Here is a 72,089-nt window from a genome sequence, read left to right on the forward strand (position 1 = left end):
CCGTACGTGTCCGTATCAACAAAACCAATAATCATGCATTAGAATGAGTTAAACAATGCAAGCATTGAGCAAAGAGGAAAAACCCTAACTAATGATGAAAAGAAAGCATATGTCTTAATGCAAAGATGTACTCAACAGATTCCATATATGAGAGCTTCAAGAGATTACATTAATTCCCCAACAAACATACAAGGTTTAGTTCACCATATTCATGGTGAACCTAGATGAATAACAATGAAAGTATGAAAGAATAAACCCAATAAAGGTGAAGAGGTAGCCTGAGCATCCAAGATCCTCCTTCAAAGGGGTGAAAGAGAGAGTGTTTGCCTCGTTTCTGCCAAAGATACTAACTAAAGGACGTGCAAGCCCTTAATACTAATCTAGAGTTACAAAAGATTATAAAAGTCCAAGCCCAAAAAGTGCCGCTCAGCGCCATTTACCGCTCAGCGGTGGTTACGCGTCTTCTTTCTTCCCCTCAGCGGCCATTTGCCCCTCAGCGGTTCCAACGCCACCTCTTGAGTGCCGCTCAGCGGTAATTTGCCGCTGAGCGGTGCCTTCGACTTCTCTTTTTGCACTCTTTCTTGTCTTTTCTAATGTCCTCTCTCTCATTCTTCACTTCTTTCACCAAATTCACCTCAAAACCTGCACAAAAACACTCAAATCAAGCATAAACCTGTCCAGCTCTCTTATTTCTGAAAATATAAACAAAATGCATGATTTCAAGCTAGTTTCTAAGTCTAAAGGTTGCTTTTAGTATCACTTTTAAGCATGAAAATAACAGTTTTTCAACTGTTATCACAACCCCAAACTTAGAACTTTGCTTGTCCTCAAGCAAACAAAATGTAACTCCATCTCCAACCAATTCATATGATGGTTCACTCATTCAAAATCCTCTTTTCAAGATAAGTAATAACTTCACTCAAACTTATGACCAAGAGTTAATTCAAGATGTGCACATGCTTTAGTGTTCACAAAGTCATTTAAGTTCCAACAAATGCTATTTTTCATGAATGATCAATCAATTAAGCATGGATGTTCATGTGCTTATGGAATCTTTCCTCACTAGGTAAAGTGTTTCACTCAACACACAAGTGTATAAGAGGTAAAGTGTTTCACTCATTCACTCCACTATCACAATGTCACATGAATCAACTTTGCCTTTCATTTTACCACAATCAAATACATTCACAAGCATGCATCATCACAAGGACTTTTCAATGGCTTATAATGTGGCTGGGCTAACAAGAAAATTGGTTTTTCTGGATCACAAAATCCTTGAGTTAAGAGAGTCATATCAACACAAATATTCTTATTCTTCCCAACTTGCCTTTGAATTTTCTTTTGCATTTGCATTGAGCTTTGCTTCTTTTTCTTTTCTTTTCTTTGCATATTCTTACTTTTTAGCTCTTAGCTCAATGCTTTTTCCTTTTTCATGTGTTCCCAATAACCCCAAACTTGAACATTTAACAATACCACACAAGATCTTCTACTTAACTCAAGGTAAAGATTTTCAAGCAAGGGTGTTCAGTGTATATTTAAGGCTAAGGGTTCAAAGGATAGAACACAACGTGTTCTCTTTTATAAGGCTAACTTTATGAATTTGGCCAATAAAAAGGTTTCAAAAACACGGCCTTTGATCATATGATGCAAAACAAGCAATTGATTCAATCATAGAAAACCTGGGCAAAATCATTCATGCTTTCAAAGTAATAGCATTCAACAATAATAACTCTGGAGCTCAAAACCTCACATATAAGCTCATTCACATTTGACATGCACATCCTGCTTAATTTCACAATCACAATCATGATATTATGCATTTGTTCACAAAGCTTGTGAATCACCTGTATAAGCATTTTAATGTGCACATCATCACAACATCAATCAATCAATAAGCATCATCAAGCATTACTTATCACACAATCACAGTTAATAGCAAACCATCATAACAAACCAGGTGTTCAATAGAGTACATCAAACCCTAATCTAAAAACAAAAACAAATAAGTTCAGAAAACTTAAACCACAAAAGCATAATCATATGATAGCATTCATCAGTAAATGCTATCTCAGCTCCTCATCAGTCCGAGCTCTCTGTATCTTCCTCTTCCTCTTCATCATCATCTTCATCAAATGCATCCTCCTCCTCTGCTTCATCTTCCTCCATATCTCTGGCTGAAGCTTCAGCTGCTCCAGCTCCTCCATATACTGGTTCTTCTGGCCAAGCTACCACATTATGGAATTCATCCATAGTCCACCTGTGTGCTGGAGGGGTATCATACATCCCCACTATCATCTCAGCCGTGGCCACCTGCCCTCTGTGGATGGACTGCAACTGAGCACCTATAAGAGACATATACATGTCCCTCATCTGGAATGGTTCTGCCTCATGAGTATCAGCAGAAGTCCTGCTCTGTGCTGGCCTTCTCTCTCTACGAGCCTGGCGTGGTGGCACTGGCTGGGCTGCCTCCTCACCTCCACAGTACTGTCTGTAATAGGCCTCATCTATAGCTTTTCTTGGCCTCTCAAATGGTGGAAAAGAAGTGTCCACCCCAGCTAGCTTGCAAAGGTGAGTGATCAAAGAAGGATGTCCCAGTGGTGCTTTGTTGTTTGAGGTGTTAGCACACACACTAATCTCATCAGCTATCACCTGCCCAATATTAACATTCAAGTTTCTGATAACACAGTAGATGAATAGTGCCCTGCTGAGAGTAATATCTGACACATGTGAACATGGCTGAATGTTGGCATGAGAAAACGCCATCCAATACTTTGCAAGAGGAGTCAAATCTGTCCTCCTAATGTTAACCACTGAGCCAGATCTATTCCTTTGGAAGTGTCCTCCAGATATACACAATACTCTCTCCACATCCTCATAATCAGCACCTTCCTCCATGCTAAGAGCAAACTGGCATTGTTCACCAGCCCACACAGTATCCAGAAAGTTATTTATGGAGTCAGGATCATACCTGATAGCATGGCCTCTAACATAGCCCAAATAATTCTCAGCTGGATAATCACCAATCTTCTTTGCATTGGTGTAAAATTCTTTCACCACAGCTATGTTGGCAGGTGATGGATAAGTGGCTAGCTTCCCCCAATCATTCCCTAACACTTGCTCTCCAAATTGAGGAGCAAAGTTAGGTATCATTCCAACCTTTCTCTCCATTAGAAGTCTCCTGTCCTGAACCACCCTAAAGTGCTTCTCATGTTTCCTAGAGAGGAACCTGCCATTATGGGGCTGCTCTGGTTCCTTTTCCTTCCTCTTGGTTGCCATGGTTTTCAATCTCTTTCCTGAAGAGGATGCCATTCCTGCATTCAAACATAAATCCAAAACCACAGAACATGATGTTAATCATTAGTAAACACAAAACAAAACTCCTTTTGAAGCTAAACCACCGCTGAGGGCCAGAATTTCCCCTCAGCGCCACCAGTGCCACATTCCAACACGCAAAAATCAGAAAAAACCAAATCTGGCAGAGTGCCGCTCAGCGGTAATTTACCCCTCAGCGGTAACTCTGCAGATTTTTGAAAAATCAGTTTTTAAAGCTTCCCTAACTCCACCCAAATGCAATTTTCAGTTTTCCAGTTCATAATCATGCAGTTTAATCGGTTCAAACATCAAATATATCATCAAATCATGCATAGAAATCAAAACCCCTAAATATTCATGCTTTGACAATCACATTTAATTCAAGAACCCTAGAATGAACAAAATGCATTTTACTTACTTGGGTGGAGATGCTAGATGATATGAGAATGCTTCCAAACTATAATGCTCTCTTCCAACCCCAAACTTTGATGGCACACTAGTATAAAAGTGAGTGGAAGAGAAATCTTTCTAAAGAGGGAAGAGTAGAAAGATGTGGAAAACCTAGGAGAAGAGGTGTGGAAGTGTTTATGCAGAGAAGAACTTGAAAGAGTGTAAAAACGCGCAGCTTAGGGTTTAAAATACCCCAATGGGCTCGGGTTCCGCTAAGGGGAACTTAAGCCCATCTGCGTTAGTACCGCTCAGCGGTAAATTGCCGCTCAGCGGCACTTTCGTGATGTGCCCTTCTCCTTCTTTTCTTGACCTACGTGCCTTCCTAGCATACCCCTCATAGGTTCCCTGCAATTCAATGTTAAAAATGCTTATGCAAACCCTAACTAAAATAGACAAACAGAAAACAATCAATCAACTGGGTTGCCTCCCAGGTAGCGCTTGTTTAACGTCACGAGCCTGACCCAAAATCCACCAACACCCATCAGTAGGTGTTTCAAACTTACCAGCACCCATCAGTAGGTGCAAAATCTTCTCACCAACACCCATCAGTAGGTGTTACAAACTTAGTATCCTTCAGTAGATACTTAATCACCTAGCATCCTTCAGTAGATGCTAAATCCAACAAACTAATTACAAAATAAGGTTCACAAATTAAAAATTACAAAACCAAATAAATCAAAAGTTCTTAAATCAACTGGGTTGCCTCCCAGCAAGCGCTCTTTTAACGTCATTAGCTTGACCCAGTAAAGCTCATGTTCCTTCTTCTTTTTCTTCTTTCTACTGAACTTCTTCAGAAATTTGATCAAACCAGGAACCTGTTGCAATGTCTCAATCATAGGAACTTTAATCTCCAATTTCTTGAAGATTTCCATAAAGCACTTAAATTTCTTTTCCTTCCTATGATTCTTCTTTAGATGAGGATGTGATTTTTCATGTGATTTCTTCTTCTTTCCTCTCATCTTCTTTTTCTTCCTTTTTCTCTCCCTAAATTTTCTCTTTTTCTCTTCTTTTATTTTTTTCTTCCTTTCTCTTTTTCTCCTCAACTTCTTTATCTTCACACAAATTTTCTTTCTCTCTTTTCTCTCAACCAATTCTTTTTCTTTTTCTTCATCTTTATCTTTCTCACTCAACTCTTCTTTCTCTTTTCTCTCTACCCTTTCCTCATCTCCCTCTAATTTTTCCTCATCAAGAATCTTGTCACTTTCAGTGATAATGACTTGCCCTTCCTCCTTAAGGTTAACATCAGTATTAACATCATCATTTAATATCTGACTAATGTGACGAAGTTGCATCTCCATTCTTTTACATGATTCTTCAATGCTTTTCTGAGTAGAGTCGGAATTTTTCAAAAATCGTTGAAGGGTGTCCTCCAACCTATCCAAACTTCCTGATAGAAAGGGTTGTTGCTGCCATTGTTGTTGTGGTTGGTTCTCAAATTGTCCAGCAGCTTGCCAAAATTGGCTTTGATCCATGCTTGAGTGAGGTTCCCACCATTGGTTGAGATTACTTTGGTAGAATTGAGTGCCCCTATAGTTAAACTCTTGACCAAATTGCATTCTGCAGACATTAGGCACAAAACCCTAAAACAATTGTTAGCACAAAAAGATATAGAAGAAAATAAAGATTGAAAAGATATAAGAAGATAAAAGATTTAGAAGATAGAATCAAATAAAATAGAATAAAACCTAATCTAAAAAATAAAATCTAATCTAAAAGATAAAATAAAATAAAATCTAACCTAACCTAAAAGATAGAATAAGAATAAAATAAAATCTAACCTAAAAAGATAAAAAGATAAAATCTAATAAAATAAAATAAAATCTAATCTAAAAAAATAAAAATAAAATCTAACCTAAAAAAATCTAATCTAATCTAACCTAAAATAAAATCAAATCAAATAAAAACCGAAAAATAAAAAACAGAAAATAAAAATAGAAAACAGAAAAACAGAAAACAGAAAAATAAAATAAAATCAAATAAAATACAAACTGAAAAATATAAACAGAAAAATAAAATAAATAAATAAAAATTCGAAATTTAAATTAAAAATAAAAAAATAAGTCAAAGATAATCAATAATCACACAAATTAACCAGTTAAACCACGAGTCCCCGGCAACGGCGCCAAAAACTTGATGGACAAATTTGTAAGCACCAAAATATGATGTCACAAACTTGTTTCACAATCGGCAAGTATGACCGAATCGTTCAAGTAATAAAACTTGGTAAGACCAAGTATCGTTCTTCCCAAAGGACTCACGGCCTAGTTTAGTTATGTGATTTCTTGATTAGCTAAGACTTAAGAAAACAATGATTGAAATTTTAATATGCAAGACGAAAATAAACATGTATGCATGAATTGATCAATGGCAAAGACATAAGATAAACACTTTCAATGGATTAAATGAATGAATATGTTGTTGGGGGTCAATTTCATCTCATCCACTCTCATATATTTTAGGAATTCCTCTTTCAAATCATCATTGTTAATGCCACTCTCTAATGTACCATTCTAGATGGCTTCTCCCTAATCAAATAGTTCATACAATTCCTAGCATTCCTAATGATTAGTTCATGAGTGCAGGAGCTTAAGGCAACCAATATAATGTTGTCAGTAAAATATTGGGAGAAATTCCCCGGATCTAGATTTCCCCGTACGTGTCCGTATCAACAAAACCAATAATCATGCATTAGAATGAGTTAAACAATGCAAGCATTGAGCAAAGAGGAAAAACCCTAACTAATGATGAAAAGAAAGCATATGTCTTAATTCAAAGATGTACTCAACAAATCCATATATGAGAGCTTCAAGAGATTACATTGATTCCCCAACAAACATACAAGGTTTAGTTCACCATATTCATGGTGAACCTAGATGAATAACAATGAAAGTATGAAAGAATAAACCCAATAAAGGTGAAGAGGTAGCCTGAGCATCCAAGATCCTCCTTCAAAGGGGTGAAAGAGAGAGTGTTTGCCTCGTTTCTGCCAAAGATACTAACTAAAGGACGTGCAAGCCCTTATATACTAATCTAGAGTTACAAAAGATTATAAAAGCCCAAGCCCAAAAAGTGCCGCTCAGCGCCATTTACCGCTCAGCGGTGGTTACGCGTCTTCTTTCTTCCCCTCAGCGGCCATTTGCCCCTCAGCGGTTCCAACGCCACCTCTTGAGTGCCGCTCAGCGGTAATTTGCCGCTGAGCGGTGCCTTCGACTTCTCTTTTTGCACTCTTTCTTGTCTTTTCTAATGTCCTCTCTCTCATTCTTCACTTCTTTCACCAAATTCACCTCAAAACCTGCACAAAAACACTCAAATCAAGCATAAACCTGTCCAGCTCTCTTATTTCTGAAAATATAAACAAAATGCATGATTTCAAGCTAGTTTCTAAGTCTAAAGGTTGCTTTTAGTATCACTTTTAAGCATGAAAATAACAGTTTTTCAACTGTTATCAATGGGACAGGTATAAAAGCCTATTACGAAAGACTCCCACGCATGGATTTAACGAAGGAGAAGTAATCCTAATCTTCCTTGGAGGTCTTGGTTCACAAACCATGATGATGCTTAACGCCTCAGCTGGAGGCAATATCAAATGGAAGAGTCCAGAGGAAGCCACAGAAATAATTGAAAACATGACTACTAATAACAATAAGTGGAACAGTGAAAGAGGAGCTCCTATTCAACAAAAAGGAGTTCTACAGTTGCAATCCAATGATGCCTTGATAGCTCAGAACAAGTTAATAACTCAACAATTGGAGAATCTCTCAAAGATACTTGAACAATTGCCACAAGAGTTAAAGACTGTTGCACAGGTACAATCCCAGTTGTGCGAATTGTGTGGAGGTGACCATATTAATGGTCAATGTGCCTTTCCAGTTGAAGCTGTAGAGGATGTAAACTACATGACCAATCAGTACCGTCAAGGGAGCTACAATCAGGGGTGGAAACCACACCCAAGTATTGGTCAGGAACAAAGTGGGCAAGCTGGACAAACTGGGAAATTTAACAAGCAACAGCAACAACCCTTTCTATCAGGAAGTTTGGATGACACCCTTCAACAATTTTTGAAAAATTTTGACGCTACTCAGAAAAGCATTGAAGAATCATGTAAAAGGATGGAGATGCAACTTCATTACATTAGTCAGAGATTGAATGATGAGGTTAATATTGAAGTTAACCCTAAGGAGGAAGGGCAAGCCATTATCACTGAAAGTGACAAGATTCTTGATGAGAAAAAAATAGGGGGCGATGAGGAAAAGATAGAGAGAAAAGAAAAAGAAGAATTGAGTGAGAGAAATAAAGATGAAGAAAAAGAAAAAGAAGTGGTTGAGAGAGAAGAGAGAAAGAAAATTTGTGTGAAAATAAAGAAGTTGAGGAGAAAAAGAGAAGGGAAGAAAAAAATAAAAGAAAAGAAAAGAGAAAATTTGGGGAGAGAAAGTTTAAGAAAAAGAAGATGAGAGGAAAGAAGAAGGAATCATATGAAAAATCCCATCCTCATCTAAAGAAGAATCATAGGAAGGAAAAGAAATTTAAGTGCTTTATGGAAATCTTCAATAAATTGGAGATTAAAGTTCCTATGATTGAGACACTGCAACAGGTTCCTGGTTTGATTAAATTTTTAAAGAATTTCAATAGAAAGAAGAAGAAAAAGAAGATGGAACTTGAACTTTACTGGGTCAAGCTAGTGACGTTAAAAGAGCGCTTGCTGGGAGGCAACCCAGTGATTTAAGAACTTTTAATTTTTTGTTTGGTGATGTAATTTTGAACTTTTGGGTATTTTTGTTTTTGTTATAAGTTTGTTACAGGGTTTACATCTACTGATGGATGTTAGGCGGAAGAGTATCTATTGAAGGATACTATCTTTGTATACACCTATTGATGGGTGTTGGTAAGAAAGATTTGCATGTACTGAAGGGTGCTGGAGGATTTTGGGTCAGGCTCGTGACGTTAAACAAGCGCTACCTGGGAGGCAATCCAGTTGATTGATTTTATCTGTATTGTTTGTTTTGATTCTGCTTTAGTTGCATAATAGGGATTGAATGTTTGAGTGATTTGAGAAATTAATTGCAGGGAGCAAGTGAGGGGCATGAGTAGAAGGCACCTAGGGTAAGCTAGGAACAAGAAAAGCACAACACGAAAGTGCCGCCGAGCGGCAAATTGCCGCTGAGCGGTGGTATCGTAAAAGGGGCTTAGGTTGCCCCTTAGCGGAATCCAAGCCCATTAGGGTATTTTTATACCCTAAGTCACGCTTTGGCCTCTATTTTTAGATTCTTCTCTGCACACACACTCCTAAACATTTTTCCAAAGGTTCTCTACATTTTTCCTTTCATTCCTCTTTAGAAAATCTCCCTTCCACTCACTTTCTCACTAGTCTTCCACCTAAGTTTGGGGTTGGGAGAGAGCATCATTGATGGGGCTGAGTTTTTCAAAGCACTAGAGTAGGATTTGTTTTATCAATCACTTATGTTTTTAGAATAGGAGTTGATGTACCCAATTGGAAATTTTGTTTGTTATGATGGTTTGCTTATGATTGTTGCTTGATAAGTAATGCTTGATGATGCTTTGATATTGATTGATGTTGAGAATGTGCACATTATATGCTTATACAGGTGGTTCACAAGCATTGTGAACAAATGCAAGATGTTGTGAACACTATGTGTTATATCCTTTGAACCCACTAAAAGAGAACACTATGTGTTATATCCTTTGAACCTCTAGCCTTGAACATGATTTGAAAACCCTTGTTGAAAAGCTTTACCTTGAGTTAAGTAGAAAATATTTTGTGGTATTGACAAATGTTCAAGTTTGGGGTTGTTGGAAAATAGAAAGGGAAATTGAAAGCATTGAGCTAAGAACTAATAATTAAGTATGTGAAAAGAAAAAGAAAAAGAGAAAGAAAAGAAAAGAAAAAGCAAAGCTCAATGCAAAAGAAAGTTGGGAATAAATAAGAATGATTGTGTTTATATGTTTCTCTTAACTCAAGGGTTTTGTGATCTAGAAAAACCAATTTTCTTGTTAGCCCAGCCACGTTATAAGCCATAGAAAAGTCCTTGTGATGATGCTTGCTAGTAAGTGTTTTTGATTGTGGTTAAATGAAAGGCAAAGTTGATTCATGTGACATTGTAATAGTAGAGTGAATGAGTGAATATCTCCTATACACTTATGTGTTTGAGTGAAACACTTTATCTAGTGAGGATAGATTCCATGAACACATAAAAACATCTTTGCTTAGTTAATTGATCATTCATGAAAATAGCATTTGTTGGATAAGTATGTGTTTGAGTGATCACTGATGAGTCAATATTTTATTCACTTCACTTAGTTTATTGTACTAGAATTAATCGGGGAATTGTGCTTAAATGTCTGGTATTTTCCCATTTTTCCTAATTGTGCTTAATTTGATCAGAAATTCTTATTTTAATTAATTTGAATGATTTGAGCTAATTATTTGCATTATTAATTGTAGGGAAAATTTTGGAAATACAATTTGGGACATTTAGAGGCTAAATGATTGAGGAGGTGTGGATTTCAACAAGGGAGGTGCTGGAAGAAAAAAAAAAGGTACCGAGAGAGATCAGGAGGTGCAGCCCATGAGCACATTTGGAAGTGCATCCAGCAAAGGTGGAGGTGCACACGGAGCAGTCCAGCTTTCATCTGCAAGCTTGAAGGGGTGTAGTAAGGAAAAAGAGGAGACACATGCGCTGATTTGGGGACGGCCTTCACACGTCCACGCGGGCTTCACGCTTCCAGCAACATCCAAGCAGCTCCCGTCCAGCAAGTGAAGAAGCACACGGTCCAGCTTGGGAGATCTTCGTCCAGCAGCAGCAACACCTGTCCACAGTAGTAGAGAAGCATACAGCAAGCGGTCCAAAAGGCAAATGCAGCATGGGCTGAAAGAGAGGAGCAGCGTCCAGCTTGGAGGAGGGTTTTTAAATAAACCCGTGAGGCTGGTAAGAAGACAAGGGTCTCGGCCTGGAGCTGTTCCAGCCGTCACCTAGTGAGCAAATGAAGAAGTGATTTTGGCTTGAAAGAGAGGAGCACACGGAAAGGGAAGCAACACCTGCTGCACTCATGGGCGTTGGAGAAGAAAGGTGTTGCACGGAGAGAAAGGAAGAAGCAAAATCTGTTTAAGTTTCTTAGAAGCTCTGATTCATGATACTCACTGTTATTTTATTTTGTTTGTGCAAATGGTGATATTATTTTTCAAACACTGATTACATTGAATGAAGTGTGACTTTCATGTTGCGTAGAAGCACATTTATTTTCTTTCTTTTAATGAGAAGCGTATTGGTAGTGTGGTGTGCACGGTAGAGAGCGGGATTAGGAAGAAAGATGGATAGTGCTGGAGTGCACACGCGGGATGGATTTTGAGTGGTGCTGGCAATTTTTATTTCATCTCTTTTAGAAGAAGTAGCTGCATGTTGCCACCTACAAAGCTGAAATTAGAGAATAGGATGTTTTTTTTAATGAGGGAGAAAAGTTGAAGCAAGAATTTGGTGCACTCGGTGGATTATGCTCCTTTAAGTTGATGATGGGATTTTAGTTTTTTTATTTATTGGAATGTGCACATGGTTTCGTCAGAGGAGATAAAATCATATAGTTTTATTTTCATTGATATTTTTATATTATATGTGATGGATGTGTCTTTGAGCTTTTCATTTTTTTTTTAACGTTGCATTTTATTTCGATTAAAGCACTTTTCATTTTAGTGTTGTCTATTTTGTTCAATTGTGATGATTTAGTTGTAATGTTATTTTTAAGGACCAACCATTTTAATTATGTGTTTACCTTCACGTTTATATTCGTGTTTTAATTTAGTTCATCCGTATTCACAAACTTTTCACAAACCCCTCACTACGTGTTGATCTGAGACTGAACCCAATTTGGTCCTTGAGAGACGACCTAGGAGTCACTTCCTAGTCTATACTGCATTCTTTTATGCACAATTTTTGTGGGAGGTGCGACCCTCTTATCAAAATGGCGCCGTTGCCGGGGACCAACGGTTCAGTCTTAGGTCTTTTTGTTGTGTTAGTGTGTGTTGTGATGTGATGTGATGTGATGTTTTGTTTTGTCTGTGCGTGTTGCATGTATAAATGTGTTGTGTTTTATTTGTTTCGTGATTTTTAGTATTCTTCTTTTTTCATGTCTACCTATTTTGATTTTGTGAATACTGCTTATTTTGCTAGTGCCTCTGATTACGATTCTCCTTCTACATGTTACTCTGATTGTAATTCTGCTGACTTTTATGCTGAGAACAATATGACCTATCCTCCAACTTCTGAGAGCTCTCTTTGGGAGCCGGTTCCACCTAATGAGGATGGTGATCATTTAGTTCTCACCACTGGACTGATGAATTTGTTGCCCAAGTTTTATGGTCTTGCAGATGAATGCCCACATGAACATTTGGATAGGTTTTATCGAATCTGCTCTTTAATGAAACTTCCAAATGTTCAGGACGATCTAGTTTTCTTAAGGGCATTCCCGCACTCATTAGAAAGAGCAGCAAAAGATTGGAAAGACTCTCTTCCTCCAGAATCCATTACCAGATGGGAAGATCTTGAGCATAAATTTTTGAGCAAATTCTCCCATGTGCAAGATGGATACGACAACGGTCTTGGATGGAATGACCCTACCTTGGGATGGTACAATGCTCCACAACATCAATATCAAGAACCACCATTCCAGAGTACTTTCATGCCTCCACCAGTCCAGCAATATCAGAGTCAGCAATATGATGCTTCTACCGAAATAGCTCCTCAGCCTTCTACTTCTGAGCCTACATTGCAGGAGTTGTTGGAGCAGTTGACCATGCAGAACCTGCAGTTTCAGCAAGAGACCAGAGCGTCCATTCAGAGCTTGAATGACCAGTTAGGGCAGATGGCTACTCAACTTAATCAGGAACAATTTCAAGATGTCAGTGCCATCGACATAGGAGATGAGGAACAGAGTCATGAGTTTACTACTACACCATCTACTTTCCTATCGTCCTATGTCCCTACCCTTGCACCTGAGGAGACTGATGATTATTTTGAGGAGCAGGCAGAAATAAGCAGTAATTCTGAACCAGGTAGATCACCTTCATCTTCCCACACTTTAGCAATCTTCAAGGAAGAGGAGGTAAGCATACCTCAATTTGATTATGTTGATGATTATGTTGTTGAGAGGTATGCTGATGATTGTATTGTTGTTGAGTCTGATTTTAATTTTCCCTCTATGCATGATGAGAACCAATTTTTGATGTCGCATCCGAATGTTTATTCTCCATGCATTGAACATGAATCTGAGTCTGTCGTTGATATTGCTTGTGATTTTGAAATTGATTCATGTTCTGAGGATGTATCTGAGGTTCAGTCTGTTACACTAGGATTGGGTGTTATACCCCTGCATATCATTTCTTTGGAGACACATCGCACTAACCATGTTGCAGGAGGTACACATGAATTTGATAGACAAACACCCATAGTGGAAAATAAAGGTGCTAACACTGACAAAAGCTTCAAGAAATAGGCACCAGCTGAACCTGCTCATCAACAATCTTTGCTTCTTAGATCCAGCTGTGGATGATATCTCCCTGCTAGATCAAATCTGGAGGATGAAGCAATTCTTCCTCAAAACTTCCTTGCTGGATCCTGTGGTGGAAGACATCTCCCTGAAAGTCCAAAATTGGCAACTGCCACCATGATCAGGGGAGTTTTCTTTCTCTCTTCTCCCCCTTCCCTACTTTTATTGCACTTGTCCATGATTTGTTGACTGTTATGATTTCTGATCTTATGCTTATGACACATTGAGGACACTGTGTAGTTTAAGTGTGGTCTATTGGGGGAGATTTTTATTTTTCTTAGTTAGTTTTTGTTTTCTTGGTTAAATTTTTTCTTTTCTAGGTTATTTTTGTCGTGTCTTGGGTACAGTTTTAAATGATTCTCTTCATTTCTGGACTTTGTTTAAGTTGTAGACTGGTCTTTCACTTCACTTCATTGATACTCTGATTAGTTTGAAATTCTTGCTTTTCTTTGCTTGGAAGATGATCATGATGTTTGAGAGTTGAATTGATTGTGACACAAATGCCCTGTGTGAGAATTTGAGCCACTTTATGTTCTTTCTTGTGTGTGATATGTCTCTTGATTGCTTGCACATATGCCTTGGCTTGACTCTTGTTGATAATTCTTGATTGATATGCATGTTTGGAAGTGATAAAGGCAGTTTTGTTCTTGAGCCTCTCTAGCCAAATAAGCCTACCTTGTTCTAATCCTTTGAAAACCCTTTTTGAGCCTATACTTTCCCCCATTTCTTTGTTTTGAATGCTCATACACTAGCCCTAAGTGAAAAACCATGATTACCTTAACCTTAGGGAATTTTGGAGCTTTGGAAGTGTCTTGGGAACAAGTGTGGTCTCCCTGGGGATTCTGATAAATTGGCTAGTTGGTTCCTCTTCTTGTTTTGGTTTTAGAAATATGATTTATATCTTGTCTCTTATAGTTGTGTGCTAAAGAGAGAAAGAGATAGGATGAAAAAAAGTGAAAAAAAAAATGATGAAAAAAAAAAATTTTATGAATAATGGAGTCAAGAAGAGGATTGAATTAGAGGTTGTGGGTGTGTTTGAATGTGTTTACACTTGTTCCCCATTGCTCCTCTATTTCTTTTGGTTTGTAACTTCTCATCCATATTTATCCTCCCTTGTCCTTGGCCCCATTACACCCATAAAAGACCTTTTGATTTGAACATGCATATGTTTCTGAGTGTTGATATTAGAGGCTTGCCAAGTCTGTTGTTGTTTGCTTTCTTGAGTGCATTGAGAGACATTGATTTACCTTAAACACTTGAGAGAAACACTAATTGTGTGCATCTGTGAGGTTTTCTTACTTTTGATTCACCTCTTGAGCTGATTAATCATTCTGCCATGTCTTGAATTGCTTGGATGATTTCATGAGTATCTGCTTTCTCTGATTCATTCTGTGTTGGAATTGTCTACTTCTTTTCTCTGTCCAGATTTCTTGAGGACTGTGTAAATTCTGTTTGTTTCCTTGCGAGTCTTTGTTTTCTGTGTGCTAAGTTGTGTCATACCCTTAATGTCCTTTGAACTATTCCCTGATCTGCGTCTTGATTTTGCCCAGGAGTGCGAAAGACTAAGTGTGGTCTATTTTGATGAGTCAATATTTTATTCACTTCACTTAATTTATTGTACTAGAATTAATCGGGGAATTGTGCTTAAATGTCCGGTATTTTCCCATTTTTCCTAATTGTGCTTAATTTGATCAGAAATTCTTATTTTAATTAATTTGAATGATTTGAGCTAATTATTTGCATTATTAATTGTAGGGAAAATTTTGGAAATACAATTTGGGACATTTAGAGGCTAAATGATTGAGGAGGTGTGGATTTCAACAAGGGAGGTGCTGGAAGAAGAAAAAAATAGGTACCGAGAGAGATCAGGAGGTGCAGCCCATGAGCACATTTGGAAGTGCATCCAGCAAAGGTGGAGGTGCACACGGAGCAGTCCAGCTTTCATCCGCAAGCTTGCAGGGGTGTAGTAAGGAAAAAGAGGAGACACATGCGCTGATTTGGGGACGACCTTCACACGTCCACGCGGGCTTCACGCTTCCAGCAACATCCAAGCAGCTCCCGTCCAGCAAGTGAAGAAGCACACGGTCCAACTTGGGAGATCTTCGTCCAGCAGCAGCAACACCTGTCCACAGTAGCAGAGAAGCATACAGCAAGCGGTCCAAAAGGCAAATGCAGCATGGGCTGAAAGAGAGGAGCATCGTCCAGCTTGAAGGAGGGTTTTTAAAAAAACCCGTGAGGCTGGTAAGAAGACAAGGGTCTCGGCCTGGAGCTGTTCCAGCCGTCACCTAGTGAGACAATGAAGAAGTGATTTTGGCTTGAAAGAGAGCAGCACACGGAAAGAAAAGCAGCACCTGCTGCACTCATGGGCGTTGGAGAAGAAAGGTGTTGCACGGAGAGAAAGGAAGAAGCAAAATCTGTTTAAGTTTCTTAGAAGCTCTGATTCATGATACTCACTGTTATTTTATTTTGTTTGTTCAAATGGTGATATTATTTTTAAAACATTGATTACATTGAATGAAGTGTGACTTTCATGTTGCGTAGAAGCACATTTATTTTCTTTCTTTTAATGAGAAGCGTATTGGTAGTGTGGTGTGCACGGTAGAGAGCGGGATTAGGAAGAAAGATGGATAGTGCTGGAGTGCACACGCGGGATGGATTTTGAGTGGTGCTGGCAATTTTTATTTCATCTCTTTTAGAAGAAGTAGCTGCATGTTGCCACCTACAAAGCTGAAATTAGAGAATAGGATGTTTTTTTTAATGAGGGAGAAAAGTTGAAGCAAGAATTTGGTGCACTCGGTGGATTATGCTCCTTTAAGTTGATGATGGGATTTTAGTTTTTTTATTTATTGGAATGTGCACATGGTTTCGTCAGAGGAGATAAAATCATATAGTTTTATTTTCATTGCTATTTTTATATTATATGTGATGGATGTGTCTTTGAGCTTTTCATTTTTTTTTAACGTTGCATTTTATTTCGATTAAAGCACTTTTCATTTTAGTGTTGTCTATTTTGTTCAATTGTGATGATTTAGTTGTAATGTTATTTTTAAGGACCAACCATTTTAATTATGTGTTTACCTTCACGTTTATATTCGTGTTTTAATTTAGTTCATCCGTATTCACAAACTTTTCACAAACCCCTCACTACGTGTTGATTTGAGACTGAACCCAATTTGGTCCTTGAGAGACGACCTAGGAGTCACTTCCTAGTCTATACTGCATTCTTTTATGCACAATTTTTGTGGGAGGTGCGACCCTCTTATCAATCACTAAAAGCATGTGCACATCTTGATTGAACTCTTGGTCATAAGTTTGAGTGAAGTTGTTACTTATCTTGAAAAAGAGGATTTTTGAATGAAGTGAACCATCATATGAATTGGTTGAAGATGGAGTTACATCTTGTTTGCTTGAGGACAAGCAAAGTTCTAAGTTTGGGGTTGTGATAACAGTTGAAAAACTGTTATTTTCATGCTTAAAACTGATACTAAAAGCAACCTTTATACTTAGAAACTAGCTTCAAATCATGCTTTTCTTCATATTTTCAGAAATAAGAGAGCTGGACAGGTTTATGCTTGATTTCAGTGTTTTTGTGCAGGTTTTAAGGTGAATTTGGTGAAAGAAGTGAAGAAGGAGAGATATGGAATCAGAAAAGACATCAAAAAGTGCAAAAGGAGAAGTCGAAGTGACCGCTCAGCGGCAGTTTACCGCTGAGCGGCACTCAGGAGCTCACGGGAGGACCGCTGAGGGGCAAAATGGCCGCTGAGGGGAAGAAACGTGACACGCACTTACCGCTGAGCGGTACTTTACCGCTGAGCGGCACTTTAATGGGCTTGGACCTACTTTTCTGTAATTTACGAATAATATATAAGCTTTAGGGTTTCCTAGGGTTGGTATCTTTTGGCTGAAACGAAGCAAACACTCTCTCATCCACCCCTTTGAAGGAGGATCTTGGATGCTCAGGCTTCCTCTTCACCTTTCTAGGGTTTTATCTTTCATTCTTTCATTGTAATTCATCTAGGTTCACCATGAATATGGTGAACTAAACTCTGTATGTTTGTTGGGGAATCAATGTAATCTTTTGAAGCTCTCATATATGGAATCTGTTTTTACATCTTTTAATTAAGACTTATGCTTTCTTTCATCATTAGTTAGGGTTTTTCTTCTTTGCGTAATGCTTGCATTGTTTAACTCATTCGATGCATGATTATTGGTTTTGTCGATACGGGCGCGTACGGGGAAGTCTAGATCCGGGGAATTTCTCCCAATATTATATTGGTTGTCGTTAAGCTCCTGTACTTATGAACTGATCATTAGGAATGCTAGGAATTGTATGAACTCGTGATTAGGGAGAAGCCTTCTTGAAAGGTACTTTAGAGAGTGGCATTAACAATGATGATTTGAATGTTGAATTCCTAAAATATATGAGAGTGGATAAGATGAAATTGACCCCCAACAACATATTCATACATATATTTCATTGAAAGTGTTTATCTTTTGTTTTTTGCCATTGATCAAAACTTCATGCATACATATTTAATTTTCGTCTTTTGCATATAAAATCCAAATATTTCGTCTTTAAGTCTTAGCTAATCAAGAAACCACACAACTAAACTAGGCCGTGAGTCCTTTGGGAAGAACGATACTTGGTCTTACCAAGTTTATTACTTGAACGATTCGGTCACACTTGCCGATTGAAAAACAAGTTTGTGACATCATATTTTGGTGTTCATAAATTTGTCCATCAAGTTTTTGGCGCCGTTGCCGGGGACTCTGGTTTAACTGGTTAATTTGTGTTATTATTGATTATCTTTGACTTGTTTTTGAATTTTTAATTTAAATTTCGAATTTTTATTTTTTTTTTGTTTATATTTTTCAGTTTGTATTTTATTTTATTTTATTTTATTTTTTTGTTATTATTTTATTTTATTTCATTTTTCTGTTAATTGTTTTTAGGGTTTTGTGCCTAATGTCTGCAGAATGCAATTTGGTCAAGAATTTAACTATATGGGCACTCAATTCTACCAAAGTAATCTCAACCACTGGTGGGAACATGACTCAAGCATGGATCAAAGCCAATTTTGGCAAGCTGCCAGACAATTTGAGAACCAACCACAACAACAATGGCAGCAACAAAGTTTTAAAATCAACAAAGGGAAGCAAGAGATCTCTTCATTTAGACAAGGCATGGAAGAATCACTGGGGCATGCATGGGACAGGTATAAAAGCCTATTACGAAAGACTCCCACGCATGGATTTAACGAAGGAGAACTAATCCTAATCTTCCTTGGAGGTCTTGGTTCACAAACCATGATGATGCTTAACGCCTCAGCTGGAGGCAATATCAAATGGAAGACTCCAGAGGAAGCCACAAAAATAATTGAAAACATGACTACTAATAACAATAAGTGGAACAGTGAAAGAGGAGCTCCTATTCAACAAAAAGGAGTTCTACAGTTGCAATCCAATGATGCCTTGATAGCTCAGAACAAGTTAATAACTCAACAATTGGAGAATCTCTCAAAGATACTTGAACAATTGCCACAAGAGTTAAAGACTGTTGCACAGGTACAATCCCAGTTGTGCGAATTGTGTGGAGGTGACCATATTAATGGTCAATGTGCCTTTCCAGTTGAAGCTGTAGAGGATGTAAACTACATGACCAATCAGTACCGTCAAGGGAGCTACAATCAGGGGTGGAAACCACACCCAAGTATTGGTCAGGAACAAAGTGGGCAAGCTGGACAAACTGGGAAATTTAACAAGCAACAGCAACAACCCTTTCTATCAGGAAGTTTGGATGACACCCTTCAACAATTTTTGAAAAATTTTGACGCTACTCAGAAAAGCATTGAAGAATCATGTAAAAGGATGGAGATGCAGCTTCATTACATTAGTCAGAGATTGAATGATGAGGTTAATACTGAAGTTAACCCTAAGGAGGAAGGGCAAGCCATTATCACTGAAAGTGACAAGATTCTTGATGAGAAAAAAATAGGGGGCGATGAGGAAAAGATAGAGAGAAAAGAAAAAGAAGAATTGAGTGAGAGAAATAAAGATGAAGAAAAAGAAAAAGAAGTGGTTGAGAGAGAAGAGAGAAAGAAAATTTGTGTGAAAATAAAGAAGTTGAGGAGAAAAAGAGAAGGGAAGAAAAAAATAAAAGAAAAGAAAAAGAGAAAATTTGGGGAGAGAAAGCTTAAGAAAAAGAAGATGAGAGGAAAGAAGAAGGAATCATATGAAAAATCACATCCTCATCTAAAGAAGAATCATAGGAAGGAAAAGAAATTTAAGTGCTTTATGGAAATCTTCAAGAAATTGGAGATTAAAGTTCCTATGATTGAGACACTACAACAGGTTCCTGGTTTGATTAAATTTCTAAAGAAGTTTAGTAGAAAGAAGAAGAAAAAGAAGATGGAACTTGAACTTTACTAGGTCAAGCTAGTGACGTTAAAAGAGCGCTTGCTGGGAGGCAACCGAGTGATTTAAGAACTTTTAAGTTTTTGTTTGGTGATGTAATTTTGAACTTTTGGGTATTTTTGTTTTTGTTATAAGTTTGTTACAGGGTTTACATCTACTGATGGATGTTAGGCGGAAGAGTATCTACTGAAGGATACTATCTTTGTATACACCTACTGATGGGTGTTGGTAAGAAAGATTTGCATCTACTGAAGGGTGCTGGAGGATTTTGGGTCAGGCTCGTGACGTTAAACAAGCGCTACCTGGGAGGCAACCCAGTTGATTGATTTTATCTGTATTGTTTGTTTTGATTCTGCTTTAGTTGCATAATAGGGATTGAATGTTTGAGTGATTTGAGAAATTAATTGCAGGGAGCAAGTGAGGGGCATGAGTAGAAGGCTTATAGGGTAAGCTAGGAAGAAGAAAAGCACAACACGAAAGTGTCGCTGAGCGGCAAATTGCCGCTGAGCGGTGGTATCGTAAAAGGGGCTTAGGTTGCCCCTTAGCGGAACCCGAGCCCATTAGGGTATTTTTATACCCTAAGTCACGCTTTGGCCTCTATTTTTAGATTCTTCTCTGCACACACACTCCTAAACATTTTTGCAAAGGTTCTCTACATTTTTCCTTTCATTCCTCTTTAGAAAATCTCCCTTTCACTCACTTTCTCACTAGTCTTCCACCTAAGTTTGGGGTTGGGAGAGAGCATCATTGATGGGGCTGAGTTTTTCAAAGCACTAGAGTAGGATTTGTTTTATCAATCACTTATGTTTTTAGAATAGGATTTGATGTACTCAATTGGAAATTTTGTTTGTTATGATGGTTTGCTTATGAATTTTGCTTGATAAGTAATGCCTGATGATGCTTTGATATTGATTGATGTTGAGAATGTGCACATTATATGCTTATACAGGTGGTTCACAAGCATTGTGAACAAATGCAAGATGTTGTGATTGTGATTATGATTCTAAGCAGGATGTTATATGTGGAATGTGAATGAGCTTATATGTGAGGTTTTGAGCTCCAGAGTTGTTATTGTTGAATACTATTACTGTGAAAGCATGAATGACTTTGCCCAGGTTTTCTATGATTGAATTACTTGCTTGTTTGCATCATATGATCAAGGCCATTTGTTGATAACCCTTCTATTAGCCAAATTCATAAATTGAGCCCACTAAAAGAGAACACTATGTGTTATATCCTTTGAACCTCTAGCCTTGAACATGATTTGAAAACCCTTGTTGAAAAGCTTTACCTTGAGTTAAGTAGAAAATATTTTGTGGTATTGACAAATGTTCAAGTTTGGGGTTGTTGGAAAATAGAAAGGGAAATTGAAAGCATTGAGCTAAGAACTAATAATTAAGTATGTGAAAAGAAAAAGAAAAAGAAAATAAAAAGAAACAAAGCTCAATGCAAATGCAAAGGCAAGTTGGGAAAAATAAGAAATTGTGTTGTTATGATTCTCTTAACTCAAGGATTTTGTGATCCAGAAAAACCAATTTTCTTGTTAGCCCAGCCACATTATAAACCATTGAAAAGTCCTTGTGATGATGCATGCTTGTAAATGTTTTTGATTGTGGTAAAATGAAAGGCAAAGTTGATTCATGTGACATTGTGATAGTAGAGTGAATGAGTGATTACCTTTTATACACTTGTGTGTTGAGTGAAACACTTTACCTAGTGAGGAAATATTCCATTAGCACATGAACATCCATGCTTAATTGATTGGTCATTCATGAAAAAGAGCATTTGTTGGGTATTAACTGACTTTGTGACACACTAAAGCATGTGCACATCTTGATTGAACTCTTGGTCATAAGTTTGATTGAAGTTTTTATTTATCTAAAAAGAGGATTTTTGAATGAGTGAACCATCATATGAATTGGTTGAAGATTGAGTTATATCTTGTTTGCTTGAGGACAAGCAAAGTTCTAAGTTTGGGGTTGTGATAACAGTTGAAAAACTGTTATTTTCATGCTTAAAATTGACACTAAAAGCAACCTTTACACTTAGAAACTAGCTTGAAATCATGCTTTTATCCATATTTTCATGAATAAGAGAGCTGGACAGGTTTATGCTTGATTTCAGTGTTTTTGTGCAGGTTTTAAGGTGAATTTAGTGAAAGAAGTGAAGAAGGAGAGAGATGAAATCAGAAAAGACATCAAAAAGTGCAAAAGGAGAAACGACTCACGCACTTACCGCTGAGCGGCACTTTTATGGGCTTGGACCTAATTTTCTGTAATTTACGAATAATATATAAGCTTTAGGGTTTCCTAGGGTTAGGTATCCTTGGCAGAAACGAAGCAAACACTCTCTCTTCCACCCATTTGAAGGAGGATCTTGGATGCTCAGGCTTCCTCTTCACCTTTTTAGGGTTTTATTTTTCATTCTTTCATTGTTATTCATCTAGGTTCACCATGAATATGGTGAACTAAACTTTGTATGTTTGTTGGGGAATCAATGTAATCTTTTGAAGCTCTCATATATGGAATTTGTTTTTACATCTTTTATTTAAGACCTATGCTTTCTTTCATCATTAGTTAGGGTTTTTCCTCTTTGCTTAATGCTTGCGTTGTTTAACTCATTCGATGCATGATTATTGGTTTTGTCGATACGGGCACGTACGGGGAAGTCTAGATCCGGGGAATCTCTCCCAATATTATATTGGTTGTCGTTAAGCTCCTGCACTTGATGAACTAATTATTAGGAATGCTAGGAATTGTATGAACTCGTAATTAGGGAGAAGCCTTCTTGAAAGGTACTTTAGAGAGTGGCATTAACAATGATGATTTGAATGTTGAATTCCTAAAATCACCTGTGCAATTTTTCTCTTTCCCTTACTCTGTCATTTATATTTAATTATCTGCCCAGTAAGAAAAATTAAGAGAAAAATAATAAAAGGCACAATAAAAGTATATAACCAATTCACCCCCCCCCCTCTTGGTTTGTTCCACGCTAATAATTCCGTTGCGGCTATTCTAACAGCAACCAATATGCTATTGGGAGAAATTCCCCGGATCTAGATTTCCCCGTACGTTCCCATATCGACAAAATCAATAATCATGGCAATGAATGAGTTAAACAAAGCAAGCATTAAGCAAAGAGGAAAAACCCTAACTAATGATGAAAGAAAGCATAAGTCTTAAAATAAGATGTTTAAACAAATTCCATATATGAGAGTTTCACAAGACTACATTGATTCCCCAACAACAATACAAGGTTTAGTTCACCATATTCATGGTGAAACTAGATGAACAATAATGGAAGAATGAAAGAGATGGAAAAACCCTAGAAAGAGAAGAGGAGAGCTGTCACCATCTCCCAATCTACCCCCAAGGGGTGAAAAGTGTGTTTCTGCTTCATCTCTGCATTGAAAATCTTTTAACTTGCGTTTCAACAAAAGTATAAAGGCATCTCTTTTGGTGAAAAAGATTTTGAAAGTTTTAAATTTTTGAGTCATTCTTTTTTAACAGAAACAATGATCAAAGTTCTCTCACACTTTATTCTATTCCTTTAAAATGGAAACTAATAGTACATACTATAACGTGTGTTTCTAACTATTCAATGGTAAAAAAAATTATAAAAAAACTCATACGCACCGAACAAAAGCAAACGAGTCGCGAAACGCACTGCATGACAGCGGAACCACATAGGTTTCGGTGGCCTAGGCAGTTTCCAAACGATGGAACAGCACCGGAAAGTGCTCCGATGAACGATCAACGGCGGCGATTTCAATGAACGGTGGAAAGTCACTCAAACTCCAAAACCTCTTCACGCGACTTTCAGTGGCTTGGGCTCCTTCTCTCTCTAGGGTTTTTTCAACCCCAAATGTAACTTATGATTTTGAATTCGAAAAGTGAAACCCGCTACTTAAAACCTGTCTCAATTCATTTACATGTCATTTCGTTTTTTTTTCTTTATTTGACAAATGGACCACTGACAACATGACACGTATACGGTGTCAAAAGTTTATCATTTTTGGATGTCCAAGTATCATTATCCTTTATATAATATTAACTAAATAAAATTATATAGTCCAGAATATAAAGTGTGATAGAAAAATTAAAACAGAAAAAGCCTCAGTTGAGTAATGCAACATTTCTAAAGAGTGTTATGGTAGGGGTATTATATTCTAATTTTGATTTTTTAATTATCACGAGTATATTTATAATGCATGCGTAATCATTCTTTTAAGTATGTAAATTTTTCGAAATGTGAATTTTAGGGGAAAAAAACACTTGTTAAAAAGTAAGAAAAATTAAATTTCCGACTTGTCGGATTCGAACCAGCAACCTAAAGATTGACTGCTAGATTTCCCACTACAGTCCTCTACTCTACCAACTGAGCTAAGATAGGTCTATAAAATTTATGCGTTTTCAGCTTCTTACTGTTTTCATAGTAGTGCACCATACATTTGAATACTGTTGGATTTCCCACTACAGTCCTCCACTCTACCAACTGAGTTAAGGTTGATTTTGAAAATTAATTCGTTTTCACCTTCTTTTATTACTGTTTTCATAGTACTGCACCATACATTTGAATATTTATTTAATTTCAAATATCGACTAGACAAAAATAAAAAACCATATATCCAAGGAATTTACAGAAGAAATTAGTTATAATTTATCAGAATAATCCTTAAATATATATAAAGTTCGTCTCCTAACCTTCATTGATAAACCATCGTTGACACTCATGTTTTATACATTTATAAATCAAGTTTTACTCTCAAACTTTTTATATATTGAAAAAAGTCAAAGGAAAGTAATTATGTGTTGTTAATACTATGTTGATTATACAATAAAAGTTTTGAAAAATATTCTATTGAATATAGCTGGTAGTTTTTAATAATAAAAAAAACTAATAATCTTTATTGTGATGAAAAAAGTTCTTTTATTTTTATTATAATTATTATGATTATAAGGTTAAAATATGTCCCTAGTTTAGATAATATCTAAAACTAAGATATTTGAAGTTAACATAATTGGATCACTCACTAATTGATGTAAACATAAGGGTATTCTAACTTAGATTAAATTCAGTTTACATTTTGAAAAATAGCTGTCATATTGTATGAAAAGGATGGATAGCCCTTATAGTTAACTATAGACATATTGTTAGATAATATGGGAGTCTATGATTTAAAAGTAACGATAAAACCTGCCAATTTATTACTTTAACTATTTTTATTTTACACTAAATAATCTGGTTTTTTCCTAACAAAGCATACATTTATATGTAACTAATTTGTCAATTAATCCTATTTATTCTAAAGTATATTATTAAATCATGTAATTTCATATAAAATATATGTTATTAATTCGCTTCAGCTTAATTATAATATATATATATAGTTACCGTAAATGTGTGGCATGTGCTTGAATACAAAATACATATAAAAAACATTCATTTTAAGATATTATCACGTGATTCACTTCCCTTTCTCTTGGATAACCATATAATTTCTAAGATAAATTGGTATTTGGAAAGATTCCCAAGCCTTGAAGAATTTAAAATTCAAAAAATGTTTTAAAAGTGTTATTGGGCAAAGTTACCAAACTAGGCAAATTTGCCTCAGATATTACGGAAATAGGCAAAAAAATTTTAAAATACGAAAATAGGCAAGTCGTGGGGGACCCACACGACTTCTAATGAAGAAGTCGTGTCCCCCCTGCACGATTTCACCCTGTTCATTTGATCAAGGTTGAAGTCGTGCACCCCAAAAACGACTTTAGGGTATGGTAATCGATTACCACGTATTGTAATCGATTACCATACCATTTTTAATAAAAAAATATAAAAAAAATTGAAATCGTAGGAGAGTTCACGACTTCAATAAGAGAAGTCGTGCATCCCCAACACAACTTTACTTTTTTTAAATTTTTAACTTTTATTAATTAAAATCATTTATAATTTTTAAAAAATATTTTTAAATATATTTAAAATAATTAAAATTATATCTAATTAATAATTAAAGTTTTTCAATATTATTAAATAAATAAATTTCATACTTTTAATTATTTTTGTATTTAAATTAAATTTTTTATAAAAGAATTTCAATTAAATAATTTATAACTATAATTATTATAATTATCTAATTAAAAATTCAAAAAAATTTATATTTTATTATAATTTATTTTTTTTAATTTTTATTATTATAGTATACTTTTTTACAAATTATAATTAATTAATAATAATTTTTTTCATTATAAACTATTTAAATTAATAATATTATTAAATATAAACTAATTAAATTAATAAAAAAAAACTAAATAACTAAAATTGTGGAGGGGGTTAACGACTTCTTGTATTGAAGTCGTGCTCCCCCATACACTTTCACTTTATTATTTTTTTTATTTAAAATGATTTATAATTTTTAAATTATATATTTAAATGTATTTAAAATATTAAAAATTATACATAATTAATATTTAAAGTTTCTAAATATTATTAAATAAATAAACTTATTTTTGTTATTAAATTAATCACATTTTTTAAAATTATTTTAATTAAATAATTTATACTATAATAATTAAAATTAAATTATACTAATTATTTTTAAAATTAATCACATTATACTAATTATTTTAAAATTAATCACATTTTTTAAAATTATTTTAATTATAATGATTTAAATAATTATAATGATTTAAATAATTATAATGATTTAATTAATTATAATTTTTAAAAAATATACTATAATAATTAAAATTAAAAAAATAAATTACAATGAAATATAACTTTTTTTGAATTTTTAGTTAGATAATTATAATAATTATAGTTATAAATTATTTAATTGAAATTCTTTTATAAAAAATTTAATTTAATTACAAAAATAATTAAAAGTATAAAATTTATTTATTTAATAATATTAAAAAAACTTTAATTATTAATTAGATATAATTTTAATTATTTTAAATAAATTTAAAAATATTTTTTAGAAATTGTACCATAGGATACCTAATCCTCCAATGGTCGACCAATAACCCGAGCAACCTGGCGAGCGACCTGGCGACAGTTAAACCAAGGCAGGACCTTCTCATGCTCGTAATAACATACGACCACATGGTATTGTCGACCACTTGGTGCTCGACAATCAAACAAGTGATGTCGCGACATGAAGCATTCGTGCGACAAGTCGTCCACTTATGTCGACACGCAGGGTGATCGACATACAGAACGCGATATCGTGATGTAGTGGTTACAAATAAGCAGTTGCGTATATTGGCTAACCAGCGCCGTGAATCACGGAAGTAATTGACTCAGTATCAGCACATGATCTGGCAGTTACAACTTCTAAACAGTCAACTTCAGTAACTGACCGGATTTTCAGGTAAACGGTTTATTACACTATTTTAAATATACTAAGCACATCAGAAAAAAGGTACGCTTTTCCCCTTAGAGAAATTAAGAGAGAGAAATTACTCTTCTTCTGGATCACTTTGAACCAAAAGATTCAGGTGACCTCTTTTTCTAACTTGAGCGTCGGAGTGCCTTTGCAGGTACCCAGCCCACCTTTTCCCAAGGAACAGAACGTAAAGAGAGGAAGGAAGCATCGTGACAGACAACGTAAAGAGAAGAAGTTCAGTTTTGTTAGGTTTGTATCTCGGCCTCCACATTCCTACTGAAACATTTTGGCGCCCACCGTGGGGCCCGAGATTTAACATCCCAACTACGACCACCAGAGCTATGGAAGACTTCAACACTCGTGATTTAATCCAGCAACTACAAACCCAGATCGAGGCACAAGCACAAACTATACGGGAGCAGCAGGAACTCCAGCCCAAGCAGGCGGAGGAGCTGGCGGCACTGAGGGCGCAACGCCCACCGCCAGAAGAATCTGCCTCTAATCGGCAGGGTAATAATGGATCGAGTCACCATGGAGGACCATCTCACCCTTCTGGTGGGGGGAGGAAGGGGCCTACTTCCATGCGCCTCACCAATCTACTTCCGTTCACAGAGGCCATCATGCAAGCGCACATGCCGGACAAACCTCCCCCAACGTTGGAACGTTATGATGGCTCCGCCGATCCCGACAATCACCTACGCAACTTTGTAGACGCCATGGCATTCTACACAGATAACGACCCTGTCATCTGCAGAGCTTTCTCCTTATCCCTCAAGGATGAGGCCTTGGAGTGGTTCCACACTCTTCCACGGAATTCTATAGACTGTTTTGCGACAATTGAAACTCTATTCAGAAAACAGTACGCAACCAACAGAAAACCAGAGATGACGGCCGCTGAGTTGGTAAATACCAAGCAGGAAAAGGATGAAACACTGAAAGCGTTCATGCAACGATACAACGAGACGGCCCGGCGTGTGAAAGATATCAATCACACCTTCATTATCAGCAATCTACCTTCATGCTTAAGGCTAGGATATTTTGCAGAACAACTATATGCTGACCCTCCAGCATCTATGGAAGAATTGCAATCCACAATTGCAAAATTCATCCGCATCGAGGATCTCCGAAATTGTCGGAAGAAGCAGCAACAAGATACCTCCAGTCACGATGTCAAGAAAACCCCAAAGCGATCGACCAACGACTATAAATCAGATCGACCGCCCCGAAAAGAGTCGGGGTGGACGCCTAAGTACGATCGTTACGCAACCCTCGCCGGTGGAGGTGTGTCAGCTTCAGCAAGGAAGCGATATTTGAGACAGTTGAAGTCGGTTCATATGGTCGAGCGACAGTCTCGGTCGATCCCCGACATCACATTCACGAACACAGACTTCCATGTACCTGACCCTGATCATGATGATCCTATGGTCATCACAGCAAATATAGCTCGATATGATGTCAGCAAGGTCCTCGTCGATCAAGGGAGTTCGGTCAACATTTTGTATTGGTCCACCTTTCAGAAAATGGACCTACCTGAGGATCTCATCGCCCCATTTAACGAGCAAATTGTAGGATTCTCAGGAGAAAGAGTAGATACCAGGGGATACCTCGACTTGCGAACTCGGCTCGGAACAAGCCGGGAGGCACCGGAACTTAGAGTTCGATTCCTGTTGGTCGAGGCAAATACGTCGTACAACGCCCTGCTAGGACGACCTTGTCTGAATGCGTTTGGGGCAATTGTCTCTACTCCCCACCTCGCCATGAAGTTCCCGACAGAGCATGGTACCATTTGTACCGTGAGAGCATATCAACGAACAGCCCGACAGTGTTATGTGGCCGGGCTAAAAGTCACCCCCTTTGTTCCAACTAGAAGGGCGAAGGGAGTCGAGGCAGCAGCAGTCGACTTGGACCCCCAAACCAATGTAGACGACCGTCTGCATCCGCAAGGTGAAGTCAAACTCCTTTCCTTGACGAATGACGCGTCTAAAACCACCAGCATTGGCGGAAACCTCACCTCTAGCGAAGAGCACGATCTGGGGCACATACTGCGGAACAACGCAGATTTATTCGCATGGACGGCCGCCGACATGCCAGGAATTCATCCCGGGGTCATGGCCCACAAATTGTCCATCTTCCGGGAGGCACGACCTGTCGCCCAGAAGAAGCGACGATTCGGGGAGGAGAAGCGCAAAGCCATTCAAGTTGAGGTCGAGAAGTTGATGAACGCCCAGTTCATCCGGGAGTTAACTTACACTACGTGGCTGTCGAACGTGGTCATGGTTAAGAAATCAAACGACCAGTGGAGAATGTGTGTTGACTTCACAGATCTCAACAAGGCATGTCCCAAAGATTCGTATCCCTTACCTAGCATTGATCGCTTGGTAGATGGAGCTTCGGGTCATGTTATACTGAGCTTTCTCGACGCCTATTCGGGATACAACCGGATCCCCATGTACGAGCCCGATCAAAGCAAGACCGCTTTCATCACCGAACGCGCTAATTACTGTTATGAAGTAATGCCGTTTGGATTGAAGAATGCCGGGTCCACTTATCAACGCCTCATGCATAAAGTCTTCCATCATCAGATAGGACGATGCATGGATGTGTATGTCGACGACATGGTTATTCGCAGCAATTCTGTGGAACAACACCTGCAGGATTTGAAGGAAGTTTTTGGCCAACTCCGACGGTACAGCATGCGCCTTAATCCTTCCAAGTGTACTTTCGGTGTCCCCGCAGGTAAGTTCTTAGGCTTCATGCTTACACGTCGAGGTATTGAAGCTAATCCAGACAAGTGCAAAGCGGTGCTCGACATGACTGCTCCAAAAACCTTACGGGAGGTACAGCGTTTGGTGGGTAGGCTCACAGCCCTATCCCGATTCATTCCAAAACTAGCTGACCACATCAAGCCCATCCTGAAGAATTTGAAAAAGGGCACCACTCAACACTGGAACGATGATTGTGAGACAGCATTCAACACTGTCAAACACATCCTAACCAGTCCTCCAATTATGGCTCGACCAGACGATAGGTCAGACTTGCAGCTGTATATTGCCGCTTCCCAACATGCTGTTAGTGCCGCCTTGATACAGGAAGCACCCTCCCTTAAGTTGATATATTTCATCAGTCGTACATTGCAAGGGGCTGAGGAACGATATTCTCGAATTGAGAAACTTGCCTTGGCCCTACTCACAGCTTCTCGTGGACTTCGACCATATTTCCAGAGCCATCAGGTGGTAGTCCGCACAGATCACCCCATAGCCAAGATCCTCCGCAAACCAGACTTGACAGGACGGATGGTTGCATGGTCCATGGAACTGTCAGAGTTCGGACTCCGTTACGAGCCACGCGGGTCCATCAAGGGTCAACATTTGGCAGACTTTGCAGCTGAGTTAGTACCTGCACCAGAGGACTCAACTACAAAGTGGTTACTCAGTGTAGATGGTTCCTCCGACAAAAGGGGGGGAGGAGCCGGTGTCGTCCTAGAAGGACCGGACGGTTTAGTCATAGAGCAAGCCATCATATTCAAATTTCTAGCTAGCAACAACCAGGCCGAGTACGAAGCCTTGATTGCTGGCCTATCCCTGGCCAGAGAGTTCTCGGTCGATCGTTTAGAGTGTCGGATGGATTCAAAATTAGTAGTCAGCCACGTGAATGGAACCTATCAAGTCAAGGATAATCAACTATTGCGCTATTTCCACAAGGTTCAGACCTTACTCCAACATTTCGTCGAGTTTAGTGTCATCCATGTACCTAGGGAGCAAAACGCAAGAGCAGATCTCTTGTCTAAGTTAACTCATTCTAAGAAGCGAGCACAGTTATCCTCAATCATTAGGATGACGCTCGACCGTCCTGTGGTGGAAGCTTTTGTCACCAATGTGTCGACACCCGTAACAGACTGGCGGCAGAAGGTCAAAGATCTCATGTAGAAGCAGGATAAAGGCGATAGCATTACTGTGGCTGATTCCAAACGCATTGCACGTTTTGTGTGTATAGGTGACGACCTATACCGTCGCGGCCATAGCACTCCTCTGTTGAAATGCATATCAAAGGAAGAAGCAGACTATGTACTGCGCGAGCTGCACACCGGGATATGCGGCTTTCACTCTGGCAAGCGGACCCTGAGAGCACGTGTTCTCCGCGTAGGATATTACTGGCCTACACTAGACCACGATTGTGAAACATTTGTCAAGAAATGTATCTCCTGTCAGGCCCATGGTCACGACATCCATGCACCTCCCGAAGATTTGCACAATATTGTCTCTCCTTGGCCGTTCGCTCAGTGGGGTCTTGACATAGTTGGACCACTGTCAATCGCCAAGGCGCAAAACAAGTTCCTACTCGTGGCGGTCGACTACTTCACGAAATGGATAGAGGCCGAGCCGTTGTCCATTATCAGTGCCCAACGAGTGCAGAAATTTATTTGGCACCTCATCTGTCGGTTCGGTCTCCCTCAGAAGATCATCACCGACAACGGTCGCCAATTCATCGAACGCAAGTTAGAAGATTTCCTTAGCAATTTGGACATCAAGCATGTCACCTCGTCAGTCGAGCACCCTCAAACAAACGGCCAAGCCGAGGCCGCAAACAAAGCCATTCTGACAGAGTTGAAGAAGCGACTCGGTGAAGCCAAAGGTTTATGGGTGGAAGAGCTACCAGAGGTTCTGTGGGCATACAGATGCACTCCTCATGGATCGACAGGGGACACGCCATTCAACTTAACCTACGGCACTGATGCCATGCTCCCAGTCGAGGTGGGCGAGCCCTCATTGAGGCGTCATCTCACTGATATGTCGCTTAATGAAGAACAATTGCGGACGAATCTCGACGTCCTTCCTGAACGTCGAGAGATCGCCACCATCCGTGCCGAGGCGCAGAAGCGAATGCTATCTCGAAGGTACAACACCAAGGTCAAGCCCAGAGCCTTCAAAAGCGGAGATCTGGTGTGGCAAAAGCGGGGAGAGGCTAGGAAGAATCGAGCACACGGCAAGCTTGCAGCTAACTGGGAAGGACCCTTTAGAGTTGTAGAGGACATGTCGAACGGTGCATATTGACTCCAGCTCCTTGATGGCCAACCAGTTCCCAACACCTGGAATGCCACTCATCTTAAATACTACTTCAGTTAGCATTCATTTCTTGTTGGTTATTTTTACAACATTTCCTAATTCCGTTCCCAAATAAAGAGTACGTTTCATTATGATTAATACTTAGTGTCATTTATTACTTCTACCATGTCGAGTCCCAGGGTCACCGTCTCGGGCACTTTTGCACACAAACGAATTGGGATACACTCTCACTGGTAGATGTTCACCCTTGAACACCCAGTCCGCTTGGGATACACTCCCACTGGTAGATGTTCACCCTTGAACACCCAGTCCGCTTGGGATACACTCCCACTGGTAGATGTTCACCCTTGAACACCCAGTCCGCTTGGGATACACTCCCACTGGTAGATGTTCACCCTTGAACACCCAGTCCGCCTGGGATACACTCCCTCTGGTAGATGTTCTCTCTGGAACACCCTACTCGAACCTCACTCTCAACGGTCATAAACCACGTCATCCACACACTCGACAATGACACTCAACGGTCGTCACGCCAAATAACTCGCAAAATCAGCAAAGTTAAACACTCAACATTCACAAAGTTCAACAAATCCTGCTTCAACATCAATATTCACAGAGTTCTAAATTTCAAAGTTTCACAGTCAAGCATAAAGTTTCTAAATTCTAATCTATTACAATGTTAGGAGCGCCATCAGCAGCGTCTCCAACCGCCTCCACGACGACTTCATCTTGATTATCATTAGTAGCCGCCTCTTCATCTTCCTCCGCTTCCAGGAAGGCGTCCTCAGGAATCTCATTCAGAGGTTTCATTTGTCCTTCATACACATCCTTTTGAATGTCGAACGCCACCCCTTCAGTCGACACCTCGAGCAAATGGCCGACCTGCCTTATAGCCTTATGAAAACCCCTGGTATGCTCAATCGTTATAGCATCCTTCAGCTCTTCCACTAGCTCTTTACTATCCAGGGCCTCCGCTCGCCAGTCGTCCCTCTCTTTGGCCACTGTTGCCACCACCTTCTTAGCCTGCTCCAAATCACTCGACATTTGATCACGCTCCTTTCTCAAGGCCAGGCCAGCATCCCGAGAGTCATTCAACAGCACTTCAGCCTCTCTCAAGAGTTGCTCTGAATGCTTCTGCTTTGCATCGCATACCGCATGAACCTCGGTGATTTCTTTCAGCTGCTTCCGTGTCTTCTCTAGTTCAACTCGAAGCTTACCTCTGTCAGAAGCATAGGCCAAGTGCCAAGCCAACATTTGCGCTCGTGTCGTCATCTCCAACATGGTATCGGCTATTTCTTGCTCACTCATGTTCTCCACAACTTTCTTTTCCGAGCTGTCCATGTTCAGCTCAACCTTGTGACCCATGGTAAAGGCAGGATCCCATACGCCGAGTGGGAGGGGACGCTCTGTCTCCCCAAACCCCTCTTTTATCTTCTTGGCTGCCTCGCCGCTGGTCCTAACAGCCTTCCCTTTTCTCTTCCTTTTCAATTGTTCTTCAACCACCACCGTCTCGTGAGGCGACACCGACAATACAACGGGAGCCGGCTCAGCTGTTTGGGCTGCTGTATGCTGTTGACCACAAACACGTCCCGCGGATGGCCCTGGACGATTACCTTCCGCCCTTTCATTGCCAATAGACTGAAACCAATTTATACCACTGCCCTTTCTTCCCATTATCTCTGCAAAACAAAGGACAACCCAACACGGTCAGCAACAACAAAGCAATCTACAAAAATGATAAGCAAAGACACATACCAAACACCCTCGCCCCCGCGTCATCGAACTCGAGGCAATCTATAATCTGATGAGAAGAGAAGGGGCGTGGCAACGAGGTCAACACACTCAAAGCCTCCAACTCTTCAATCGTCATCTTATCTTCAGACCACGAGGTGAACCTTAGAGGATCCTGCGTCCAATATAAGGGAAATCTGGGATTCCCCTCACCATCGAAAAAGAACCTTCGACCAACATCGGTGATCGACACCTTAAAAAACTTCTCCTTAAACCCCCTATATGACTGCAGGTAAAGCTCTAGTAGCGCGTTACCCGGTTCCGAAATCAGTGATACCCATCCCTTCGTGGCCACCGGTCGACATCTAAAGAAGTATAGGAACAAACCTACAGTGGGCCTAATTGCTAACGCCCGACACACTACGGCAAAGGCTTGCACATACCCCCAACTGTTGGGATGCAACTGACTCGGTGCGACGTTTAGGGTGCGCAAAACATCTATTTGGAAAGTGGTAAACGACAATCTCAAATACAAATCGTAGAACAACGCAGCGTAACAATAAAAAAATTCATCAGAAGCATTCTCCCTACCATAGCATACCCTTTCATCATCCCGGCAAGCTATCAACTTTATACAGGTTTGGTACCCTAGGGTTCTCAACACACAACTATTCTCAATCCAGTTGGTTATTACAGCCTTACTCCTAAATTGACTTCTAAGTTCTTTCACCTCACGCGCCGCCCAGGCGTACTCATCTCCGCTAATCGGAGATATTATACGTCCCCCGGGACCTTCACCACACACATTTCCATATATTAAAGCCTCCTCAACAAAAGGTATAGTAGTAACTTCAGGGCATTCCGCCGTTGATGACGGCCCCGGCGTATTACCACCGGTGTTCTGCCCCCTTCCTTCCATGGTCAACACTAAACACACTAAGATGAAGGAGATTTTAGGGTTACCTGGCAAAGTCTCGTAGCAGCGTAAGCAGTGAGGATGGAGGGGAAACAATCTCGCTTAAGGTAAACACTGTCAAGCTCTGTTCTTCTGCAAAAGTGACTAACCCCCTTCTGAATCGTGTTGAAGAAGGCAAACCGTTTAATCGTCAGGCGTCGTAGGATTCTTTTTAATCTAACGGCTACCAATTAGCGTCCCCTCGCTTCCCTAAAAAAGCGGGAAAACCCACGTCTCCACGTTTCCTCCACGTCTCCTCGTTTCCTCCAACAACGCTCCGAAGTCCTTCGTAATTCTGTCAACCAAAGCTATGACCATTTACTCGGACTTGGGGGGCATGTACCATAGGATACCTAATCCTCCAATGGTCGACCAATAACCCGAGCAACCTGGCGAGTGACCTGGCGACAGTTAAACGAAGGCAGGACCTTCTCATGCTCGTAATGACATACGACCACATGGTATTGTCGACCACTTGGTGCTCGACAATCAAACAAGTGATGTCGCGACATGAAGCATTCGTGCGACAAGTCGTCCACTTATGTCGACACGCAGGGTGATCGACATACAGAACGCGATATCGTGATGTAGTGGTTACAAATAAGCAGTTGCGTATATTGGCTAACCAGCGCCGTGAATCACGGAAGTAATTGACTCAGTATCAGCACATGATCTGGCAGTTACAACTTCTAAACAGTCAACTTCAGTAACTGACCGGATTTTCAGGTAAACGGTTTATTACACTATTTTAAATATACTAAGCACATCAGAAAAAAGGTACGTTTTTCCCCTTAGAGAAATTAAGAGAGAGAAATTACTCTTCTTCTGGATCACTTTGAACCAAAAGATTCAGGTGACCTCTTTTTCTAACTTGAGCGTCGGAGTGCCTTTGCCGGTACCCAGCCCACCTTTTCCCAAGGAACAGAACGTAAAGAGAGGAAGGAAGCATCGTGACAGACAACGTAAAGAGAAGCAGTTCAGTTTTGTTAGGTTTGTATCTCGGCCTCCACATTCCTACTGAAACAGAAATTATAAATGATTTTAATTAATAAAAGTTAAAAATTAAAAAAAAAAGTAAAGTTGTGTTGGGGGTGCACGACTTCTCTTATTGAAGTCGTGAACCCCCCCTACGATTTCAATTTTTTTTATATTTTTTTATTAAAAACGGTATGGTAATCGATTATACATGTGGTAATCGATTATCATACTCTAAAGCCGTTTTTGGGGTGCACGACTTCAACACTGTAGCTATGCACAGTGTGAAGTCGTGCAGGGGGGCACGACTTCTTCCTTTGAAGTCGTTTTGGCCCCCACGACTTCACTTTTTGCCTATTTTGGTAATAAAGAGGGCATATTTGCCTACTTTGGTGCAAAAACCGTGTTATTGTCATATATAGGAGGAGTGCCCTGTTTGTTCCAACACTACTATTATGATAAAGAAAAGCAGCACTAGTTTTTTCCATAAAGCAAATACTACCAAGTTTTAAACTTACGAGGAGAAGCTTACTCTTCCATAAAACGTTTATTACACTTTTTTTTGCTATTATTATTACTGTTACGAGTTTTGCAATTAAAAATGTGTAAATGTGCACAAATTATAACGAATGGAAAAACAATTAATTTGTTAAACATTTATGCATACTTGATAATTAGGACGAGGAACCAATCTGAAATTGTTAATAGATTCTAGCAAATTATGCAAACCCTTGAAGAGAATCTCCTGAAACCGTGTAGAAGCTTCCTTGCAATAAATTGAAGGACCCATCGGAGTTTCACAACTACCGACATCTTAATTTCTTGGATGAAATGACATTGTAATTGTTTTCGTACCACTCTAAGACAAGAACACACTTTAACAACAAAGAAAATTCTCATTTTCATCATTAAAATGACAATAACATTAAATGAAGAGTATGCTTATAATATTTGCACTGACCCTTGCCTCTTCAATACCACAAATTGATGTTATTATTACATTTCTGTCTCTCTTTTTTCATTGTTCTAACCCCAAAGAGAAATATTACAAAACGAAAAATTCATACAATTTTACAATTTTTTTCTGTCTAGGGGGGCCCTTGAACTTTCGATCCGTGTTGCATTGATGTTGTTGTCAAGGAATAGCCCCATCTCATGTCATCACCATTTAAAAATTAACTTTCTAAGAGATACAACATATATAAGAGATAAAGTTTACTTCTTCAACTGTAAAATTATGCAGTATTCGCAGTGATAAATGACTTACTTCCATATAAGTAAAATATAATTATGCACCTGTTACACCAAATCCGAACTTAATTACTTCAAAATTTCCTTTACCACATCAAACACATCACAATTATTCGTTTTGGTGTAACATAATGTTGGATACCAGTAAAGACGTAATATTATTTTATTTATGAGCCATTCCATGATTTAACACACCAAACATTGCAAAAGTTTATTATAGAAGACTAATTATTTAGTTCTGAAAGTGTTACCCCCAACACTCAGGTGTTAGTCTGTGGTCTCTTTCGGGATCTTGGCAGTAGTTATAGACCATGTGATATTTTTGCACCCATCTCATGGTCCAATATTGGCGTCTGGTCAAGCCACCAGAACGATATGGTGAGGCTGAAGCTAAACGGCACCAACGAGAGGCATAAGCTGAGCAACCACCAACCTTGAAGTTAGTGTACTTTGCAACAAAAGGTTGGTATCTGTAATCAGCCTTGTATTTTCCATCTTCTGTTGCCCATGATGAGGCATCCCATATTGAACCATAAAGCCACATTGGTCGTAGTGGAAATGTTTCTGGACTCTTTCTTGGGTACCTCCTTATGGGAATATCATCCACAAGGAATCTGATATGTAACTTCATAATGTCAGTAAACGGAGTTGATTAATATATATACACAAACATATGTATAAAGTGGCAGTGGTTGTATAATATCTTACACAATTTTGCATAATGTTATATCTTTCTGATTATTGTATGGAAATTGTATTTGAGTATAATTTCTCATTAGTCTTCATATTACTGTGTTAATTCATGAAAAGTAAACTTTAAAGTTATGCGGAAAGTGTGAAAGTAATCTTATAATAACTTCAGAGGCCATAAAGTGTATCAGAGTGTGGATAGATTTTTACTTTACCCCACATTTCTAATTCAATGTTCATAGTATTGATTCCTATTTTCTTCTCTCTATCTGCTTCAGTGGAAAATGAAATGTTTCCTTCCCTATCTTCTCTAACTAGGAAGCAAATATAGGTATGCATTGTAAAATGTAAAGTGACTTACATTATTTCCTTAGGACTCCAAAGTATAGCGTAGTGATGAAAATTTTGTGTAGGATCAAACCAAAGGTGGAACTTCATTTCTCTGCCAATGATGGTGCCATCACCACTTCCTCTTATATAAACATTGGTCTGTAAAGTGTAAGGCTTTCCGAATGTCGTCCCAAGAAACTCAATGTCCACTTCATCATGGAAGCCAGGATGTGCCTCATTGTTAGAAAGCTGTCATTTATCAAATCATTTGTGAACTTGAACTAAAAATGAATGTGAAAGCTACAAACTTCCATCAATCAACTTATACTTTTGTAAAAAAAATCCTTTGGTCATAACTTACATAGAACGATGTAATAACTCCTGCTGTATATCCAGGATGGAGCTTAATGGAAGCACCAAAATACCCAGATCGAAATGGACGAACTGACTTGAAGCCACTTCCTGCTAACCAGAGATGTCTCACGTTTGAATCACATAAATATTTGTTTGATGATTATGAATTGAAAGTGAGTTTAAGCTAAAGACTCAGACCTGAGGTTCTATCAAGCCATATTGTTAATGCATTTTGGTCAATGCTTTGGTGCTGAGGACCCCAAAGATTTCTGAACCCTTTGTAGAAGTTCACAGGCCTGAATTTGGAACTTGGCCTGTAACTAGGTGAAGGTGGCCAGTAAGCATTGCTTGGGGAGGCCACAAAGAATAAAATAGCAAAGAGAGGTATCAGAGCCATGAAGGAAAAGGTGAGTAAGTGAGGTAAAATGTAAGCAGGAAGCAGAATGATGCTGCTATTATAAATGCAGTGTGAGAGGGTGAAAATGAGAGGGACTGTTCAAAGAAAGTGCATCTGAAATGAGAGTATGGCAGTATGTTAGGAAGTAAAGGTACACGTGAACGTGAGAAGGAATAAAGGGGGAGGAAATTAAGGGGTGGGAGGGGGAATTAAAGGCGAATGAGGTTAGTTTGTTAGTAGAGAGAGAGTATAAATAAGAAACAGAATAAAGGGAGATGGGATATTAGATATTTTGTTTCGGTTTAGACTGAACCTCTTGGCCAGTGGAAGAAGGGAAGCATTTACGTGTATTTTCTTCTTTCTTTACACTATAGATTGAACAAAATACTTATACATACAATTTATTTTCTGTTGTTGAGTGTGTGAGTGAGAAGAGAGGTTTCTGTTTTGGTTCCCTGAATAAAGGAACCTAATAGCTTTTGTCCAACATGTCGGATCAGTTTCGGAGGGAAGAAGAGCGAGGAGGAGCGGTAGCGAAGAAGAATGGAGGGACGAATGGCGGCAATGGAGTCGACAATGGAGGAATTGAAGGCGGAGGTGTGAGCGATGACTCTCGAGTTCCAACGAGCTTCCGAACAACACTCCAGGAACCATGATCGGAGCTCCGAAGGAAGTCGTGATTCCGTCAATGTAGAGTGGGAACGACGACCGTCGAAAAACTCAGAGGATGAATCGGAAGAAGACAGAGGAGAAGTTCAACGCAGTGGGATGAAGCGCGTTAAACTACATACATTTAAAGGTGCGGATCCCATGGGATGGATCGCAAAGGCAAAGAAATTCTTCGACCTCCAGAGCATGACGGACAAGGAGAAGGAGAAGATGAAGCTCGTCCATATATGCATGAAGGGAGTGATAACAATTGAAAAACTGTTATTTTCATGCTTAAAATTGATACTAAAAGCAACCTTTACCACTTAGAAACTAGCTTGAAATCATGCTTTTGGTCATATTTTTAAAAATAAGAGAGTTGGACAGGTTTATGCTTGATTTCAGTGTTTTTGTGCAGGTTTTAAGGTGAATTTGGTGAAAGAAGTGAAGAAGGACAGAGATGGAATCAGAAAAGACATCAAAAAGTGCAAAAGGAGAAGCCGCAACTGCCGCTCAGCGGCAGTTTACCGCTGAGCGGTACTCAGGCAGTCACGTTGGATCCGCTGAGGGGTGATTTGGCCGCTGAGGGGAAGAAAACAACTCACGCACTTACCGCTGAGCGGTAGTTTACCGCTGAGCGGCACTATTTTGGGCTTGGGCCTAATTTTCTGTAATTTTAGAATAGTATATAAGCTTTAGGACGTCCTAGGGTTTGTATCTTTGGCAGAGACGAAGCAAACACTCTCTTTTCCACCCCTTGAAGGAAGATCTTGGTTGCTCAGGCTACCTCCTCCTCTTTCTAGGGTTCTATCTTTCATTCTTTCATTATTGTTCATCTAGTTTCACCATGAATATGGTGAACTAAACCTTGTATTGTTGTTGGGGAATCAATGTAATCTTGTGAAACTCTCATATATGTAATTTGTTTTAACATCTTATTTTAAGATATATGCTTTCTTTCATCTTTAGTTAGGGATTTTCCTCTTTGCTTAATGCTTGCTTTGTTTAACTCATTCATTGCCATGATTATTGATTTTGTCGATACGGGAACGTACGGGGAAGTCTAGATCTGGGGAATATCTCCCAATAGCATATTGGTTGCCTTTAAGCTCCTGAACTTTAAGAACTAATTACTAGGAATGCTAGGAATTATATGAACTCGTAATTAGGGATAGGCCTTCTTGCAAGGTAATTTAGAGAGTGACATTAGCGTTGATGATAAGAATGATGAATTCCTGAAAATATATGAGAGTGGATAAGATAAAATTGATAACCCCAACAACATACTCATCCATATAATTCATTGAAGTGTTTGTTTTGTTCTTTACCATTGATCAAATTCATGCATACATGTTTAGTTATTGTCTTTTGCATTAAAACCTATAATCAATTTGTTCTTAAGTCTTAAATAATCAACAAATCACATAGCTAAACTAGGTCGTGAGTCCTTTGGAAAAACGATACTTGGTCTTACCTTGTTTTATTACTTGATACGATTCGGTCACACTTGCCGATTGTTAAACAAGTTTGTGGCGCCGTTGCCGGGGACTCGTGGTTTAACTAGTTCATTTGTGTGATTATTGATTATCTTTGACTTGTTTTTGAATTTTGAATTTTGAATTTCTGTTTTTATTTTTTCTGTTTTTATTTTATTTTATTTTCTGTTTTTATTTTTATTTTTCTGTTTTCTGTTTTTATCTTCTTATTTCTTATCTTATATCTTCTTTTATATCTTTTTGTGCTAACCAATTTTTCTAGGGTTTTGTTTTCTTGTGTATGCAGGAAGCAATCCGAACTAGAAGCAAGAAAACTGCAGAACCTCTTCTTGAAGGTTTAGACGAGAGTAGACGGAGAAGAAGAATTCGTACATCTAGAGAACTTTTTCCTCCTCCGAAAACTCTGTTACAACCATCACCACAAGGTTCTAACCATAACACAGAAAATATGGAGAATAATAATGCCAGAAGAACTCTTGCAGATTACACAAATATAGCTGGACCTCTAACAGCATAGCAAGACCAAGGGTCAATGCAGTCAACATGGAGGTTAAGCCATCATTAATTCAACTGGTGAAGAGTAATCAATTTAATGGGTTGTCTCACGAAAGCCCATATGAGCACCTCACAACTTTTAATGAGATTTGCAACACGGTGAAAATAAATGGGGTGCCGGATGAAGCAATCAAACTTAGCTTGTTTCCATTCTCACTAGGAGGCAATGCTAAGCTTTGGTTAAATTCTTTTCCAGAAGAAAGCTTTACAGAGTCGGAAGCAGTGGTGACCAAATTCCTAAATAAATACTTTCCACAATCAAAAGTTAATAAAGGGAAGCAAGAGATTTCAACATTCAGACAAGGCATGGAGGAATCACTGGGGCATGCATGGGACAGGTATAAAAGCTTATTAAGAAAGACACCCACGCATGGCTTTGATGATGTGCAAGTAGTCCTATCCTTCCTTGGAGGTCTTGGTTCACAAACCAAGATGATGCTTGACGCCTCAGCAGGAGGAAATATCAAATGGAAAACTACAGAGGAAGCTACAAAAATCATTGATAATATGGCTACTAGTGACAATGAGCTCAACAGTGAAAGCAGATATCTTAGTCAGAAGGAGTTGTTACAATCAAATGATGCTCTGCTTACTCAAAATAAAATTATTTCTCAACAGTTGGAAGAAGTAATTATGAAACTTTCTCAATTACCACAAGAAATACAAAAGGTTTCAATGGTTCAATGGCAACAACAAAAATGGCAAATGCAGTCTACTCCATCTGAGAAGACAACTAAACTTGACGAGACTTTCAAAAAATTTATGAAGACGAATGCATCTTATTGTAAGAATGTGGAAGTTGCATTTGAAAATATGAAGATCCATATTGAGCGAATAGTTGACAAGATGAAAAATGGTAATATCAGAAAGGAGTGTAAAACTGTTGTGACCAGAAGTGGTAAGGTGCTAGAGGAGAGAAAAAAAGAACGAGAGGAGAAAGAAAATGAGAGTGAAAAAGAAACATGTGAGTGGAAAGAAAGAGTTGAGAGAGAAAAAAAGAAAGAAGAAGAAGATGAAAAGAAAGAAAAAAAAGAGAGAGAAGAGAGAGATGAGAGACAAAAAGAAAGAGAGTTTGAAAAACCACTTCCTTATCCAAAGAGCTATTCAAGGAAGGAGAAAGAAAAACAACTGGAAAGATTCATGGAGCTGTTTAAGAAGCTGGAGATCACTATACCATTCTCTGAAGCATTGCAACAGATGCCATCATATGCGAAATTTTTGAAGGAACTGCTTACAAAGAAAAACAAATACATTGAGAAGGAAACTATCAAGGTACAGGGTAATTGTAGTGCAATCATACAGAAACTACCTCCTAAGCTTAAAGATCCAGGAAGCTTCACTATTCCATGCACCATAGGAGACTTGGAAGTTGGAAGAGCATTGATTGATTTGGGAGCTAGCATTAATTTAATGTCGTTATCCATGTGTAGAACAATTAAAGGTTTGTAAATCAAACCAACCAGAATGGCTCTTCAACTGGCGGACAGGTCTCTTAAATATCCATATGGAGTGGTCGAAGATGTTTTAGTGAAGGTTGACAAATTTGTATTCCCACTAGATTTTATTGTAATGGAGATGGAAGGGAATAGTGATGTACCTCTCATTCTTGGGAGACCTTTTATGAAGACTGCTAGAGTTTTCATTGATGTAGAGAATGGTAAGCTTAAATTGAGAGTTGATGATGAAGAAGTCACTTTTGACGTATCCAAGGCCATGACATATCCAAATGATGATAAGGCATGTTTTCAATTTGATGAACTTGATGAAGTTTGTATGGTGCAAGAAAGGATGTTGCGGTATGTTTCTCCACTAGAGAAAACTCTTATTGATGCTTGTGAAGATTTAGATGAAGAAGAGGAGAAATTAATTGATGAATGTCTGATGGACTTGGAAACATTGAAAAAGAGTCCAGTGGTAGATCCAATGTTTGAAACAATTGAAAAGGAAGAAGAAGTCAAAGCAAAGCCGCTAGAATTAAAAAGATTACCAGCACATCTGAAGTATGTTTTTCTAGAAGAAGATGAAACAAAGCCAGTCATCATTAATAACTCTTTATCTCTACAAGAAGAAGAACAGCTGGTAGAAATTCTGAAAGCTAACAAAGAAGCAATTGGGTGGTCAATCTCAAATCTTAAAGGTATTAGCCCAACTTATTGTATGCATAAGATATTTATGGAAGAGGATTATAAACCGAGTGCTCAACCACAAAGAAGGTTAAATCCTATAATGAAGGAGGTGGTTAGAAAAGAAGTATTGAAACTGTTAGAAGCTGGTATCATTTATCCAATCTCTGATAGTGAATGGGTGAGTCCAGTACAGGTGGTTCCAAAGAAAGGTGGGATGACAATAATTTATAATGATAAGAATGAACTTATTCCTACTCGGACAGTTACTGGATGGTGTATGTGCATTGATTACAGGAAGCTAAATAAAGCCACTAGGAAGGATCATTTTCCTCTTCCTTTCATGGACCAGATGTTAGAAAGATTATCAGGTCAAGCTTTCTATTGTTTTCTAGATGGATACTCTGGATATAATCAAATTGTGGTAGATCCAAAAGACCAGGAGAAGACGACCTTTACTTGTCCTTTTGGTATCTTTGCTTATAGAAAGATGTTGTTTGGATTATGTAATGCTCCAACTACGTTTCAAAGGTGTATGCAAGCAATTTTTGAGGATCTCTTAGAAAAATGCATTGAAGTATTCATGGATGATTTTTTAGTCTTTGGAAATTCTTTCCAAAGGTGTTTAGCTCATTTGAACATTGTTCTTAAAAGATGTGTTCAGACAAATCTTGTTCTTAATTGGGAGAAATGTCATTTCATGGTAACTGAAGGAATTGTGCTGGGACATAAAATTTCTGCTAAAGGAATTGAGGTAGATAAAGCTAAAGTAGAAGTCATTGAGAAACTGCCTCCACCAACAAATGTAAGGGGGATTAGGAGTTTTCTCGGTCATGCTGGATTCTATAGAAGATTCATTAAAGACTTCTCAAAAATTGCTAAACCATTGAGTAATCTTTTGATGAAGGATGCTCCTTTTGTGATGAATGAAGAATGTTTGAAAGCTTTTGACATATTGAAGAGCAAATCAGTGTTAGCTCTAGTAATTGTAGCCCCAGATTGGAATAGAAATTTTGAATTAATGTGTGATGCAAGTGATTATGCAATAGGAGTTGTTCTTGGCCAGCGAAAAGAAAAAATTTTTCATCCAATTTATTATGCCAGCAAAGTTCTGAATGATGCTCAGTTGAATTATGCTACCACAGAGAAAGAATTTCTAGCTATAGTATATGCTCTAGAAAAATTTAGACCTTATCTTATTGGGTCTAAGGTGATTATATATACAGATCATGCAACTATCAAATATTTGTTGACAAAGCCAGATTCTAAGCCACGACTGATTAGATGGGTACTACTCTTGCAAGAATTTGATGTGGAAATCCGTGATAAGAAAGGAAGTGAGAACTTGATTGCTGATCATTTGTCAAGGTTAGTCAACAAGGAGGTCACTAGCAAGGAATCAGAGATCTGGGAATCTTTTTCAGATGAAGCACTCATGTATATTCAGCAGAGGCCATGGTTTGCTGATATGGCTAATTTCAAAGCTGCAAGGGTCATGCCAGAAGATTTAACTTGGCAACAAAGAAAGAAATTTTTGTATGATGCCAAGCAGTTTGTCTGGGATGATCCTTATTTGTTCAAGATTGGAGCAGATAATCTTCTGAGGAGATGTGTGACAAATGAAGAAGTAGAAGGAATCCTTTGGCATTGTCATGATTCACCTTATGGAGGACATTTTAATGGAGAAAGAACAGCAGCAAAAGTTCTTCAATCAGGGTTTTATTGGCCAACTTTATTTAAAGATGCTCATACTCATGCTAGAAATTGTGATAACTGTCAAAGAGCAGGTACAATCACTAAGCGTCATGAGATGCCATTACAAGGCATTTTAGAGGTTGAGGTTTTTGATTGTTGGGGTATTGACTTTGTGGGACCTTTTCCTCCATCTTTCAACAATGAATATATTTTGGTAGCAGTGGATTATGTAAGTAAATGGGTGGAAGCATTAGCTTGTCCTAAAAATGATGCTAGCACAGTAACTAAATTTTTGAAGAAGCAGATATTTTCACGTTTTGGCACTCCAAGAGTGTTGATTAGTGATGGAGGATCCCATTTTTGCAATTATCAGCTAGATCAAGTACTCAAACATTATGGAGTGAAACATAAGGTAGCTGCACCTTATCATCCACAAACCAATGGACAAGCTGAGGTATCTAACAGAGAAATAAAAAGGATCCTGGAAAAAACAGTGACTTCATCAAGAAAGGATTGGTCACTAAAGCTGGATGATGCTCTTTGGGCTTATAGGACGGCAATGAAGACTTCTATGGGATTATCACTGTTCCAATTAGTCTATGGGAAAACATGTCATTTGCGAGTAGAGTTGGAGCATAAAGCGTTGTGGGCTTTGAAATTCTTGAATTTTGATCCTTATGAAACTCAAGGGACATGCAAAAGGCAGATTCTGGAGCTTGAAGAAATGCGGTTACATGCATATGATTCATCCAAGGCTTATAAAGATAAGATCAAATTCTATCATGACAGGAAGTTGGTAAATAAAGTTTTTAATCCAGGACAACAGGTACTATTATTCAATTCAAGATTGAAGATATTCCCCGGGAAATTGAAGACAAAATGGTCCGGACCATTTGTAGTAAAAGGAGTGCATCCACATGGAGCAATTGAAATATTTAATCCAGCTGCTGATGATCCACAGAAAAGCTGGGTGGTGAATGGTCAACGCCTCAAACATTACTTAGGAGGAGAAGTGCAACAATTGTCCACAATGATGCAGTTGGCTGATCCTTGAAAGTTCGGGTCAGGCTCGTGACGTTAAACAAGCGCTTACTGGGAGGCAACCCAGTGTTCTGAACTTATTTACTTTTGTTTTAGAATAGGGTTTGATGTACTCAATTGGAAACTTTGTCGGGTGTGATGGTTTGCTTATAATTGTGATTGTTTGATAAGTGATGCTTGATGATACTTTGATATGGATTGATGTTGAGCTGTGCACATTACATGCTTGTACAGGTGATTCACAAGCTTTGTGAACAAATGCATGATGTTGTGATTGTGATTGTGATATTAAGCAGGATGTTTATGTCAAATGTGAATGAGCTTATATGTGAGGTTTTGAGCTTCAGAGTTTTTGTGATTGAATGCTATTCCTTTGGAAACATGAATGACTTTGCCCAGGTTTTCTATGATTGAATTACTTGCTTGTTTGCATCATATGATCAAGGCCATTTGTTGGTAACCCTTATATTAGCCAATTTCATGATTAGCCACTAAAAGAGAACACTATGTGTTCTATCCTTTCAAACTTTAGCCTTGAACATGATTTGGAAACCCTTGTTGAAAAGCTTTACCTTGAGTTAAGTAGAAAATATTTTGTGGTATTGATAAATGTTCAAGTTTGGGGTTGTTGGAAAATAGAAAGGAAATTGAAAGCATTGAGCTAAGAGCTAAGAATAAGAATGTGAAAGAATAAAGAAAAGAAAAGAAAAAGCAAAGCTCAATGCAAAAGAAAGTTGGGAATAAATAAGAATGATTGTGTTGATATGATTCTCTTAACTCAAGGGTTTTGTGATCCAGAAAAACCAATTTTCTTGTTAGCCCAGCCACATTATAAGCCATTGAAAAAGTCCTTGTGATGATGCATGCTTGTGAATTTATTTGATTGTGGTTAAATGAAAGGCAAAGACGATTCATGTGACATTGTGATAGTAGAGTGAATGAGTGATTACCTCTTATACACTTGTGTTTGAGTGAAACACTTTACCTAGTGAGGAAATATTCATTAAGCACATGAACATCCATGTTTAGTTGATTGATCATTCATGAAAAATAGCATTTGTTGGATATTAAGTGACTTTATGAACACTAAAGCATGTGTACATCTTGATTGGAATCTTTGTCATGAGTTTGATTGAAGGTTTACTTACCTTGAAAAGAGGATTTTTCAATGAGTGAACCATTATAAGGATTGGTAGAAGATTGAGTTACATCTTGTTTGCTTGAGGACAAGCAAAGTTCTAAGTTTGGGGTTGTGATAACAGTTGAAAAACTGTTATTTTCATGCTTAAAATTGATACTAAAAGCAACCTTTAACACTTAGAAACTAGCTTGAAATCATGCTTTTGGTCATATTTTTAGAAATAAGAGAGCTGGACAGGTTTATGCTTGATTTCAGTGTTTTTGTGCAGGTTTTAAGGTGAATTTGGTGAAAGAAGTGAAGAAGGATAGAGATGGAATCAGAAAAGACATCAAAATATGCAAAAGGAGAAGCCGCAACTGCCGCTCAACGGCAGTTTACCGCTGAGCGGCACTCAGGCAGTCACGTTGGATCCGCTGAGGGGTGATTTGGCCGCTGAGGGGAAGAAAACAACTCACGCACTTACCGCTGAGCGATAGTTTACCGCTGAGCGGCACTATTTTGGGCTTGGGCCTAATTTTCTGTAATTTTAGAATAGTATATAAGCTTTAGGACGTCCTAGGGTTTGTATCTTTGGCAGAGACGAAGCAAACACTCTCTTTTCCACCCCTTGAAGGAAGATCTTGGATGCTCAGGCTACCTCCTCCTCTTTCTAGGGTTCTATCTTTCATTCTTTCATTATTGTTCATCTAGTTTCACCATGAATATGGTGAACTAAACCTTGTATTGTTGTTGGGGAATCAATGTAGTCTTGTGAAACTCTCATATATGTAATTTGTTTTAACATCTTATTTTAAGATATATGCTTTCTTTCATCTTTAGTTAGGGATTTTCCTCTTTGCTTAATGCTTGCTTTGTTTAACTCATTCACTGCCATGATTATTGATTTTGTCGATACGGGAACGTACGGGGAAGTCTAGATCTGGGGAATTTCTCCCAATAGCATATTGGTTGCCTTTAAGCTCCTGAACTTTAAGAACTAATTACTAGGAATGCTAGGAATTGTATGAACTCGTAATTAGGGATAGGCCTTCTTGCAAGGTAATTTAGAGAGTGGCATTAGCATTGATGATAAGAATGATGAATTCCTGAAAATATATGAGAGTGGATAAGATAAAATTGATAACCCCAACAACATACTCATCCATATAATTCATTGAAGTGTTTGTTTTGTTCTTTACCATTGATCAAATTCATGCATACATGTTTAGTTATTGTCTTTTGCGTTAAAACCTATAATCAATTTGTTCTTAAGTCTTAAATAATCAACAAATCACATAGCTAAACTAGGCCGTGAGTCCTTTGGGAAAACGATACTTGGTCTTACCTTGTTTTATTACTTGATACGATTCGGTCACACTTGCCGATTGTTAAACAAGTTTGTGGCGCCGTTTTTCGGTGTTCATAAATTTGTCATCAGGGAGGCGCGAGCTATTGGTTCCGCTTCTGGCGGAAGAAAAACAGGCATCCGACTTGGAAGATGTTCACCGACGCTCTGACGCAGAGGTTTGGCAAACTAAATCGGGGCACCATTTTTTAGAAGCTGGCAGCGGTGCGACAAAAGGGGAGCGTCGACGAGTACATCTAGGAGTTCGAAATCTTGGTGCCGCAAGCATCGGGAAAACCATATCACTCCTCACTTTCTGTCCCTTTCGATCTTGGACCTAGCATTATAATGGGTGTTGAGGCTGATGTGGCCACTAAGCGAAGACCAGATCCTTCCTCATTGATTTATGCTCAATTGGGCCTTAAGTTGACAGTGTTGAACAATGATTTCCCTTTTTATGACATAGTCACATAACAAAAAGTTCCTGCAAATATGGATGAAGCACTTGAAGATGAATATAATACCCCTATGGATGACATGGTATTGGTTGTTGCTTAGAAAGGTGAACAAGCAATGAAAATGTCTCTTGAAGACGGTTTAGAATATGGCCTCAAGATTTGGCTCATTGCACGCATCGAAAGCAGTGAAGAAACGAAACAAAACAAGTGTGCATAAATGGTGGATGCCATGAAGAAGGTGGCGAAGCTGGACATTGAGCTGAGTGTGGAAGAGAGGAACTTGTTCTCTGTTGGATACAAAAATGTGGTGAGGTCACAGAGAGATTCATGGATGATCTTGTCATCGATAGAGCAGAAAGAGGAGTCAAAAGGGAATGAGTTGAATGTTAAGTGCATAAGGGATTATAGGCACAAGGTCGTGTTGGAGCTGTCTAATATTTATAGTGACATTATGATAATGTTAGATGAGCATCTTATTCCATCCACTAATATTGCGGAGTCCATGGTGTTTTATTATAGGATGAAAGGAGACTATTACTGGTATTTGGCAGAATTCAAAGCTGGTAATGAAAAGAATGAGGTAGCAGAGCAGTCACTTAAAGCATATCAGACAACTGCTACCACTGTTGAGAGTGAATTACAACCTACACATCCTATTCGTTTGGGTCTGCCTCTAAATTTCTCTATGTTTTATTATGAGATAATGAATTCACCTGAAAGGGCCTGCCATCTTGCTAAGCAAGCGTTTGGTGTTGTTGCCCTTGTTATTGTTCTACTTGGCTGTTTGAAGGTTGAAACTGTACAGTTCTCCCAACCTTTGCCATAGTGGAAATGTTCTTTTGTTCAACGTCTTGGCTATGGAGTTCTAAATAAAATGGCTTTGGAATTTCCTAGTGTATTTTGGGATGATACTGTTGAGTACTTTGGAGCAACAACTGAGGAAAGAAACAGTAGAGGTCATTGCTTTATGTTCTGGAATGTCAGGGAAACAGTTGGGGCTCCTGTCCTTATTGCATTAGTGGTTTGTAAGGCAGCCATAAATGGTCAAAGCTTGAGCTCTTATGATCATGTTAAACATGCATTGAAGGTTCTCCGAAAACTTTTTGGGCAAGATTTAGTTCTAGATCCTGTTGCCTATGTTGTGACTGATTGAGGTAGGAATCCTTTTAACTATGGTGCTTATTCTTATGTTGCGGTTGGAGCCTCAGGAGAAGACTATGATATATTAAGGATACTAGTTGATAACTGCTTGTTTTTTGTTGGTGAAGCAACCTTCCAAAAGCAACCAGATACTATTGGTGGTGCAACGATGAGTGGACTACGAGAGCCTGTTAGCATAATTGACATATTGAGCACTGGAAAGGATTATATTGCTGAGGTGGAGGCATTGGAAGTTGCACGGGGACAGTTAGACACCGAAAGGGATAAAATGAGGGATATAATAAAGAGACTTGATGTAGTAGAACTTTTTAACATAATGTACAAGAACTCTTTAGAGGGTGCTAAAATTTTAACCCGAGAAGCTTTGTTAAAGGGAATGCTCAAGTGGTCCCTAATGGAAGCGGAAGCTATGCAGAAACTCAAGGAAGTTGTTACTACAACCCCTGTACTGGCTCTACCCGATTTTGGCCAAACCTTCTACGTGGAGTGTGAGGCTTCTGACATTGGAAGAGATGCAGTTTTGTCGCAATTCAAGAGGCCCATAGTCTTCTTTAGCAAGGCATTATCTGAATCTTCCCTTGCTAAGTCCATTCATGAAATGTTGGAAGTTAATATAATCCAGGAAGAATGGAAGACATTGGAGGAGGATTTGCCACCACCCAAGCCTCCAAACTTGAATTGGAAGGCAATAGCCAGTGGGTTCCCTTCATATGATAACACGATGATAAAGAGGAGTCAGGAGATCAAGTTTCACGGTTCCAACCTTGAGGACAAGGTTGTTTTGCAGAAAGGTGTAATGTTAGGAAGTAAAGGTACATGTGAGAAGGAATAAGGGGGAGGAAATTAAAGGCGGGAAAGGAGGTTAGTTTGTTAGTAAAGAGAAAGTATAAATAAGAAACAAAATAGAGGGAGAGGGGATATCAGGTATTTTTGTTTTGGTTTAGACCGGACCTCTTGGCCAGTGGAGGAAGGGAGGCTTCCTTAAAGAAACATTTACATGTATGTATTTTTTTCTTTGTTTACACTACAGATTGAATAAAATACTTATACATACAATTTATTTTCTGTTGTTGAATGTATGAGTGAGAAGAGAGGTTTTTTGTTTTGGTTCCCTGAATAAAGGAACCTAACAGAGTACAATTTGATGAAAATAAGAAAACGAGTGGGTCCCTCCATGAAGAATTAACTGTGACACTCAGGAGAATTGGGTAGGATTAGAAAATTAAGCATAGCAACAATTAATTATAGATTATAGATCAATTACAGAGAGAATGGATGGTGTTTAATTGTTGGATTACATTCAATTACACTTTGCTGGCTGAATTAAATTGTCATTCTCTTTTTCCCAATGCAACTACTTTCCTTCTCACTATTAATGTCAGAAAACTTTTTAGTGAGAGCATAGAAAAGCTGATGGTATGCAGAAGAGGGTAGATGGGTGCCTTAAATGTTGTGTTTGCATGGCTCTCTAATAAATAATTCTAAATACAATGCAATGATGTTATTTACGAACAATATTCCTTGCACTGTTTTAATATCAGTGCCTTTTTAAGTAATAACTAATAAAAGAAGAAAAATACATGTCTCAATACTCACTTTATCTTGATTTCTCTGAACTGAGAAATTGTGAAAATGGGGTCTGAAGTTTGGTGCACAAATAGCACAAGCATTTCTGATAGATGTGTCAGAGCTCTGAAAGCACTTGCTGGATTAACTCAATTTTTGCACTTTTCACCATGCCATTTCCCTCTTTATTGTGTCTGTTACTATTCAGTGAAGCATAACTGTAAGTGGAGGCCAGAACTAAACAAATAAGTGAATGCACAAATAATAAGTTAAGGTGAAAGAGGTGTGGGCCAAGTGAGTAATGGTGCGTTTTAACCTATGAAAATTTCATGAATGAGGTGGGTCAGGAACTATCCATCAATAATGGTCCCAAATCTTTGTATCAGGGGGCACACGCATAATTGGACTCGCAAAAATAACCATCTGATGGATGATTCATAAGCTTAGCCTCAGAGTTCAGATAAACAATCAAGAAAAGGAATTGAAATACCAAATTACTGTTGGAATTTAAGTGTGAATCTAAGTTCAACTATAAATAAAAATCAGAAAGTTAAGTGATATAAGCAAAAGGATCTATAAACTTGTTATCTTCAAATTTTGAGGTAGAGGTGATATCATTTTTTTACATGGTTTTGGCTCTCGTATTATTGTTGTAGGATTTTTTTATAATTGACCACTGGCTCAGTTGTAAGATGAGTAGAAAATCATTATTTTATAGATGCGTGAAGGTTGAAAATCAGATGCCGAACAATCAGTGATTATTTGGTCAGAGTTTTTCTATATGAAGATGTGTGTTTACCATATTTGGCTACATTTAACAATATACAAACTGTCCAAGTCAAAAGTGGTATATAATCCCCAAATAAACAAATAACTAATTTTTATGAGAAAGATTGTGAGTAATTTTAGAGACCAAAAATGCAGAGAAACAGAAAGATTAGTGCTCCCTTCAAATATTTGGTATCGTGGACCCCTGACCAATGTCCCATGAATCTAACAAAATTTAGAGTCTAGGGTACCAAACAGTACGGGAAATTAAAGCATGGTTTCCCATTTGCAAACCACAAAATCAGAAGACATGTATCTGGTATAGAGTAGAAGGCAATACCAAGTTTCCAACTGTAACCACCGCTGCACATAAACACAATGTATAAAATTAATCACCACAGAAAAATAGAGTTGCAAGGAATACATGTTCAACAATAATACAACCCCAAATTACAGAAACAATAAATGTGACATGAAAAAGAAATGTATAATGGGGATTTGTGTGCTGTGGATTTTCATTTACAACTAGCAAGAGCTTCTTCTCTTGACCTATACATGCAGACAAATTCACACGATTGGAAGCACACACTACTCTGTCGGTAACACACAGAAAGGGCGTGATGGGAATGGCAGTAGGGTCACCTTGCCTTAGCCGACACTAATCACAAAGCTCATATCATATATGATGAGACTTGATTTGGTTCTTCTCCTATTTCAAAGAACTTGTCCATAGGAACACGTAAAATTAAAGTTGCTGCTATAATCCTTGTTTCAGTTACGGGGCTGAGTCACCAAACTCTTTCACAATTTTGTCTTCTTGTCGTCCAGTCTCGCTCCAAGTTCCGCTGTCTTGCTCTTCCGTCCAGGAGGAAACCGGTCAAAATCTTCCAATGCCAAAGTCGTATATGAACCGTTTGACAATTCAATAGACCAGTAATAAATGTGCATTAAATGCAACGTACCTACCACCTACCTTTGACTTGTATTTATAGTTTTTGTCAGGGGCTTGGGATTAGTGAAAAGTTAATCACGACCAAATTTTAGCCCAATAGCTCTAATCGCTACTTACCTTGATCATGGTCTTAATGACCCATATAAACTGTCGGTCGGTCTTGGTGGAATCGTCCGGTTAGGTTGATCCTACATGGTCTTCTTTGAACCGGTCCGTACGGTACACAAACCCCTAAGCCCTAGTGCACGTAGTGGACGTTGGGTTGAAAGCTGACTAATATTTTGGTTTTAGGTATGGGAGTTCCTTTTGCGGACCGTTCGTCTTTGGCCGAGGATTTGTGCTGGTGAGTGCGCCATGTGACTACCAGTTCCAAGATGTTGAAATCCTGCTGCGCTCCAATTTTCGAAAATGGGTTTGGGCGGGAAAACACATGTCGTGCGCGTGATGGTCGGAGCTAAGGTGTCTTCGCATCCGGACCGTTGATTGTGGGAATTTTTTGACGGTGAAGATGCATTGGCGGTTACAAAATTTTTCCTATAAATAGGGGTGGGAACGCTGTCATTTTCACTCTTTCTTCTTTTTCTTCCGTCTTCAGAGCATTCTTCTTCCCTCAGGTAATAAATGGCAGTCATCCATGTTGAGTCCTCTTTGGAGTCGTCGAGCAGAAGTGGCAGGGGATTGACGGGCGGTGATGGCGAGCGTGGTTCTTCTCCGAGCTCGGTGTCGTCCTCCTTTTTGGAAGAGTTCGACCGGTCACTAGGGGTAAGCTCTCCTGTAAATAATGAGAATCAGTCGTCGGGGCCTAACTCCTCCACGGATGTGGATAAAAGGATTATCTTCGGGATACTCATCCATATTCTCAAGGGTGGTATTCCCATAGATGACGCACCATTGGAGCCGGCCGGTGACGTGACCGTTATTCCGGGATACGACTGAGCACCACACGATGCAAGTTTGTTCACATTAGAGTATGGTACTTAGAAGGCGTTAGTGTGGAGAATCGGCCGGCTCTACATTGTCAGAGACATGGAGGATTCCCGATTGATACGGGCGAGAGTAAGCATGAGGAATGAGCGGGTTTATCACGGGAAGGGGTCAAGTCCAGATGATTTCTTTTTGATGTACGCCAATTTTTTCATTCAACTCTGTGTCTGGGTACCTTTCACTAAGTTTCAAATGGTCATTCTTCGAGAGTTGAACATTGCCCCTCCGCAGCTACATCCAAATGCTTGGGTGACCGTCCAAGCGTTTATGGCGATGTGTTCGGTGATTGGAATAACCCCCGACGATCCCAGTTTTCTTTCATTACTTTGACGTTCGCCCGGTCCCAAAGGGTGGTTGGGTTTCTTTGACGTCCATCAAAGATAGGACCCTCTTCCGTCCTTATTCTGACTCGTACAAGAATTTCAAGAATCAATTATTCAAAATCATCATTGACGAGGCCGGCCATCATGACTTTCATGATGCGGCGGGAAATCCCTTGTTCCCTTTTTATTGGACAAGGAACCCCAAGAAAATAAAGGCCTATCCGATTGGTGTAATGAACCCGGTCGACTTGGAAGTCGTGCGAATCATCAACGCTCTCCCCTTGCCGCCTTTCTGCCCGCGGCTTAGTCGAATGCCTTCGTCATGAGGATTGTGAACGAAAGGCGTTCAATATGGTATTTTATGTTCGGTTTGTCTTTTCTAATAAGTCGATGTTAACTTAGCTGAATTTTTGTGTGTTTGTCAGATATCATGTCTGCTCCTCCTCCCCGCAAATCCAACTTCATGGCTTCGAGGAAAGGAGTCGGTGCTAGATCCTTGAGCGGTCCGGAACGGGTTGCCCCGATCGCCCTCCGTCCACCCACCATCAAACGCGCATCTTCTTCCAGTCGGATACCAGTTGTTCCTCCAATTGGCTCCAATGCTTCCCCAACTGTTACTTGATGACAAATTTATGAACATCGAAAAACGGCGCCACAAACTTGTTTAACAATCAGCAAGTGTGACCGAATCGTATCAAGTAATACAACAAGGTAAGACCAAGTATCGTTTTCCCAGATGACTCACGACCTAGTTTAGCTATATGATTTGTTGATTATTTGAGACTTGAGAACAAATTGATTTTACGTTTAAATGCAAAAGACAGTAATTAAATATGTATGCATGAATTTGATCAATGGAGAAAAATAGAATACAAACACTTCAATGAATTAGATGAATGAGTATGTTGTTGGGGTTATCAATTTCATCTTATCCACTCTCATATACTTTTAGGAATTCATCATTCTTTTCATCAATGCTAATGCCACTCTCTAAATCACCTTGCAAGAAGGCCTATCCTTAATTACGAGTTCATACAATTCCTAGCATTCCTAGTAATTAATTCTTAAGTGCAGGAGCTTAACGGCAACCAATATGCTATTGGGAGAAATTCCCCAGATCTAGATTTCCCCGTACGTTCCCATATCGACAAAATCAATAATCATGGCAATGAATGAGTTAAACAAAGCAAGCATTACGCAAAGAGGAAAAACCCTAACTAATGATGAAAGAAAGCATAAGTCTTAAAAGTAAAATGTTAAAACAAATTCCATATATGAGAGTTTCATAAGACTACATTGATTCCCCAACAACAATACAAGGTTTAGTTCATGATGCAAAAATTTATGATCACCAAAATATGATGTCACAAACTTGTTTTACAATCGGCAAGTATGACCGATTCGTTTCAAGTAATAAACTCGGTAAGACCAAGTATCGTTCTCCTAAAGGACTCACGGCCTAGTTTAGTTATGTGATTCGTTGATTAGCTAAGACTTAAGAACAAAATAATTGGATTTACTATGCAAAAGACGAAAATAAACATGTATGCATGAGGTTGATCAATGGCTAAAACAAAATACACACACTTTCAATGGAATATATGGATGAATATGTTGTTGGGGATCAATTTCATCTTATCCACTCTCATATATTTTAGGAATTCAACATTCAATTCATCATTGTTAATGCCACTCTCATACGGGCTTTCATGAGATAACCCATTGAATTGGTTGCTTTTCACCAGTTGGATCAGTGCTGGTTTAACCTCCATATTAGCTGCATTGACTCTAGGTCTAGCTATACTATTAAAGTACTGAGGTCCAGCTATATTGGTGTAATCAGCAAGAGTTCTTCTGACATTGTTGTTCTCCATATTTTCTGTGTTGTGGTCAGAACCTTGTGATGATGGTTGTAACAGAGTTTCCGGAGGAGGGAAAAGTTCTCTAGATGTTCGGATTCTTCTCCTCCGTCTACTCTCGTCTAAACCTTCAAGAAGAGGTTCTGCAGTTATTTTACTCCTTGTTCGAATTGCTTCCTGCATACACAAGAAAACAAAACCCTAGAAAATTGGTTAGCACAAAAAGATATAGGAGAAAATATAGATTCAGAGAATAAAATAAAATAAAAAAAATCAAATAAAATCAAATAAAATCAAATAAAACAAAATAAAATAAAAACCGAAAAAAATAAAAACAGAAATTCAAAATCAAAGTCAAAGATAAACAATAATCACACAAATTAACCAGTTAAACCACGAGTCTCCGGCAACGGCGCCAAAAACTTGATGCACAAATTTATGATCACCAAAATATGATGTCACAAACTTGTTTTACAATCGGCAAGTATGACCGAATCGTTTCAAGTAATAAACTCGGTAAGACCAAGTATCGTTCTCCCAAAGGACTCACAGCCTAGTTTAGTTATGTGATTCGTTGACTAGCTAAGACTTAAAAACAAAATAATTGGATTTACTATGCAAAAGACGAAAATAAACATGTATGCATGAGGTTGATCAATGACTAAAACAAAATACAAACACTTTCAATGGAATATATGGATGAATATGTTGTTGGGAATCAATTTCATCTTATCCACTCTCATATATTTTAGGAATTCAACATTCAATTCATCATTGTTAATGCCACTCTGAAATATGTTTTTCTAGAAGAAGATGGAAAAAAGCCAGTCATCATCAATAACTCTTTATCTCTACAAGAAGAAGAACAGCTGATAGAAATTCTGAAAGCCAACAAAGAAGCAATTGGGTGGTCAATATCAGATCTCAAAGGTATTAGCCCAACTTATTGCATGCACAAGATTTTTATGGAAGAAGATTATAAACCAAGTGCTCAACCACAAAGAAGGTTAAATCCTGTTATGAAGGAGGTGGTCAGAAAAGAAGTGTTGAAACTGCTAGAAGTTGGTATCATCTATCCAATCTCTGACAGTGAATGGGTGAGTCCAGTACAGGTGGTTCCAAAGAAAGGTGGGATGACAGTAATTTATAATGATAAGAATGAACTTATTCCTACTCAGACAGTTACTGGCTGGCGTATGTGCATTGATTACAGGAAGCTGAATAAAGCTACTAGGAAAGATCATTTTCCTCTTCCTTTCATGGATCAGATGTTAGAAAGGTTATCAGGGCAGGCTTTCTATTGTTTTCTAGATGGATATTCTGGATACAATCAAATTGTGGTAGATCCAAAAGACCAGGAGAAGACGGCTTTTACTTGTCCTTTTGGTATCTTTGCATATAGAAAGATGCCTTTTGGATTATGTAATGCTCCATCTACGTTTCAGAGGTGTATGCAGGCAATCTTTGCAGATCTCTTAGAAAAATGCATTGAAGTATTCATGGATGATTTCTCAGTTTTTGGAAATTCTTTCTAAAGATGTTTGGCTAATCTGAACACTGTCCTCAAAAGATGTGTTCAGACAAATCTTGTTCTTAATTGGGAGAAATGTCATTTCATGGTAACTGAAGGAATTGTACTGGGGCATAAAATCTCTGCTAAAGGAATTGAGGTAGATAAAGCTAAAGTTGAAGTCATTGAGAAACTGCCTCCACCAACAAATGTAAAGGGGATTAGAAGTTTTCTTGGTCATGCTGGGTTTTATAGAAGATTCATCAAAGATTTCTCAAAAATTGCTAAACCATTGAGTAATCTTTTGATGAAGGATGCTCCTTTTGTGATGAATGAAGAATGTTTGAAAGCTTTTGACATATTGAAGAGCAAATTAGTGTTAGCTCCAGTATTTGTAGCCCCAGATTGGAATCAAAATTTTGAATTAATGTGTGATGCAAGTGATTATGCAATAGGAGTTGTCCTTGGCCAGCGGAAAGAACAAAAGTTTCACCCAATTTATTATGCTAGCAAAGTTCTGAATGATGCTCAATTAAACTATGCTACCACAGAGAAAGAATTTCTGGCCATTGTATATGCTCTAGAGAAATTTAGACCTTATCTTATTGGGTCTAAGGTGACTGTCTATACAGATCATGCAGCTATCATTTGTCACGGTTAGTCAACAATGAGGTCACTAGCAAGGAGTCTGAGATCTGGGAATCTTTTTCAGATGAATCACTCATGTATATTCAGCAGAGGCCCTGGTTTGCTGATATGGCTAATTTCAAAGCTGCAAGGGTCATGCCGGAAGACTTAACTTGGCAACAAAGAAAGAAATTTTTGCATGATGCCAAGCAGTTTGTTTGGGATGATCCTTATTTGTTCAAGAATGGAGCAGATAATCTTCTGAGGAGATGTGTTACGAATGAAGAAGCAGAAGGATTTCTCTGGCATTGTCATGATTCACCTTATGGAGGACATTTTAATGGAGAAAGAACAGCAGCAAAAGTCCTTCAATCAGGGTTTTATTGGCCAACTTTATTTAAAGATGCTCATAATCATGCTAGAAATTGTGATAAATGTCAAAGAGCAGGGACAATCACGAAACGTCATGAGATGCCTTTACAAGGTATTTTAGAGGTTGAGGTTTTTGATTGTTGGGGTATTGACTTTGTTGGACCCTTCCCTCCATCTTTCAACAATGAATATATTCTTGTAGAAGTGGATTATGTGAGTAAATGGGTGGAAGCATTAGCTTGTCCTAGAAATGATGCTAGCACGGTAATTAAATTCCTGAAGAGGCAGATATTCTCACGTTTTGGCACTCCAAGAGTGTTGATCAGTGATGGGGGATCTCATTTTTGCAATTATCAGCTAGAGAAAGTACTCAAACACTATGGAGTAAAACATAAGGTAGCTGCACCTTATCATCCACAAACCAATGGACAAGATGAGGTGTCTAACAGGGAGATAAAAAGGATCCTGGAAAAAACAGTGACTTCATCAAGAAAGGATTGGTCTCTCAAACTGGATGATGCTCTTTGGGCTTATAGGACAACAATGAAGACGTCTATGGGATTATCACCGTTTCAATTAGTCTATGGGAAAGCATGTCATTTGCCAGTAGAATTGGAGCATAGAGCATTATGGGCTTTGAAATTCATGAATTTTGATCCTTATGAAACTCAATGCAAACGCAGAAGGCAGATTTTGGAGCTTGAAGAAATGCGATTACATGCATATGATTCATCCAAGGCTTACAAAGACAAGATTAAATTTTATCATGACAGGAAGTTGGTGAATAGAGTTTTCAATCCAGGACAACAGGTACTATTGTTCAATTCAAGATTGAAGATATTTCTTGGGAAGCTGAAGTCAAAATGGTCAGGACCATTTGTGATAAAAGAAGTGCATCCGCATGGAGCAACTGAAATATTAAATCCAGCTGCTGCTGATCCACAGAGAAGTTGGGTGGTGAATAGTCAACGTCTCAAACCCTATCTAGGGGGAGAGGTGCAACAATTTTCCACAATGATGTTGTTGGTTGATCCTTGAAAGTTTAGGTCAGGCTCGTGACGTTAAACAAGCGCTTACTGGGAGACAACCCAGTACTCTGTAAGTATTTTATGTTTTTAGATTACGGTGTGATGTACTCTATTGGAAACCTGGTTTGTTATGATGGTTTGCTATTAATTGTGATTGTTTGATAAGTAATGCTTGATGATGCTTATTGATTGATTGATGTTGAGATAGATGTGCACATTAAAATGCTTATACAGGTGATTCACAAGCTTTGTGAACAGATGCAGGATATCATGATTGTGATTGTGAAATTAAGCATGATGTGTATGTCAAATGTGAATGAGCTTATATGTGAGGTTTTGAGCTCCAGAGTTGTTATTGTTGAATGCTATTACTTTGGAAACATGAATGATTTTGCCCAGGTTTTCTATGATTGAATCAATTGCTTGTTTTGCATCATATGATCAAGGCCGTTTGTTGGAAACCTTTTTATTGGCCAAATTCATAAAATTAGCCCACTAAAAGAGAACACTTTGTGTTCTATCCTTTGAACCCTTAGCCTTGAACATACACTGAAAACCCTTGATTGAAAATCTTTACCTTGAGTTAAGTAGAAGATCTTGTGTGGTATTGTTAAATGTTCAAGTTTGGGGTTGTTGGGAAAACATGAAAAAGGAAAAGCATTCAGCTAAGAGCTAAAAAGTAAGAATATGCAAAGAAAAAAAAAAGAAAAAGAAAAGAAAAGAAAAAGAAGCAAAGCTCAATGCAAATGCAAAGGCAAGTTGGGAAGAATAAGAATAATTGTGTTGTTATGATTCTCTTAACTCAAGGATTTTGTGATCCAGAAAAACCAATTTTCTTGTTAGCCCAGCCACATTATAAGCCATTGAAAAGTCCTTGTGATGATGCATGCTTGTGAATGTTTTTGATTGTGGTAAAATGAAAGGCAAAGTTGATTCATGTGACATTGTGATAGTAGAGTGAATGAGTGATTACCTCTTATACACTTGTGTGTGAGTGAAACACTTTACCTAGTGAGGAAATATTCCATGAGCACATGAACATCCATGCTTAATTGATTGATCATTCATGAAATATAGCATTTGTTGGAATTTAAATGACTTTGTGAACACTAAAGCATGTGCACATCTTGATTGAACTCTTGGTCATAAGTTTGAGTGAAGTTGTTACTTATCTTGAAAAAGAGGATTTTTGAATGAGTGAACCATCGTATGAATTGGTTGACGATTGAGTTACATCTTGTTTGCTTGAGGACAAGCAAAGTTCTAAGTTTGGGGTTGTGATAACAGTTGAAAAACTGTTATTTTCATGCTTAAAATTGACACAAAAAGCAACCTTTACACTTAGAAACTAGCTTGAAATCATGCTTTTATCCATATTTTCAGAAATAAGAGAGCTGGACAGGTTTATGCTTGATTTCAGTGTTTTTGTGCAGGTTTTAAGGTGAATTTAGTGAAAGAAGTGAAGAAGGAGAGAGATGGAATCAGAAAAGTCAACCAGAAACCAGAAAAGTCAACCAGTCAACCAAAATACGAAAAAAATCAACCAGACGAGTTTTGGGCCAGTTTTATGCGATTTTATGATCTGTTTGGGCCTGGACTCGTTTTATATTATTTTTATGTCCTATTTAAAGACCTAGATGTCTTAGGGTTGGTATCTTTGGCATAAACGAAGCAAACACTCTCTCTTCCACCCCTTTGAAGAAGGATCTTGGATGCTCAGGCTACCTCTTCACCTTTCTAGGGTTTTATCCTTCATTCTTTCATTATTGTTCATCTAGGTTCACCATGAATATGGTGAACTAAACCTTGTATGTTTGTTGGGGAATCAATGTAATCTTTTGAAGCTCTCATATATGGAATTTATGCTTGCATCTTAATCTAAGATTTATGCTTTCTTTCATCATTAGTTAGGGTTTTTCCTCTTTGCTTAATGCTTGCTTTGTTTAACTCATTCAATGCATGATTATTGATTTTGTCGATACGGGAACGTACGGGGAAGTCTAGATCCGGGGAATCTCTCCCAATATTATATTGGTTGTCGTTATGCTCCTGTGCTAAGAGAACTAATTATTAGGAATGCTAGGAATCGTATGAACTCGTAATTAGGGATAGGCCTTGTTGACAAGGTAATTTAGAGAGTGGCATTAACAATGATGATTTGAATGTTGAATTCCTAAAATATATGAGAGTGGATGAGATGAAATTGACCCCCAACAACATATTCATATATATATTTCATTGAAAGTATTTGTCTTTTGCTTTTGCCATTGATCAAAACCTCATGCATACATGTTTATTTTCGTCTTTTGCATAGTATAATCCAATTATTGTGTTCTTAAGTCTTAGCTAATCAACAAACCACACAACTAAACTAGGCCGTGAGTCCTTTGGGAGAACGATACTTGGTCTTACCAAGTTTTTTACTTGAACGATTCGGTCATACTTGCCGATTGTAAAACAAGTTTGTGACATCATATTTTGGTGATCATAAATTTGTCCATCATAAGCTCATTCACATTTGACATACACATCCTGCTTAATCTCACAATCACAATCACAACATCATGCATTTGTTCACAAAGCTTGTAAATCACCTGTATAAGCATTTAATGTGCACATCTCAAAATCAATCAATGTCAAAGGATCATCAAGCATTACTTATCAAACCATCACCATCATAAGCAAACCATCATAACAGACAAAGTTTCCAATTGAGTACATCAACCCTAATCTAAAACAAAAGTAAATAAGTTCAGAACACTAAACCAAACAAAAGCATAAGTTCTGCTCTAGTTATGATAGCATTCATCAGTAAATGCTATCTCAATCTCCTCATCAATTTGAGCTATCATCTGTATCTTCCTCTTCTTCCTCATCTTCAACATCTTCAAATGCATCATCAGCTTCAGCTGCTTCAGCTCTGCCTCCTTGTACCTGCTCTTCTGGCCAAGCTACCACAGTATGAAACCCCTCCATAGTCCACCTGTGTGCTGGAGGTGTATCATACATGCCAACAATCATCTCAGCAGTGGCCACCTGCCCTCTATGGATAGACTGTAACTGTGCACCTATAAGAGACATGTAAATGTCCCTCATTTGGAAAGGTTCTGCTTCATGTGTCTCAGCAGATGCCTGACTCTGTGCTTGCCCTCTCTCTCTGCAGTACGGCGTGGTGGAACTAGTTGAGCTGCTTCCTCACCTCCACAATATTGTCTATAATAGGCCTCATCAATTGCTTTCCTTGGCCTTTCAAATGGTGGAGCAAAAGTATCCACCCCAGCTATCTTGCAAAGGTGTGTGATTAAAGAAGGATGTCCTAAGGGTGCTTTATTATTTGTGGTGTCAGTGCACATCCTTATCTCATCAGCTATTACCTATCCAATATTGACATTTAAGTTCCTGATTGCACAGTAGATGAAGAGTTCCCTACTAAGAGTAATATCCGACACATGAGAACATGGCTGAATGTTGGAATGGGAAAATGCCATCCAATATTTTGCAAGAGGAGTGATGAGAGGGTCGCACCTCTCACAAAAGTTGTGCATAAAAGAATGCAGTATAAACTAGGAAGTGACTCCTAGGTCGTCTCTCAAGGACCAAATGTGGTTCAGGTCTTAGGTCAAAACACGTAGTGGGGGGGGGGGGGGGGGGGGGTTGGTAAAAAATGTTTTTGTGATTAGAAATGAACTAAGTTAAAATGGAAACTAGACACAACCGAAAATAATTGAAAGCATTAAAGTAAATGAAAACAACAAACTGAACGGTTCTAAAGCAAGATGTGTTAACTAATATAAATGCACTATAAAAATATGAAAACTCATATAACACTATTGAATCCAACGCATCAACAAAAGCAAAATTCAACGAGAGTAAAATAGTTGGAATGAAACGTCAATGCAAAACATAATTAATGAGCACATGTAGCGAGACTAAACTTTAAATGCAAAAGGGTGTTAACCACTTAGGATGCAGTGGACACTTCAACAAAGGCAATTAACCTATTAAAATGCAACTATTGAGGTAAAGAAATAAATTGTTGATTGAAGACATTCACAAACGCAAATCATTCACGGAAGCAATACGCGTGGACAAGCCAAATTAATCACTGATGTTGCACCACCAAAATCAATCACACTTTGGAGATCTCCATCCAGGAGGTGGCAGCTCCCAAAATCAAGCACTACATCCTTCAAGCTCAAATTCTCGTGCACCATGTTTCTCCATGAATCAGCACCTCCTCTCCTCTTCTTAAAAGTCAATCACCATGCACCTAATTAAAAAGAAAGAAAACATCGTACGCATCTCTGCTCCACATTCCTATGCACATCTTTTCCATCATTCAAACAACACTTTTAAATCAAACGCGTGCAGTAAATAACATCCCAATCGGTGCAGGCTTAAAACTAATAAAGAAAAAATAAAACCCTTGGACCTAACCCCTCATGGACGTGTGGCTGTATGCTTATGTACTTCTCCCATCAATCACCGTGCTACTATTCTAATAATGGAGCATGTGCCGCTGGACCGCTTCCGTGACACCATACTGCTCTCAATGATCAATCACTTTTTGCTTCACTTCTTCAAGCTCTACTCTGGACGTGGCATTGCTGGACAGAAGCTTCCCTCAAGAATTTCATGAACCAAAATGAAATTAAGAGGCCAATTGAAAACGTAACAGCGTGAAGAAAATAAATGTTCAAAAACATAGAAGCTCTAAACAACGTTCAACAACAAAAGCTAATGTAAGTGGCAGCTGGACAAATCCCTTTACTAAATGAAATAAATTGAAAATGTGCTCTGCCATTCCATCATCATCAAGCTGTCACGTGTTGGAAGAAATGAAAATAAAAACATTCAATCACAAGTGCTTTTTCCAAAAATCTAAAGGAAGAGTAAAAATGTGTTTCTTTCGTTAACCAATGCCAATTAACGTGAATAACATTTTTCCAGCTCTCCAAAAAAAATGTTCAAAGAAAAATCATCCTCCTCGTAAAGAGTGGCGGCTGGCTCCTCCACACTTTTTCCCTCCTTAATTCAGTGTTGTGCCCTTCTTTTCTTATTCTTCCGTGGCAGCTAGACTTCTCCCTGGGCCCTGCTGGATATCACACCCTCTCTGCTTGCTGGACCGTGGCGGGCTATGTGCGTGTGAAGTGCTGCCCTTCCTGGACGCGAGGTTTGCTGGATCGTGGAAGAAGGTGTGGGCCGTGTTGCTTCACTACTTGCTAATTAATGCACCCTTTGGATGTGTTGCTGCCGTAGCTGCTGGACCAAGGCCGTGGACGTGCGTGTAGCTGCTTGCTGGATGCACCCCCCTACTTCCCATGTGGCTGCTTCAACTCTTTGCTAGACCGTGAAGATAGCTGGGAGGATTAAGTTGTTCGTGGGCCCCTATGCCAAGCTGCTGCGTGCTCTCTGCTCATCACCCCCTTTTTCCATCCAGCTTCACGGCTTACTCTTCCAAAGTCAAAGAAAAATTCTCCAATCCTAGGTGGTGGCCCCCACTTTGATTCCAAAATATTTGAGGTTTTGGTGTGTGTGCCAACGTGAGTTGTCCATGGGGCCATGCTATTTGTCAACACCCAATTTCGTCCGGATTGGCTAATAGATTTATTTTTATTTTCATGGCGAGTGTTTAAAAAAAAAAAAAAAAAAAAAAAAAAACAAAAGAGCGTTCGTTCCCTATTGTAGCTTTCGGACCGAGCGTTCGTGATCATTTTCGAGGATCGTTCGTCCTCTGCATGGGTCTACCGTTCGTCCTCTGCCTTGACCGACCGTTCGGTTTCTTCCACTATGCAACTGTCCGTCCTCTATTGACGACCGTTCGGCAATCTTTACCATTTGGCGTTCCACCTTTAGATCGCTCGTCCTATAGCGTTTGTCCTGCACAGTGCGCGTTCGTTTTCTACGCTTTCAAACGTTCGTCCTCTATCCTACGTGACCGTTCGTCCTATCTTAACGTTCGTCCTATTGGGGAGCGAGCGTCAATAGGTAGCTTTTGGTTTTGATGATGTATATTCTCATAAAGCAATCTCGAGCGTCCAGTCTTGTGGCATTGATGATTGTAGGCGTTCGTCCTTTAATTTGTAAATCTTAAGCGTTCAGTCCTTGTGGTAGTGTCTATGAGCGTTCGGTCTTTGTGGTAGTGTTTGTGAGCGTTCGGTCTTATTATCGGTTTGAGTCTTAAGCGTTCGGTCTATGTAGTAGTGATTTTGAGCGTTCGGTTTTGGCGTTTTGGTATACTCGGGTAACTCTTAAGCGTTCGCGTTCGACCTGGATCAGAACTTTTACCTTGTGAACGTTCGATCTGGACGTTCGTTCATTTTATGTGCACGGTCGTCCGTTTCCCGTATGGACCGAGCGTCCAAAAGCAGTGGTGGTTGCTTTTTTTTTTTAATTCGTCTGAGCTTTACAGCAAAGATTCCCACCTTCAACTGCATATTTTGTCTAAAGTGAAAGCGGCTGACAGCATGGGTTTCTGAAAAAGAGAATATTTTGGCTGACACCTTCACTTTTGTCGGCCACGAGTGCCCATGCGGTGCCTGTACAGATTCCATCTGTAAAGTCTGGGGGGATCTGAGAATTACTAAGGGGACTTAGAGGAAACCACGAGAGAGGCTACGGGGGAGAATGCCATAAAAAGAGGAAGGAACCGAAGTGGAAAGGGGACCCGAAACGAGTAACTGTGAGTGTTGCGAAGAAGCTGCAAACGGAGAGAAAGACGAAAAAAAGGGGAGAGGGGCTACGAGAAAGAAGCAGAGGAGAGGACATTTTACTAGAAGAAAGAAGAATTAGCAGAGACTCATTGGGGACACGAGGTCAGCGATAGCAAACGAAGCTTCAAAAGGTAAGTAATGCCTTGCACTCCCTGTCTTACTGAATTGGTTACCTTTCCTTGAATATGTCTCTGTTACGTTGCCCTTAAGCATGTCTCTGTTACGTTGCCCTTGAACATGTCTATGTTATGTTGTTGCTAAGTTTGCATGTGTTAAGTTTGCATGTGGTGCTGTTAAATAGATGCATAGTGTTATGAATATTTGTACATGTCTGTTGTTACCGAACAATCATCATACCCAACCATCTTGACACCCACGACTACTGCTAACATGCACGGCCAAACACCCATATTCGCCCACTCCAGCCCACCATCTTCATCCTTACCATTCGACTAACAGCATCATTATCATCTTCAACACTGCTCCAACACTGCCCCAACACTGGACCTATAACTCTTATACACATCAACATCATCGTTTTCATCCTGAGACCTCACGGCCATACACCCTTCCCTTTTCGTTTTCACGGACAACGCCCATCCTCACCTGCATCCATATACCACCTCCAACATCATCTCTTCATCCTTACCCCTTATACACAACCAACATCACAATCTCCATCCTTACACACGGCCAGCATCTTCAACTTCATCCCGATCACCTCCAACACCCGAATCTTCAACCATATTCACTTGCCAGAGCCATCTCGACACCCACGGCTACATCCATTCCCAACGACTCAGACACGATAGAATACCCATGACCCCATGAACACCAGACTCATCAATACCTATTCATTGCTCTAGCAATAAAGAATGCCAAAACAGATACAAAGGAAAGAATGAAGAAGATGTGAGCAGACCCCTAATGTTGCTGCTGGGAAGAGGCTTTGGGCTCGGCATGGGCTGCTCCTTTCTTCCTGTTGAGGCGCAACTCCTATTCACACTCCCCGCAAATAACAAGAAAGGGACCTCGGGCCTGAGAAGCCAATACCCAATGGCACCCCATTTTTTAATATTTACACCCCTGACATGATACAAAAGCGAAAAAGAGGGGTTTCGGCCCAAACTAAAGGAGCCCCCATCTTACTCCGCACGCACCCCTGGTTTTTATCTATGTACCCCTACTCCTATTGGGCTTTTCTCTTATTTTCATGCTTTTGTTCTTATTAGTTGGTTTTTATTGCATGTAACCCCTTGTATAATAACCCCCACCCCTTTTGCTTTATTTATATCTATTAGACTTGTTTTTACATAAAAATTACAAAAAAAATAAGAAAAAGATAAAACTTTAAAAATTATAAATTTTATAATAAAAATATACAAAATTACAAAAAATATGTTTTAAAGGTTTAGGCACATGTGTGATCGCACGCATCGTCCTTGTGCTAAAAACCTTTTCTCTTTCTTAAATAAACTTACAAAATATGTTTTAAAGGTTTAGGCACATGTGTGATCGCACGCATCGTCCTTGTGCTAAAAACCTTTTCTCTTTCTTAAATAAAATTACAAAAATATATCTTAAAGGGTTAGGCACATGTGTGATCGCTCGCATCGTCCTTGTGCTAAATACCTTTTCCGTTTATTTTATAAAAATATCAAAAAAATATAAAATCTTCAAAAACTAAAAACATCAACAATTTCAAGGCAACAGACAATTTCTACCCAGAACTACGTGATCCTTGATTCTCCATCAAGATTGGAGATACGTAGGAGCAAGGCTAGTCCTTGTCCGGTTCACTTCCCAAAAATCCCAAAATCATTTCAAAACGAATTTTCAATCAATTTCTCAAACGAATTTTCAATCAATTTCAAAACGAATTTTCAATCAATTTCAAAACGAATTTTCAATCAATTTCTCAAACGAATTTTCAATCAATTTCTCAAACGAATTTTCAATCAATTTCTCAAACAAATCTCTCAAGCATTTTCAAAAAGAACTACGTAACCCTGATTTCTCATTTTGAATGAGAATACGTAGGAGCAAGGTCAATCCTTGTCGGGTCCAAAAAACTAAAAAATATGTTTTGTTTATTTAGAATTTTATTTTAGGGGATAGTTAAACATTTTGGAAACCACATCATATTCGTGCATTTAGTTAAAGGTACTGCCTTAGGGCAGGCGTTGTGGGGTGCTAACACCTTCCCCACGCGTAACCGACTCCCGAACCCAATCTTTGGTTTTCGTGGACTGTGCTTTATCGTTTTGTGGTTTTTCCGTAGTTTTCCAGAATAAACTATGGTGGCGACTCCAAATCTCCTTTTTCAAAACCCGTTTCCTTTTTTGGATCGTCGTCCCGTCGCGATTCCGGTTGCGACACTATTATTTTCCAATCAATTTTGAGACAGCCGTGAACACTCCACATGATACCAATTCCATTCTCCATTTTTAGCAGCCACCGTATGTTTCTTCTAACTTCTAGCTGCTGGATTCTTCCTTCTCCCGTGAACCACCATGCTTTACGGTGCTTCTCCTTCCAGCTGGCTGTACCAAGGTGCTTCCCTGATTCCTTCCCTGCTGTATTGGACCAGACCGTGAAGTGCTTCCATTGGAGCTTGCTGGTGCTGGACGGAAATGGCTGGAACGCTTCTCCTCTCTCAAGTGTAGCAAGGCCGTGAGCTTCCTTTCTCTTCTTCTAGCAGACCGTGTGCTCTTCCACTGCCTTAGAAAATCACGTTCCAAAGCTAAGCAAAAGTGTGGTGGCTGGATGGTCATCTTCTTCTCCGTGTGTTGTGCTTGACAAAATTAATTGTCATGGGGCTGTGATGGGACCGTGTGTAACCTCTTCAATTATTAAATTTTGGATAATTGTTGGACAAAGGCAATGAGTGAAGCCGTGAAATGTGGGCTCTTCAAGTCCATTTATGTGTCTACGTGTCTACCACTTCAAAGTGGATTAAAATTAATTCTTGTAGAACACTTCGAAAAATATGATAATACTGTACATTCAAGCACAATTCCTTGATTAAATCTGGTACAATAAACTAAGTGAAATCAATAAAATATTGATTCATCAAGGAGTCAGGTCAGTTGATAACACTTGAAAAACTGTTATTTTCATGCTTAAAATTGACACTAAAAGCAACCTTTACACTTAGAAACTAGCTTGAAATCATGCTTTTCTGCATATTTTCATAAATAAAAGAGCTGGACAGGTTTATGCTTGATTTCAGTGTTTTTGTGCAGGTTTTAAGGTGAATTTGGTGAAAGAAGTGAAGAAGGAGAGAGATGAAATCAGAAAAGACATCAAAAAGTGCAAAAGGAGAAGCCGAAGTCACCGCTCAGCGGCAGTTTACCGCTGAGCGGCACTCAGGAGCTTACGGGAGATCCGCTGAGGGGCAAAATGGCCGCTGAGGGGAGAAAACAAGACACGCACTTACCGCTGAGCGGTATTTTACCGCTGAGCGGCACTTTAATGGGCTTGGACCTAATTTTCTGTAATTTACGAATAATATATAAGCTTTAGGGTTTCCTAGGGTTAGGTATCTTTGGCTGGAACGAAGCAAACACTCTCTCTTCCACCCCTTTGAAGGAGGATCTTGGATGCTGAGGCTTCCTCTTCACCTTTTTAGGGTTTTATCTTTCATTCTTTCATTGTTATTCATCTAGGTTCACCATGAATATGGTGAACTAAACTCTGTATGTTTGTTGGGGAATCAATGTAATCTTTTGAAGCTCTCATATATGGAATATGTTTTTACATCTTTTAATTAAGACTTATACTTTCTTTCATCATTAGTTAGGGTTTTTCCTCTTTGCTTAATGCTTGCATTGTTTAACTCATTCGATGCATGATTATTGGTTTTGTCGATACGGGCGCTTACGGGGAAGTCTAGATCCGGGGAATTTCTCCCAATATGATATTGGTTGTCGTTAAGCTCCTGCACTTATGAACTGATCATTAGGAATGCTAGGAATTGTATGAACTCGTGATTAGGGAGAAGCCTTCTTGAAAGGTACTTTAGAGAGTGGCATTAACAATGATGATTTGAATGTTGAATTCCTAAAATATATGAGAGTGGATAAGATGAAATTGACCCCCAACAACATATTCATACATAAATTTCATTGAAAGTGTTTATCTTTTGCTTTTTGCCATTGATCAAAACTTCATGCATACATATTTAATTTTCGTCTTTTGCATATAAAATCCAAATATTTCATCTTTAAGTCTTAGCTAATCAAGAAACCACATAACTAAACTAGGCCGTGAGTCCTTTGGGAAGAACGATACTTGGTCTTACCAAGTTTATTACTTGAACGATTCGGTCATACTTGCCGATTGAAAAACAAGTTTGTGACATCATATTTTGGTGTTCATAAATTTGTCCATCAAGTTTTTGGCGCCGTTGCCGGGGACTCGTGGTTTAACTGGTTAATTTGTGTGATTATTGATTATCTTTGACTTATTTTTTATTTTTTATTTTATTTTTAAATTTCGAATTTTTTTTTGTTATTTTATTTTATTTTATTTTTCTGTTTATATTTTTCAGTTTGTATTTTATTTTATTTTATTTTATTTTTCTGTTTTCTGTTTTTCTGTTTCCTGTTTTTATTTTCTGAATCTTATATCTTCTCTTATATCCTTTTGTGCTAACCAAATCTTTTCTAGGGTTTTGTGTTCTGGTGTATGCAGGAGGCAATTCGAACTAGGAGCAAGAAAACAACAGAACCTCTGCTTGAAGGATTAGAAGACAGTAGACGGAGGAGAAGAATCCGAACATCTAGAGAACTTTTTCCTCCTCCGGAAACTCTGTTGCAACCATCACCACAAGGTTCTGTTCATAGCACATAAAATATGGAGAACAATAATATCAGAAGAACT

At 38.6% G+C, this 72,089-nt stretch overlaps 2 protein-coding genes across 2 annotated transcripts; one reads left to right on the top strand and one right to left on the bottom strand.

Annotated features, from left to right (window-relative positions):
- Positions 1–27,456: 27,456 nt before the first annotated feature.
- On the top strand, positions 27,457–31,041 carry LOC148192663 (uncharacterized). Its single transcript, XM_088099256.1, has one exon. The coding sequence runs from the start codon at positions 27,457–27,459 to the stop codon at positions 31,039–31,041; it is 3,585 nt and encodes a 1,194-aa protein (XP_087955382.1).
- Positions 31,042–36,774: 5,733 nt separating this feature from the next.
- LOC124821307 (putative xyloglucan endotransglucosylase/hydrolase protein 32) lies at positions 36,775–39,051 on the bottom strand. The gene is made up of 4 exons (XM_047293173.2): positions 38,663–39,051; positions 38,472–38,572; positions 38,142–38,359; positions 36,775–37,704 (listed from the first exon to the last, which is right to left on the bottom strand). The coding sequence occupies exons 1-4, from the start codon at positions 38,859–38,861 to the stop codon at positions 37,338–37,340; spliced, it is 885 nt and encodes a 294-aa protein (XP_047149129.2). The 5' UTR covers positions 38,862–39,051; the 3' UTR covers positions 36,775–37,337.
- Positions 39,052–72,089: the final 33,038 nt, after the last annotated feature.

Source organism: Vigna umbellata, chromosome 9, assembly GCF_029865625.1.
Source record: "Vigna umbellata cultivar VRB3 chromosome 9, Vumbellata_1.0, whole genome shotgun sequence".
Lineage (NCBI taxonomy): Eukaryota > Viridiplantae > Streptophyta > Magnoliopsida > Fabales > Fabaceae > Vigna > Vigna umbellata.

Coding starts and splice junctions, on each gene's coding strand:
- LOC148192663 (XM_088099256.1), top strand. CDS start 27,457: ATGGAAGACTTCAACACTCGTGATTTAATCCAGCAACTACAAACCCAG.
- LOC124821307 (XM_047293173.2), bottom strand. CDS start 38,861: ATGGCTCTGATACCTCTCTTTGCTATTTTATTCTTTGTGGCCTCCCCA. Junction 38,360..38,471: donor GAGTTATTACATCGTTCTAT/GTAAGTTATGAC, acceptor GATAAATGACAG/CTTTCTAACAATGAGGCACA. Junction 37,705..38,141: donor TGGAGTCCTAAGGAAATAAT/GTAAGTCACTTT, acceptor GTTACATATCAG/ATTCCTTGTGGATGATATTC.